Source organism: Fukomys damarensis, unplaced genomic scaffold (assembly GCF_012274545.1).
Source record: "Fukomys damarensis isolate Sample0158 unplaced genomic scaffold, DMR_v1.0_HiC HiC_scaffold_16, whole genome shotgun sequence".
NCBI lineage: Eukaryota > Metazoa > Chordata > Mammalia > Rodentia > Bathyergidae > Fukomys > Fukomys damarensis.
This window is the reverse complement of record NW_022900928.1, coordinates 110,570,100-110,627,879: the sequence shown is the minus strand read 5'-3', so window position 1 is coordinate 110,627,879 and position 57,780 is coordinate 110,570,100. Positions and strand designations below refer to the sequence as shown.

The 57,780-nt window shown below is 38.8% G+C and overlaps 1 protein-coding gene across 5 annotated transcripts; it reads left to right on the top strand.

Annotated features, from left to right (window-relative positions):
* The first annotated feature begins 22,171 nt into the window (after positions 1-22,171).
* On the top strand, positions 22,172-56,263 carry Lancl1 (LanC like 1). 5 transcript variants are annotated; one of them, XM_010616051.3, is made up of 10 exons: positions 22,172-22,243; positions 22,511-22,607; positions 26,003-26,120; positions 39,972-40,179; positions 47,058-47,193; positions 47,822-47,968; positions 50,114-50,296; positions 52,164-52,340; positions 52,901-52,973; positions 53,527-56,263. In XM_010616051.3, the coding sequence occupies exons 2-10, from the start codon at positions 22,527-22,529 to the stop codon at positions 53,601-53,603; spliced, it is 1,200 nt and encodes a 399-aa protein (XP_010614353.1). In that variant the 5' UTR covers positions 22,172-22,243; positions 22,511-22,526; the 3' UTR covers positions 53,604-56,263. The 5 variants fall into 5 exon arrangements, with proteins under 5 accessions (XP_010614353.1, XP_010614352.1, XP_010614351.1 ...); XM_010616050.3 differs by having other exon boundaries at positions 22,182-22,282; XM_010616049.3 differs by having other exon boundaries at positions 22,189-22,323.
* Positions 56,264-57,780: the final 1,517 nt, after the last annotated feature.

Here is a 57,780-nt window from a genome sequence, read left to right as displayed (position 1 = left end):
GAGAACCGTGTGGTTTTTAAAAAAAAAAAAAAAAAAAGGAAAGAAAGTGCAGGTGTTTTGTTTTATAAATGTATAGGTTTATTATTCTATATATATAAATTTTACTGGAATTGAGAGGTATAAGGATGAATTCTTAGCCAGGTATGGTTTTGCATGCCTGTAATCCCAGCTACTTAGGAGGCTGAGGCAGGAGAACCTCAAATGGAAGGCCAGCCTAGGCAACTCAATAAGACTCTGCCCTCAAAATAGAAAACTAAAAGGCACTGGTGATGTATCCCAGGAGAAGGGCACTCACCTAGCATATGTGAGATCCTGGGCTCAATCTCCAGTACTGAGAAAAAATGAACTCTTGTTTATAATTTGTCTGACTTCAAAAAGGACCTAAAACAAAAGTTGATATGAAACAATACTTTTTCTTCATTGAATTTATTGGTATTTTTAAAGTATAAAGTAAAGTTACATTTCTCATTGGGATCTTGTACCTTTACATGACAGCTCTTGGTTCTCATTTTTTCCCCACACCCCTGCCCTCCCTCTAACAATACTAAAACAATACTTCTAAAAAAGTTTTTTTTTGTTTTGTATTCTGAGACAGGGTCTCACTATGTAGTTGAGACTTCCATGGAACTCACTATGTAGCTCAGGCTGGTCTCAAACTCACAACAATCCTGCCTCAGCCTCCCAAGTACTGGTATTACTGGTGTGTGCCACCACACCCTGCCTAATACTTTTTTTTTCCTCATCAAGTTTATTGGTACTTTTTAGGTATACAGCACCCTGCCTAATACTTTTTAAATTTTAAGTGAGTGAAGAAAGGTGATCAAATAGTAAGATGAAATTATGAAGTTATATTGAATATATTCAATCTTACATGTATTTTGCCATGCTAACTAGAGCTAATGGAAAGAAAAGGAGAGATCTGATCAGTTACAAGATTTCTAGTCCCTATTTGGTAGAAACAAACTAGTTGCTGAAAATAAGAATAGTTTACCTCTAGGCCCTGGGATTTAGCTCAGTGGTGCCACCGGCTCCCTCACAAACACAAGGCCCTGAGTTCGATCCCTGGTACCAAAAAAAGAAAAAAAAAATGGTGATAAGTGCATGCAGGAAAACAAAACACGGAAGTAGAAGAGAGTTTAAACATTAAATAGCAGGGATGGGAAGGATGCTTATGAGAAGGTGAGGTACCACATCATGCAGCTGTCTACCACAGGGACAAGCATCCTGCACAAACAGAAGAGTAAGGCCCAGCCCCTGAGCATGGAACCCATCTAGCATATCTGAGGAGCAGCAAGGAAGCCAGCTTGAGTGTGGATGTAACTCAAGTCATTCAGACAGTTGTCCACAGGGCCTCCGTAAGAACCCTTGTTTCGCTGAGGTAGATTCCTGTGAGGAGGATTTTATTCAAAGACCTCTGAGGAACAGGGGCAAAAAAATGTTGAAAAGGTGACAGATCCCATAGACTGGGAAATTTTTCTGAGGGACGGGGAGCAGAGACAGACAGATTTGTTTCTTCTAAGGGCCTGGAGACACTAAGACACGGGCAGTTTTGTTTTGATTCCTCAGACAAAATGTGGAGCAGGCAAGGTGAGCATTCTCTTGTGCACTTGTGCACACCATAGCACCAGGGTCAGAGGACATTGATACTTCTGCCTCATTGTCAGTGGTTGGAACTTTCTGTTGAGAAATATATAGGAGACACAGGCCAAAATATTTCTGATCTAGGAAAAGAACACTTTGGTGACAACATGATCTTAATACCTGAGAAATAATAAGAATGTTTGGAGTGCCTCACAATTTGCTTTGCAGAAAGAAGGGAGCGAAGAAGGGAAAGAGATAATTACTGTGCCCTCCACCATGTACACACACACACACACACACACACACACACACACACACTCACACTCAACTATACCTCAATCAGGTAGTAAACCCTGTGCTCAGTGACAAAGAAGAAAGCAAAAGACGAAAGTTGTTTGCTAAACATTTTTCTTCCTATATTCTGTTTCCAAAAGTCTAAGTCTAATTTAGCAATAGAGAAATAAAAGATAATCTTGCACAAATTGAATGTACAACACAGCAACATAAAAGGAGAAAGATGTTGCATGGATTAAGTGAGATGCTCCTCAACTGGAGGGAAGGGGAGGAAGAAGAGCTCTGTGTATGGCTAGGCAGTGTGTATTTTCTACCACAAGGAGAGAGGCTGGAGATGGCAAGGGTTTCACCTAATTTTATTTAAAAATTTCATTCTTGATTTTTTTACATTCATGCGGACTTTAGTGATTTTTACACCAGAATGTGACTTATATAATCGCTGGATTTTGTGGCATCCCTTAGTCCTACCGCTGGTCCTGAGTAAGATACCAGCTCCAAGCAGACCACGCCACTGGACCACAGATGCTGCACTACCAGGGTGCTGGGCACCTCAGTACACAGATGACCTTCAGGAAGAGTGTCCTTTGTTCCCCCAAATTTTTCAGTGTTCAACAACTTTGAATTATGGGGTTAAGTAAATCATAAGAAAGAATGACTTTAGGAAAATTAAAGTGAGTAAAATTGAGGTTAGGGATAAAAAAGAGTTCTGTTTCTTGACAATTTGAGATTATGAGCTGATATTTGCATCCATTTTACCATTAGCTTTCAACACTGCACATTAGAATCTCCAGAATGCTTTTAGTACATACCAAGGACAGGACCCCACCCAGAGGTTATAACTTGATGGGTATATTTAAAAACTCTCCAATTTATTCTAACATGCAGCCAATGTTGTAGAAAATCTGAACTGGGAAAGACCAAACCCTCTCAGAAAGGTGGAGGAAAGCCAAGGCTTTTTTGACCGGTGGCCCAGTGGAGCTAAGCACTCCATAAGATCTGGGCCCTGAGATGTAAGAAATGGAGGAGTTTTATACAGTGGTTGGGCCTGGGATGAGCAAAATGGAGTATTACAAAAACAGAAGTAGATAATATAACTGTATTGAGCTTGGAGGATTTCACATAGCAGAAAAGGATATTTAGGGCTAACAGGGAGAACAGAACAGCAAAGGTACTGTGAATGTTGAAGCTATCAGGATCTATATTTGGAGTTAACAGAGAGAATATAACAAGATATACATTGTGAGCACTAAGGATAGCAGGATATATATTTAGGGCTAACACAGAGGATAACAGGATACATATCATGTATGCTAGAGCTAACAGGATATATATATATATATATTGTGATGGCTTACCTTGTGATCATATAAAGTATCACCTATTGGGAGAGGTTGTGAGTCTTGTCGTTTCGGGGTAAACAGGAACAAAATAAGGGCCTGTGAGAATTCTTAAGGCTTGAAGGCCTAAAAGTGTTTAAATTTCTGCATTCCCAGAGCTGAAAGCCATTGCCTCTGCTATCAAGCATCAGTGCTACACGCCATGTTACCCTCCAACAATTGAGCTCAGCAGAAACCCAGTAACCGCACAGCCCAGCACCTAACTCCCACCCACGCACTCACCTTCAATCCCAACCCATCCCCATCTGCCCAGTCTTCCCTTCTTATGTGGCTTCAAAACTCGAATAGTTTCTCTGGTGTGAAAAACTATAATAGTACACAAGAATCTAATGAGATAATTGACAATGTGAAATAGGAAGAAAAGGGCTAAAGGTGTGGGGAAAGTGGGACGGGTAGGGGAAAGGGAAAAAGGGAAAAGAAAAAATATTAGAAAATGGAAATAAAGTGTTTGTAAATGGGGAGGGGAGGAGGGGGTGAAGGGAGGGCAGGGACAAGGGGAAAAAATGAGAACCAAGACCTGTCGTGTAAAGGTACAAAATCCCAATAATGAATGTAACTGTACTGTATACCTAAAATGCACTGATAAACTCAATTAAAAAAAAACTCAGGATATTGAAACGGGAAGATTGCAAATTCAAGGCCAGCCTGAGTAACTAAGTCCCTGCTTCAAAAATATAAAATAAAAAAGGTGGGAATGTAAGTTGATGATAAAATATTTGCCTAGCATGCATGAGGCCCTGGTTTCGCTCTCCAGGATAAAAATTACATAAGTCATATATTTGAAATATATGTGCACATACACATAGAAATAATATATAATGTGATATGTGTATGCATGCGTATGTATATTAATGATATATAATTTTCATTTTTAGACATAATATCCTATGCATATATAATATCACCACATGCTGTGGTGAAGTATTAAACAAAACTAAGTTCACAACAAAAAACTAGAGCACACAGGAACATGAATAACATAGTAAAGATGAGTTGCTTCTCCCAAGGCCCACACAGCATCAATTACTTCAAAAGTATTCTTTAACTGATCATTGTTTTTCAAGATGCCAAAGACATTTTATAGTTAGAAAAGTGCAAAAAGTAAAACACACTTTAGAATAAAACAACAAAACTATTTTGGTTCTTTTTATGAAGTTAACTTATTGCCATAGCTTAAATATTTTCCCTACAAATTTTAATTACTTCCTGGTAGTAGCAGATGTTGCACCATCCTTATGTCCTCTTCGGTCTGTGTTGGCATGAGCTGTTCTGGGTTGGGTTCAACCCCGGTTTTTAAGATTCTTAAAAACTAACCGACCGTTGGGTAGTTTGCTACTCAGCACCATGACACCGTGATGGATGTCCTTGAGAGAGCTTGTGAACCAGTTTACAACTTCAGACAGCTTTATTAACCCATCTGTTCATTCATATGAGTGAAATCATTCCTCTATAAACTACAAATGACTATCACCTCAGATGACAGCACTGTAAACGAGATGTTCAACTTGAAAGAGTATTTGCTTGCCGCTAGGGAAATGTTACTGCCAGGATAAGTAGAATCAAGAGCAAACTGAAAAAGAGCTACTTCCAGATAAAACTTACATCTGACTTATGATAGAAAAAAGAAGTAGCTAATCACTAAGGTGACTGAAAGGCAAAAGACAAAAGACAAAACAATGCTACTCAGGTGCCAAAACACAGAAGTCCGTATCTGCACTAGATTCCTTTGTTTTAAGTAGTGCCATCTCCTTGCTGAGTACATGTAAATGTACACATTTAATATCCCTGTGTGAAGAAATACATTGTTACTAACAATTACATCTAGTTTAGTTGAGTTATATTCAACTGAATGGTTCGTATATGCTCAGAAAAATGGAGCACCTGATTTAGAGAAGAAACAGTACATCGCTTTTTAAGTTCATCTAGAATTTGCCCTAACCATGCTATTACTGCAGCCTTCTGCTAACTGCACTCAAATCTCTTCCAAGGAAGCCACCAGTCTGTTCCCTTTGGAAACCTTTAACTGAACACCATCTTGGAGAAGCAGGTGGTGAAAAATGATTTGGAAACCCACCCAAGAAGTTCTTGAACTAACAGAGAAGAGTGTAGCGATAGAATTCAAACGATCCTTGAATTTGAATTGGAAAATAAAATCCATTGCTTATTTTCACTAACATGTAACTGAAACATACTATTTCATGCAAACACAAATGCTGGAACAAACTCAGTAGTATTAATAGTACCGGTAGTTTTATCACAGATAGGATTTGTAGATATTTTATTTCTTTTTCTAGTTATTACACTTATCTTTAAAAACTGTATTTGTCATTATTTTGGGTTTATGATGATTTATTAGATTAGATTCTGTTATATAATGAGTAACATTACATTTTATTAGGTGATGCATAAATAAAAGGCACACATATTTCTGTATCAAGATGTTTTAAATTATGTTTCTAACTATGTCTCACTGTGGGGTGTTTTATAATCTCTTTTATTTTACATTGTCCATTTTAAATCATCATTCTGAGGACAGATTGATATACTTCACCAGTCGGCTAATCATTGACACATAAGTTTAATAAACTTTATTTTGGAGAAACTTCTCTTTATGGATTAGCTCGGAAATGTTCCCCAAAAGACTCGTGTGCTCAGAGGCAGGGCATGTGGAAGGTACGGTTGGATCAGTCTACTGACGGATGTACAGTTTTATGGCACTGCTGAGAGGTGATGGGGCCTAGTTGGAGGGAATAAGTTTTGGGGACAGTGCTTGCTTGGCACTGTCTTGTCCTGGCCCCATCCTCTCTGTGTCTTTCTCTCGTCTTTTCTCCTTTCTGGATGCCACAAGGTGATTTTGCCTTACCACAGGCCTAAAAATGATGGAGCCAGCTGACCCTGGACCAAAAAGTCTGAAGCTTTGGTCCAAAGAAACCTTTCCTCCTTTAGGTTGTTTTTCTCATGTATTTAATTGCAGTTAACAGAGACCTTACTGATAAACTTCTCTTTTCATTTAAATTATAGATAAATTTTTGTGTGCTGTTAGTACATAATTTTTACCATGGAACTTGCAGATGATAAAATTCATATCAGCAAAATAAGGGGAAAAAACTCCAACATATTCTCTACCAGATTCTGTGCTACAAATAGCTCTTTGAGTTTCATGATAAGGTAAAGAAGATAGATATCCTCTGTGCTTCATTCCAAACAATACATTAAAAGTCATTTTCTGCAGAAGATCAAACTTCAATGACATAAAATGCTTTCTCTTACATTTTTTTAAAAAAAGAAAATAAATTTTCCAGTATTCATTCATGGTAGCTATCTTACTTCTAACTTCTCTAGTGACTTGCTAGAGGACTGTAGCAATTAACTTAACCTTTTGGAACTTCTTCCCTATATGTGCAGAACATAAAACTGTGGGTCATTAAACTGCATAACTAGTCTGAAGGTTCTTCAGCCAACAAATGCTATTTCTTATAATATCTTTTGAGATTTCCAAAGGATGGATGTTATATAACCATAAAGTTGTATTGCACAGAAAAGGAATTCTGGAAGGATCATGAAAACTAACTCTTGCCTATTGGTATATAGGATTTGCCTCAAACTAAATTCATAGCCATCATCTTTCTTGGCTTCTGCCCTTCATTAAGTTCTTGGACTACAGAGCAACACCCCATAATAATCATGTTGCCACTGTCTCAATGGCATCTTCTCATTCCAGTTTCTGTACCACCACCCTTAAATCTCCACTGAGGTCTCCCTTACCAAAAGAAGAGAAACCCAAACAATGGAATGATGTGACCATCCTTCCAGTTAAAAGGCTCATTAAGTTGGTTCTTCAACTGGCACAGGACATCCCAAGCGCCTAGCAGAAGACTCTTCCTAAAAGAGAGACACCTGCAACTTCATAGGCTCAAGGTGATTCTGCAACTTTCTATTGCAGAAAAAGGGGAAAGTGGTGGCAATTTGGTGCCTTAATGGTGGTGATGAGGTAGTGACCTCCCACTGTCACAAGACACTCAGAACCAAGCAAATTTGCAAATGTCAAATCCATGCGTTTACAACTAACCTAATAGAAAATATCCAACATTTAAATCATTCCTACAGGAACTCAACACAAGCAGTAATTACATCTTCCAAAGAGACAAAACAGAAATGAACCACTGTCTTATATTCAATTAAACTCATTCAAGTCAATTATTCAAACAATTCCTTCCAATGCACAAATTAAACCTTCACTTCAGAAGAATTTGTTTACAAACCTACTAATCATCATTAGCATCCTGGAAGCACTGTAGGGTCTCATACTGGAGCATCACATCCCTGGGTGGAATGATCCATCATTATCCTCAGAGCATTCTGCATTTTACAGATAAGTAATCCAGGACCATGGAGTTGAAAAGGACTTCTCTGATGCAAGATACTTGTGAGGCAGAGAGAGAACTAGACACCAAAGCTAAGAAACTGCAGACAGTATTCTCATCTTACAAACAAAAAATAAAAACTGAGCTTTATAAGAATTACATTAATAGACCAATAAAGTCACCTTGTATCTATAGCTTGTGTAGGTCCAAATTTTAGACGCCAGCTTAATGGTACAAAAGTTCAACAATCCTACTTTCAACTTTCTGAAAATTCAGCTTTTTCTAAAACATAGTCATGACTCATCACTAAAGGAAGAGAACCTCTCTTCTAGTCCCATTCTTGATATGCCCTGTCATCATTAACTAGAACAATAATTGTATTTCTTCTCTCCCACCACCTTCCTCAAGATTTCTGGAATCCTGTCTCTATAGATATACTGCACTTAACTCCACAACTGAAACAGGAACTCAAGTTGTAGAGGGGAGGTCTAGATTTCACCAAAAATAATCATTAAATTTTCAATTATGTGATTAACATGCTATTATAAATCACTTAGGCCATAACTCTCAATTGATTTTAAAGTAATATACATGTACTAAATACAGAATTACTTTGTACAACCAATGCTGAAATTGATCTATTGACATCACATAGAACTACATAGATAAACCTACCATGCCTGCGCAAGGAAGGAAAGAATGGATTCGCACTGTTAGGGTTTGGATGGGACATATCGCCCAAGTCTCACAGGTTTGGAAGGCGACTGGATAATGAAGGCACTATAGAACAAAAGAGATTGTTTCACTGCTTGGTTCACAGTGGATGTGCTGTGAGAAGGAAGGACTTGGTTAGAAGAGGTGGGTCACCGACAGACTTCAAGGATATATCGCCCTTCCCAGCTCCTCCATTCTCCCTCTGCTTCTCAACCATGACATTAGCATATTTCTTCTGAGGCAGGCCCCTGGAGAAGGCTAACCATGGACCAAAATAAACCTCTCCTTCTTTAAGTTGCAGGTGTTGGGGATTGTGTCCCAGGACTGAAGAAAGTGACTAAGGCATGCACAGTTATAATGAATGTCAGATGTAAGCCTATAACTCCAGTCTTCCAGAGTACTGGTGTGAACAATAAAGCCCTACCTCTTTGAGATTTCCTAAATGGTGCTCCTGAGCAGCTACAGGGTTTTTTATTTATTTGCATCAGGGAGGGGAGAGTTTCCTCCTATTTACACATAAAACTGAAATAGTCCTATTCTTGGGCCATTACACTGGGGCAAAGTCAGTTTTGCAAAGAAAAAAGTATTCATTCCTGAGATGTTCCAGGGAGAGACCAAGCACCAAGACACGCTTACCTTTACCTTTACTGCACTCAACAAGAGATTTTCTCTGCCTTCCAAAAAGCTCTGTGGGTAGAAATTCAAACCAAAGTCAGCAGCAGTAGATTACCTCTCCAGTGAAGTCATTTTGGAGACAGAAAAGGGGATTTCTTTCCTTTAAAGTCTGGGATATACGTCCTTCAATATTTTAAGGTATGTCAAACTCAGGATTTCTTTCTTCAGGACTATTTGCACTAACCCAGGTCTTTCAGATAAATTTGTCTACCATCCTCCAATTTGTAGTGTAGGTGAATGAAAAAAATTTTCAAAAATTAAAATGAGTAAATTTCTTATTGAGCACTGCAAAGATTTTAATAATTCTTAAAATCTTTTGCATCTCTAATTTCTAAGATTTCTATAAAAGTAAGAATTAGTTAGACATATATTCACATTTAGAGTGAATCTATAGTCTACTGAGACTTCTCCTAATTTTACCAGAAAACGTCACTAAACCTATGAAGGGAAAGTTTTCACTTTTTTTCTATAGCATATAAAAAATTAGCATCTTCAATATTTTTCTGGCTATGAAAGCAATTATAAATAAAAAATAGATAAGGGAGTTGGAAAGGAGAGATAGGTATAGTTGTAAACATAAGTTTTTAACCCACAATTCCCAAAGAAAAACATTACTTTCCCAAGGGGGAATCTTTCAGTTATTGTCCAAAAGATGGGCGGAATTTTTACAGTTGCTGATAAATCCATTGGCTTGTTTCTGCTCACAATGCTACCTTAGTCTCTGAAGGCAATGGTACTTATATACACAAAACAATCACTATCACAGCAGGTGCAGTGAAAGCAGATAGAAGGGACAGGCAGCATGTTAATAAGGAGACAGTTGAAAAACCACATCTGTCAAGCCCTGGAAAATAAATGCGGCCATGAGCAAATTCAGCCTACAATCAGAGACAGAGGTTTTACTGTATGGGTCTGAATAATAATCAAGGGCCCAGATGTATGTTATCCTTCCTCACTTTTGAGATGGAAAAGATGTTTTAGATTCAACTATGGCATTGGAGATGTAATGATACCTTCCATTGACAACTGGCTCTTTTCCCTTGTATACCAGAAGAGGTAGATTCATTCCTCAAACAAAAGAAAAAGCTACACCCAGGATCTGAAAAGTATGATTCAGTCCCAGCTTTTCTTCTTTCTTTTTTCCTTATCTTTTAACCTTGGAGAATAGCCAATTTATGCAGCTAAGAAAATGAAAGCAAGCCAAAGAAAAAGATTTAGGGAAAATCAGATATTTAATAAAGAAAGGGAAAGGCCATTTCCATGCAGATTCAATTAGTTTCAAATCTAAAGGTTTCCCATAAGTTCCCATCACAAACCTGTGAGTTGCACTGACTGAATGAGATGAAGATGCCCTTTCTTTAAAGAACTAGGACACATCCCCATGGTCCATGACACGGCAGGAAAACTGATTTAGTGGCCTAATTCCATTCTCAGATTTGAAACGCAAGTATTGCATTAGTGCCTTCTGGGCATTTTCCTGACATTTCACTAATGCTAAACTGTTCTCTGTTTTGCTTTCTACAAATTGATATGTATGGCTGGGAGCACAAACACGTGTAAGGGTAACTTTACTGTCCAAAGGCTTGAATGAGAGAAACCAAAGGTGGGGAAAAGAATTCATAAAACAGAGAAATCAGATTTAGCTTTAAATCAAATGAAGGGCTATCACAATATACCAAACAACACCCAAACTAATATTAAAAGACAGAAAAGTCATTCTACAAATATGAATGTCCCAGCTGACGTGGAAGAACATGCCTTTAATTTTATCAGCCTCTTCTATCTTTATTCCTTAATACAAACAATGAATGCTCTCTATCTTATGTAAAGAGTTTTGCAAATATTAGTTCAGACAACCTCCATTGTGAGCTCCACTCCAAGACAGCTGCCATGTGTAAATTAATAAGCTGCCACAAAATTGGGATATGAATATGTTATAGATCAAGGTCCATCTGCTACCTGTGTATTATCTAGATGTAAAACAACAGAGACCAATTCCCCCTAATGAATATCTAAATAGCTGAAGTCACAAGGCAGGAGAGAGTGACTGAGGTTAGTAGGAAGAGATGGGGTTCGGACAACACCACACCTGGAGCATAAGGAAGAAAAATTGTAGTATGTGGCTCAGCAGATCTTTCTGAGATGGTTATATACAAATTCTTTAAGGAAATGAAAGGGTAGAATGTTAAGATCACTCAAGTTAGAGTTCATTTCCAGAAATAATTACTAGAGATATGCAGTTGGGCTTCTCTGAAATTTTTCTGTGTGTAGAGGGTATGACGTGCATACAGAGGATTTAAAATAAGCAGAAGTAGCCGTAAGACTTATTTTTAGGTTTGCTTCCTGGAAGCTACCCAAGGTAAAGGCTTGCAAGGAAGAGGCTACAGTTGTGAACCCTCGAGTTAAGAGCTGTGGAGAGACAAAATATAAGGAGGCTGATCAAGTGGAGGGAGAAACTTACCCACAATCATTTGCAAAAGATACTCATCCTATCCATGGAGAGTTCTGGACCCAAGATATCCTTTCACCATTGGTTCCAGACAAGCAAGGGTGTGGGGCAGTTGTACTTCTATTACATGCTCTTCGAAGACAATGTTAAGAAAATGAGAAGAAAAGACAATCCATAGTCTAGGAAAAACAAATATCACATATCTAAGAAGAAATTGTGCTCAGAATCTAGAAAGAACTCTCAGTACTATTAGGAAAGCAAACGCCCCATTAAAAATGTGGAGGCGGAGAAGATCAATGACTTGAATAGAACCATCACAAAAAAAAGATATGATTGAGAAAATAAGCATTAAAAGGTTTTTTTTAATTTATTTATTTTGGTACTGGTGATTGAATTTGGGACCTTGTGCTTCTGAGGCAGGCAGAAGAACCACTGACCTAAATCCCAACCCAAAAGGTTTTGAAATAAACTGTTATGGTTTCATCTAAAATATCCCTCACATGTGTGCCAAGGTATGGCATTTGAAAAGTGATTGAATAATGGGGTAACTATACTTATCAGGGCTATACTTACATTTACTGGTGAGTCCATAGTTGATTTTGCTATTAGGAGGTATGGCCCAATTAGAAAAGGTGGGTCACTGGGAACAAGATCTGAAAGGGTGTACTTTCCTCTGTCTCTGGCTCTCTTCCTTCTCTGTCTGCTTCAAAGTCCTGTGAGGTGAACAGATTTTCTCTGCCATGCTCCTCTGCCATGATGTTTGTGCCTTGGATCCAGTGATTATAATATAAGCTGAAACCTTTGAAAATATGAACCCAGATAAATCTTTTCTCTTATAAGTTGCACTTGCCAAGTATTTTGTCCCTGCAACAGAAAAACTAATACAACAGCATAAGCAATTAAGGAAATGGTCATTAAAATTACAATGAGACACAAATATAAAAATTCACTTGGGTGGTTAAAATTAAAAGAATTGACCATACTAATTGTTGGTGAGCATATAAAGGGACTGGAACTCAAACTCCTGAAGAGTGCAATGGTACAACCATTTTGTCAAAGTTTATTTACGCAACTTACTTTCTTAAAGTTAAATATACAGTTAACATACTATGAACCATTCCATTTCTGAGGGCATGGAAATCTCAAAAGAATGAAAGTGCATATCCATACAAAGCCTTTTATATATTACTAGAAGCTTTATTTGTAATAATCAATAACTGAAAACAAGCCAAACAAATGTTCATTAACAGGTGACTGAGTAAACAAATTGCAGGATTCCCACACAGTAGAAAACAAGTGAATAATAAATAGGGATGCCTCTCTTTGCTTCTGGGCTTATAAGATGAGCATTTTCCCCTCCCACACATTCCCATCATGATGTGCTGCCTCACCAGAGGCCTAAAACTAATGGGTTCACTTGATCATAGACTAGAACATCCAAGACCATGAACCAAAATAAAGTTTTCTTCTCTATAAGTTAAATGCTTCAAGTATTTCACAAAAGTGATGGAAAACTAACACAGGAAATGGTTACGAAGGAGAGGGTCAGACTTTGCTGCTATTATATACCTGAAAATGTGGAGAAGTGCTTGGAATTGATTTATGGGAGGAGTTCAGAAGAGTTTGGAGCAGGCTAGAGAAAGCCTAGAATATTGTAAACAGAGCTTAATGGGTGATCCTGGTAAAGGCTCAGAAGACTGGAATGCTAAGAGAAATATATGGACAGTGAAGGCCACAGAAATGAGGACTCTATGGGGAACTGGACTAGAAGCCATCTTTATTCCACCACAGCCAAAAATTTACCAGCATTTTATCCATTTCTAGAATGATGATGGACTAGTTGGACAAAATGATGATGGGCTTGCTTGATGGAGGAAATTTCAACCCAATGAAGCATCCAGCCTATAGATAGGTATTACTGGCTATGTTTTGCAAAACTTACCATGAGAATAATGAGTAAATAGAAGCTGAGTGGAAAGATTTGAAAAATTCTGGCTAGAAAAGGAGTGTCTAAAAGATTACAGCTAAGGAAAAAGGCATTGCTAAAGAGATTAATGATGATGAAAAGAAGATAAAACGATTTGTACCAAGACAAGAGGAAAGATGCCTTGAAATCTTAGGAATCTGCAAAGCCATTCCCCCCAACAGGATCAAAATTGTAGAAATGCAATTCATTTCAGAGACTTTCCAGGGAAAGTTTCCAGGGAAAATTTTTCCAGGCAAAATTGGTTGAGAAAAGAGCCCCAGGGTGACCATTCTTTCAGGACCACTTTCCAGATTCACTTTCCCAGGATTCATTTTGCCATGTTCAACTGACAAATCACAGAACTCACTACAGCCATGGTTCCAGCAAGTACAGGTACAGCTAACACTGGCAGCAGACCTTGGCATTATCCACATGACATTGGTTTTGCATACAGCAGAATGTAAAAATAAAAGTGTCATAGCACCTATCATCGAGATTTTAAAGGAGATCCTGGGATGTCAGGTGGTGTTCTGCAGGACTGAAGTCCCAACAAGAGGCCCCCTACCTGGAAATCCATAGTGGACCTGAGAGAGAGAAGCCAGAGCTGCAATGGCGATTCCAGAAAGGTAGAAGTACTGGGAACAGGAATACTCATCAGGGAAAGCTGCAGGCAGTGAGCAGAGATGAGAGCGGTCATAGGGCTGATACTAGCAAAGCCATAGGGGCAAGGCTGCTCAGCCCCTTAGGAGCCCAACTCCTAGGACAGGGTGTGTCACCAGTGCCAGACATAGGGATTTAAGAGTTAATGTTCGCCCTGGGGTGTTTGGTCTTGCTGTGAGCCAATCTCCTCCTTCTATTTTTCTATTCCTCCCTTCTGGAACAGGAATATGCAATCATTATTCTTGCATTGCTTGAGAAACCTAGATTAGTAAAGCACACTTTTGAATGCATCTGAGTGAGTCCTGATTACATGACATGGGCAACTAATCTGATCCCTGGTCCCTGGTACCTTTCTCCCAGTCTCATCACTTTCTCTCTGCTTCCGAGATGCCATGAATTGAGTGGCTTTCATTCACTGTGCTCTTCTCCCATGATGTTTCTGCCTTGAAGCCAGTTAACCATGGGTTGAAACCATGAGCCCAAATACACCCTCTCCTTTAAATTGCAGGTATCAGGTGTTTTGGTTCCAGCAATAAAAAGCTGACAAATACAGAATGTATACAAAGTACCTGACCCACCACTGCATCCTGGAATTATGCAGATTTTTAAAAAACTTTTATAGGGGCATACAGTTAAGAGCTTTCCTTGAATCTTACAGGAAAATTTGGACTGGATTTTTATTTAAGACACTTGGACTGCTTAACTCAATGCATCTTACATTGTGAAATGTTCATGAACCTGTAGGGGCCAGGGTGAAATGTTTTGATGAGGTCCCACAGAGTTCTATATGTAAAGGCTCGATCCTCAGAGTGGCATGGCTGGGAGTGGGTGGAACCTTAGGAAGGGGACCTGGTGGAAGATCCTAAAGTCACTGAAGAAGACATGCACTAATCAGAACCCTAACGTTCTCTTTCATTGCTTCCTGGCTTGTGAGGTGAGCCGTTTGATCCGCCACAAGATCACACCACGAAAGTTAAGTAATTTGCATAAACAATGGTTGAGCTGGAACCTAAACTCATCCCTGTTGCCTCCAGCGAAAGAGCCAAGCTCTCAACCATAGTGCATCACCAAAAGCTGACAGAAGCTAAATCTGGAGCTCAGAATACAGTATGCAAGCAACTCAGCATTGGAAGCCTGGAGCAGGTGGGAAGCAGTGCAAGCCACAGGCACATATGAGATCACTTTGGAGAGTATGAATGGGGAGAGGGCTGAGAGCGAAGTAGCAGGCAATCCTGCTGCATCAAACATGGTCTGAAACGGGTGTGGTGGCGCACGCCTGTAATCCCAGCACTCGGGAGGCAGAGCCAAGAGGATCGATGAGAGTTTGAGACCAGCCTGGGCTATCTAGTGAGTTCCAGGGCAGTCTCAAATACATAGTGAGACCCTGTCTCAAAAAAACAAAAAAATAAAAAAAATTTAAAAAAGTGGTCTGAGGAAGAAGAGCACATTAATGAAAACCAAAATAAGAGTAGGAAGAAGACAACAATATAGGAGAAAGATTAAGAACCAGGAGGCCAAAGAAGATGGCTTCAAGAAGCAGAAAAGCATGACTTCATTTCTGTTTCATTCGTGCATTTATAAACTCAACAAGTCTTCCTAGAGGAAGCTACTAGTGCTAGATTCTAGGGACACAATTATGCATGAGACAATCTCTTGTCCTCAAGGACTAATATTTTAAGATAAACATATAAATACATGCATAACCAGGAATTACTTGCTATAATAAAAACAATCCACAATTCAGAGTTGAAGCTCAAGGGAATAGTAAGGAGCCAGGAAACTGAGTAAAGTGTTCAAGAAGCTTTGACAGAAAAAAATTCACCCCCACTGTTCTCCATTATCTTTAGAATAAAGTACAATCTCCTTGCCAATCCTATGAAGACTCCCGGGACTAGTGTTTCCTTGGCAGTTCTTTTTTCTTCCAGACCTCTACTCCCTCCCTCTTCTCTGTGATGTTCGCTGATTCCATCTGTATACAAATTGATCTTTCTGTCCAGATGGTCACCCCTTGCTCACCTTTGCTAAGCTAAGAAATCACCTTCCAGGAAACCTCCCTGACTGCCCCAAGGAAGACTGGTCATTGTTTCCTCAGTATTTTAAAGCATGTCACTCATGTACCTCGCAAACATTTGTTTACTTCTCATCTTCTTACTAGACTGGGAGATACTGTAAATCAGAGAATTTATTTTTCATTTTTGTGTTCCTGAAACCCAGAGCAGAGGGGGATGCTCCATAAACACCGGTTTGAAATCTGTTTGAAGAATGAGGGAATGGGTGGACAAATGAACAAATGGGTCAGAGAATATAATTTGTAAGTATCTTAGAAGCCTCATGCTTACCTATTGAGGCAAAGCCAACTGTGTGTATAAACAAGATACACGGACATAGATGTGTGCTTTTTGGACACAAATGTACAAAGTTTACTGATTTAGTGACACAGGAAAATTTGTGGGTGTTCAACCACTGAGCTCATCCCCGGCCTTTTTCTTTCTGACCTCAAACCTGTGCTCCTCTGCCCCAGCCTCCCCAGTATCCAGGATTGCAGGCATGCACCATCTGGTCTAGCTAAAACATTTACCTTTTACCATATACATTTCTACCAGTTTGTTTGAATTCTACTCAAATATTCAGGGCAAGGAAAACATAGTCTTGGAGCAGAGATAATAACAGGAATTTATAATGTGGGGTGGGGTAGGCAAATGTGTCTGGCAGCAGTGCAAGAGCCCTAATGGTCAGTAGGGACTGAGATGGGAAAGGAAATACTGAGGGAAAGAGCTATCGGGATGAAGGTAAGAGGGTGAGAGGTTGGATAAGGGGTGGATAAGAGCCAGCACACTGGCTCTCACATCAGAAGTGTGAGGTCATCATGTGCTAAATGGTGACGTTGGAAAATGATTTAACTATCTAAGTCTCAGTTCTCTCACACGTAAAAGCAGTAATGCCGTTCATGAGACTGACCCAAGAATGAAAGGAGATAGTTCAATGAGAGCCCACAGTGAAAGCAGTAAACAGGAGATGCTGTCCGTAAAGGGGCTGTGGATCCATCCTCTCTCTCTCGGCCTTTTCGTGTTTCTGCCAACTCCACCACAGTCTCCAGAAAATTTATCAGCCTTAAACATGGAGCCATAGCAAACTTCCCAGTCCTCTTAGCATGCCTAGCCTCTGGCTTGATGTTACCGGGCTTTATTAAAGAGCTTAGGACACATGATGAAAAGACATAAAATGGAATTATGCTGCCTGAAGATCAAGAGTAAAGCCTCAAACTCATAAAAGCCTTGTCTTGACTAGGTGTTCTCCACCCTGCTCAAGACATGTTTAAACTTCTAGCTGAAAGATATTTAGGTTAGATTGAAGAAAAACATCCTAGAATGAACTGGCAAAAACATTCTAATTAACTGCCAAAAGAAGTTATGAATGTTCCTTGTCTAGAAGTACCTAGGTGAAATAGCTACTTACAATTTGGCTTGGATACAGTGAAACGTGAACTGACATCTTTTTTCCTTTTCATTTTTTAAACTGTAGTCTATGAAACACTTCGGGGACTATGAGCTGCAAGGATAATCATTCACAGAATTTCTGTCTGTAACGTACCGCCATGGTTTTTATATTCAGCATCTTCTCTTCTGTCCTGCAGTAGAAACAGCATATGTCAAACTCTAATCTGCAAGAGAATCATATAAAGATTCAACCTTGTCTCCAAGACTCTTGCTATGGTTCAGACCTAAACTGTCCCCTCAAAAGGCTCATGCATTAAAGGCTTGATCCTCAGGGCAGCCACATACAGAGATGGGGCCTAGAGAAGAAACTGGGTCACAAAGGCATGAACCTCTTCAAATGATTACTACATTGATGAGTTCATAGCCAAATGGATTGCTAGGAGGAGGGGCACAGTGAAGGAAGCATGTCACTGGGAATGTGCCTAACTAAGAATGTATTTTGTCCCTGTGGATCTCTCCTCCTCCGCCACCCTCCTCCTCTTCCTGCTTCTCCTCCTTCTCCCCCTCCTGCTTTACACCATTTCAGGCTGAAAAGAAACAGTTCTCCACAAGAACATGGAAGTGTGATTCCTAGGAGCAAGGTGGGGAAAGAAAAAGTAAAGGGCATGTGATGGATCAATCAATTGATCGACTGTGTGTGTATGTTTGTATTTTCTGGGAAAAAGAAAGACTATGCGAATATAGAGTCTCTTGATCTATCTTCTACCATAGGTCAATGATCCAGCTGCTAACAAAGTCCATGGAAATAAATTGGAAAAAATAGAGAAGATGTCGGTGCAGTACAGGGAGGTCAGAGGAAGAAGGAAGACCACAGAAACTTAAATATGTTGCTCTTTCATTGGCAGATAGGTTGTATCCTTTACTATAATGTCCACTATTCACGAAAGACCACTAATTGAGCAGCAGTCAGTCCTCTCTTATTTCATTGTAGCTGGACCCACAGCAGCTCAGAAAAAGGCTTGTGCATGCCTGTGCTTGCCTGACCTTCTCACTAGCTGGAGTAGACCTGCCTGTGATCAGCAAGGACCTTGCTGTCCAGAATAATGCAAAAGTGAGGAAAAAAAAGACAAGATATAAGGTACCTGTAATCCTGAAGAGTCACAGAGAGCAAAGCCAATCCAAACTAACAGAAATTCATTCCTCTCCATTTCAGTGATGATGTTGCGGGCCCCTTTATAACCATGATTTAATTTTGAGGGGAGGGGGTTTGAGACAGGGTCTCACTATGTAGTTGAGACTGACTTGGAACTCACTATGTAGCCAAGGCTGGTCTTGAACTCACAGCGATCCTCCTGCCTCAGACTCCCAAGTGCTGGGATTACTGGTGTGCGCCACCACGCCTGGCCACCATCATTTAATTTTTACCTTAATGAGCGTTACAACATTTTGAATTTAAGATCTTAAAATGGAACTAAATTGCCTTTGGGTGATTTGTTTTCTCTCTTTAATATAAACCTTCTAAGATTTCTAGACACAGATGATATTATGGGCTATATGGCTATATTCACAGGTGAGGTCTTTAAAGAGGGCACTATGTGGGCTTTAATTCAATAGGTAGTGTCCTTATGAGATTAGGATGCATACAACTGAAAGAGATTAGGATGCATACAACACAGACTGAGAGACAACCATACAAAAACAGAAAAAAAAAAAAAAAAAAAACAACAACAGCCATGTACAAGCCAAGCAGAGAGGCACCAGAAGATACCAACTCTGACAATATCTTGATCTCAGATTTCCATCCTTCAGAACTGTGAGAACATAATTCTGTTGTTTAAGCCCCTCAGTCTGTGGCACTCTGTTAGGGCAGCCCTAGGATACTAATACAGATCATAAGTGCAAGTGCTGAAATCTGATTCTTTCTTCTGGAACCCAAACGGGATTTTCTAGGTTTTTTTCTCCAATAAAAAATAAAGGAGGGTATTAGGGATGGAAAGAAGGATTATATGATTCTTCTGTAATTGAAATCTTTGGAGAGAGGGCAGGGAAATGGGAAAAAAAAATAAGAACAAAGATACATCATGTAAAGGTACAAGATTCCAATGATGAATGTAACTGTACTGTATACCTAAAATGTACTAATAAACTTAATAAAAAAAATCTTTGGACTTTTTTACAAGGAAAAAAGAGGACTTATTCAAGCTTTGACTGTATCTGAACTTTCATTAACTATTTTAAAATAAATTTGGGTCTACATATCATATCATAATCAAAATTGAATTCCAGATAGATTAAAGACTTCAATGTAAAATGCTAAAAGCGAATCCAATAACATGTAGGAAATCATCTTTGTAGTCTACAAGTCAATAAAGTTTTGCTGAACATGAAGCTAAATCCTCGCATCATAATAACGCAATTGGGTAGTTTAATTTCATCAAAATGGCAAACTGTAGTTCAACTGAATAATGCCCTACAAAAACTTAACTAAAGATAGTCACTATCTAAAGCCAAAGGATATTAATATATGATTATGCCCTTCAAAAGAAACAAAACTTCTGCAAATAAACACAAAAATGATGCTATAACCACTATAAATATAGGTACAGAAGGCTGGGTGTGGTGGTGCACACCTGTAATCCCAGATCAGTGGTTCCACCACCTGCCTCACAAGCCCAAGGTCCTGAGTTTGATCCCCGGTACCAAAAAAAAAAAAAAAAAAAGAACTGAAAGCTTAAATACCAAAGAGATTCTATTTACCCATTAGAATGATAAAAATCAGAACTCTAGATAACATAAAGTATTGGAGAGGAGATGAGAATGAGAGAAACTATCAGACATCATTAGAGGGAATATCGATCAGTCCAGCAGTTCTAGAAAGCAGTCTGTCACTATTGGGGAAATGATGACAATATTCTGTGATCCAGCAGTTGGTGTCTGAGTATATCTACATCTCTGAGTAGTCAACCTCAAGACCTATAAGATAACATGTACCTGAATATTCCTAGTTATAGTATTGTATATTAGGAATAATGCCCATAACTAGGGGAAAATTAGTAAAATGAGATAGAGGTTGCTATGGTTTGAATCAGGTTTAAATGTATAAGTTTCAAGACAGGGGAAACAATATGACTGCAGGAGATTAAAGGTGGTACCTTTGGGAGGTGTTTAGTATTAGGTAAATTCAGGAGGGTGGAGCCCCCATAATTGAATCTTGGTGGCTTTGTAAAGGAGAGAGAACAGAAGAGACACAGACCACACATACTCCCTATCTCTTGTCATGTGATGTTCTGTGCCACCTCAGTTCTCTACCAGAAAAATGGCCATCGCCAAATGTGGCCCCTTAACCCTGCACCTCCAAAACTATATGCTGAAATAAATCTATTTTTTATACTTACCCAGTCTGTGGTGTTATGTAATTAGCAACCGAATACAGATTATAGAGGCACACTGTGAAAATACTATACAACTATCTAAAATACCAAACTGTCCAAACATGACATATTTTCTACAGAATATATAAATTAAACATTGTGGTAGTTGTCTTTTGGAGAACAAATGGAGATTAAGGACAGCAGTAGAACTGAATTGGGTCTTGCATGAACTGATGATGCTTTACTAAAACCGAGGAGTATAGTTATCTCAATTCTTCAGCTGAAATTTAAGCTTTCTCTCCCCCACCCCAAGTTCACCACCTTCCAGGAAGTCATATCTGTAATAAAGATCCTGGAGCAAAATCATCTAATATTTTTAAATATTTTTGGATGTATACCTCAATGGTTTGAAGTCAGGATTATTTTTGAAATTATATTTCATTAGCACCAACTGGTTCAGTGGGCACAGGATCAGAACATAGTACCCCTCCAAAAATGCCTTTAATCTTTTCTTATACCCTTGCTACATGACTCATTTGCCAAGTGACTATACCTGTAATCCTATAAATTGATTGTAGTTTGACCCATGTTGTACCTACCTTGTGATTTTGCCGTATAAATTACCCCTGACAAAGAGCCTGAGTGGCTACCCACTTAGGATTCTTCTTGAAAATCCAAGAGCCATTCTTCTCCGCATTTTCAATAAAACTCTCCTAACTTCCTCTTTTGGTTTGGGACATTACTGGATGTTGTGAGACCATGAACTCAGGCACATATGATATCTAACAGGTTGGGAGTTATTTTTCCCATATCAAAAGGACATGTAATGTCTCTTCAACGTTTCATATGTTGCTAAAGGCGATGGAGATTTTGTTGTTTTGTTCTTTTCTTTCTTTGGAAATGAAACAAAAAGTTCTTAAGGTCTCTGCAAACACATTCTCATTTACAGTTTTAGCGCAGCGGTAATCTAATCCTATTAGGTTCAGACCTTGAAGCAGTCATTTTCTTTTCCACATTTAAAAAATATTCTAATTCTTATGAATCTATACTTCAATTTGCTTTCTGAAAAAATGTTTTTACAGAAAGTTAGAAAATCCAGGTACACTTGCACTTTTTTCTAAGAAACATCCTCACCGTTGCAATCCCGGAACGGATTTAGCAGGTACGGTATTCTTTCAGAAACCACAATGCTGTCTCTTTAACCACTGAAAGGGAGGAGGCAGGACTGCGCCCTGGAGCAGCCTCTGATTGGTCCCGCTGGCAGGAAGTGGGCGGTGAAAGCGCCGCTTCTGTTATTGTACGTCGCGGCCTGACGTGAAGCCTCGGAGAAGGAAGGTTTCAGGCCGCAGCTTCAGCCTTCGCTTTGAATCGCGGGTGTGGGGACAGGGTGTCCAGAACGGGCCCCATTCATTCTAGTGGGTTCCGGGCCCTGGCAGCCTTTTCGCGGAGGTGCCGTGCGCTCGCCACCTGGCCGCAGTGGACCCGAAGTCCGCCCAGCGCCGACCCCGTCCGGTGGCCGGTAGCGGGAGGGAAGGGAGTTGCGGCCGCGAGGTCCCCCGTGCGCTGCCGCCTCCTGAGATCTCTCTTTCCCTTGTCCTGCAGGCTCGCTTCCGGCGTCATGGCTCAAAGGGCCTTCCCGAATCCTTATGCCGATTATAACAAATCCCTGGCCGAAGGCTACTTTGATTCTGCTGGGAGGGTGAGTTTGGGGTCCGTCCGCCTGCATCCCCACCTGCCCTCCACCTGCCCTCCACCCGAGGGCTGCAGGGAGCTCTCTGGCTTGCAAAAAAGGGATCAAAATCCCCCTTTAAGAAGTATGACTTGAGGAAAAGATCTATAGAAAATAAATTTCAAATGTACAGAATAGACTGTTGCGTGTATAAAATGTAATGTTGAATGTGAGATAAAAAATAACTTCAATCACTGGGAATATAAATTATAAAAATTTGGGCTATGCAGTTTACCAGGTCGCTGGCATTTTTTAATCTGTTTTGGTTTGCTTCCTAAGTAGAGGTGAAAATCCTAACGGTGTTCACGTGTGCCGCGTTATTCCTTTAAAACTACACAGGAGTGGGCAGGATAATGATGAGGGGAAACTGGATATGTGGTGAAGATGTCTTTAAACTGATGCTACCACGAGATGTGGGAGATAGGCTTGAAATTCTTCGTCACCACATGCCACCCTTTGCAGGACATTCCCAAAACTGTTAAAATAAAGATTAAAAAAACAGTAGAGCGTTAAACTGGTCAGCAAGTCACAAAGCACTTGCACAAGACCAATCTGGGTGTGTAACACCAGGGCCTGTAGGTTTCTCATACCTCTCTGGGTGAATTGTTAGGAGGGGATACAGCACTTTTAAGAATGCCTGGTTTTGAGAAATCCTGACTGCTCTCGCATATTCTTTCCCAATTTATTTATTTGACACTTAGCAGACACACAAAAAGGATTTCTTATGTGATATAATGGTCTTACAGCTTTCAGCCCTTAAGACATTGTTCTTTATAGATTAACACGGATAGAAGAGATGGGGAAGAGGTACGGGGTCGAAGGCTAACAAAATGTATAAGGATGTAAGGTCAGTCTGAAAGCTCTTTATAAAACTACCTTGAGTTTAGATGCTTCCCTTTGGCGGTTAGGGCCCGCATACTGGCTAGCTCTGCAGATCCTGAGGCTGAAATGTATGTGTTGTTTGGAGAGGACAAGCTGTTTCATGCTAGCATAGCAAAGAAAACACTGGAAGGTGTGTCTTCCTGACTGGAGGCTTCAGTAAAATGGAGAGCTCTATTTAGGCTGCTTATAAGTGAAGCACTTTTTACAAATTTAATTCATTTCCAAGTGAGGAAAATAAATGATATTCATAAATGTAACCTTTGATCCCAAAATAACTGTAATTTACTGTCTCACATATTCTTTGGACAGATCCTACTTAAAAACCAGCATAGGGGTTCTAAGATTATTTTATGTTGAACTCAAAAGATCAGACCCAGAAATCTGCCCTACTTAATTCTTTAAACATTTCAAAAAGGAATTGCTGTGTTTTGTGGCATCTAAGAAGAAAAAAGGGCTTTTAGAGATCCAATCACATTATTGCCAGAGTATGAATAATTAGTTCATTGGCAAAATGCAGTCAGTATTTTCATTCAGGTCACCTTTATTAAATGTGGCCAAGGCAGAAAGTAACTTCCCTTGCTCAGACTGGGACAGTCTCATAATTCTTGGCCTCTAAGTAATGCCAAGCAAGATGGCAAATTCTCCATGATCAGTGGAAGTAGCTTGTCATTTGTATACACTCTTCTTTCTGAGATGTATAGGCCCGTATATTAATATGTAAGTAAATTTTATCTTACTGAACATTTTCACATCTTAGTGAAATCTTCATCTTTTGGCAGAAATTAAATAATAGGAATGTGTTGGTCAAACAGTGGTTTCTTCAGAGTATAAAGTGAGGAATCATAGTGGTGCCTCAGAATAAATAATCCAGACATGGTTGAAAGTTTGATTTGCCTCCTGCTCATGGTGGCGCACACTCATAATCTCAGCACTTGGAAGGCTGAGGCTGGAGAATTGCTGCAAGTTTGAGGCCAGCCTGGGCTACATAGCTCAAGGCGAGCTTGAACTACAAAGGGAGACCCTGTCTCAAAAAAGAAAGTTTGATGTGCCTTATCAGGGTGCTCCTCAGAAGGGAATGTCTTTTTAAATTATTCATTCTAATACTACCTTCTAACTCTGGTGTTAAGATGATAAAAGGTAATAGATTTGTTTTGACAAGTCTTACATGGTGAAATAAAATATACCCTTGAAATGTTCCTCAACACTGTTTTTTTTGTTGTTGTTGTTTTGTTTTGTTTTGTTTCTTGAGACAGGGCCTCACTATGTAGTTGAGACTTACCTGGAACTAACTGTGTAGCCCAGGCTGGTCTCGAATTCACAGCGATCCTCCTGCCTCAGCCTCCCAAGTGCTGGGATTATAGGTGTGCATCACCACACCGGCTCCTCAAAACTGTTTTGAAATTTTACAGTGTGGAAAAATCCAATTTTGGGGTAACGTGAGTTCCTAAAGTGATTGATACATAAAGTGTATTGATTAGTGATTGTGAGGGCTTCACAGTTTCTCCTGTGGGTGTAGCCTTCACATGGATGTTCCTGACCCCAGAGCCCAGCCATGATGTCCTCTCAAGCCATGTGCACATTATTTCCTGCCATAAACCTTTGGGCTGCTAAGAATGGTAAAAACTGGCAACATTTATGTCCCCTAGTGGAAGTGACCTGTTCCACACAACTCCTTTAATCTTCAGAGTACTTGTAGAGTTGGTAGGGCAGGTGTTACCATGCTGAGTCTGTAAAGGTAACTGAGCAGAAAGAGATTACCACTTAGCTGGTACAGGAAGGGCATAGCCAGGCTCATACACTCAGCAGCACCTAGGATTCCTCCTTTTCCCTGGGACTCTGCTGGAAAAGAGTTTTGATGCTACCTTTCCCATTCTTTGTACTATGCTTGAGGTTCCTAAGGTATGTGGATGTGTTTTGCTTGTCTTACGCTACTTCTTCGATATTAAAACACTGCATATGAGCTGGGCACGGTGGTGTGTGCCCATAATCCCAGCCCTCAGGAGGCTGACACAGGAGGATCATCGTGACTTCCAGACCAGCTTGGGCTACATAGAGGGATCAAGGCCAGCCTGCATTATATAGTGAGACCCTTTCTCTAACCAAGAAAAAAAATTTGCAACTTTTAAAAGAAATAAAGCCAAAATGTTACTTTCAGGGGATTGAATCCAGAGACTTCAAAGCAGCATGCATCTTTTGATTTGTGGTTAATTTAATACAATGATTTTTCTGATATTAAATCATATTGGTTTAATAGGTGATCCCTGTTGAAAATTTTTATATGTAAAACATTAAGTTATAATAATACTTGCTTTGAGTAGAAAAACATAGTAATACTTTTTGATTTTGTTAATCTGCTGTTAATTGATAGTTCTCCCAGACAGGAAAGTAAGGTAGGTGAAAACTCTCCTGCTTCTGGTAGCCTATAGTGCAGGAAGTTGAGTGGCCCATATTTCTTGATACTTGTTTTCCCTTAATATCTACAGCTGACTCCTGAGTTCTCACAACGCTTGACCAATAAGATTCGAGAGCTCCTTCAGCAGATGGAGAGAGGCCTGAAGTCAGCAGACCCTCGCGATGGCACCGGTTACACTGGCTGGGCAGGTATGAGGCAAGTTGTGAGCTGGCTGAGCATCTCCTGTGCAGAGCTGCAGAGCTGTCTGCCTGAGCGCCACACCCTGAAATGCTTGCTGCATCTGCATGTGAGTCACTGCCTCCACGGGGTGCTGTGCTTTCCACCACTGACCCCCACCTCCTGGAGTTGGAGAGTCTCCAGTGAGGGCATGGCAAACATACTGCCAGCATTCATGCCCGAAGTTTGTGAGGAGAAAAACTGGTTTTCGGCATTATATGGTTAATTTAGAGATGGAATTTCAGTGGGGAGAATTAGGCAGAGTTCTCAAACAAATTGCCTGAGACAGAGGTGAGGATGATCATCCTCAGGGCATAAAACTCTTCGTTTTTTTGAGCAATTTGTTATGATCTATGCAGATATCTGTGTAGGAGCAGGAGGCAAAGCATCAATTCTGTGAACCAGTCTTTCTGTGTGGTCAGCTCTGACAGGTCTGTCATCTCAGTATTACCAATCTAGGAGCTTGGAAGAACTTGGGGAGAAATAGCACATTTGTGTCCAAACTGTGAGAGAGAAACCAAAGAAGAAAAGTTGAAAAACTACAATTAGTTTAGCTAGTATAGAGAGACAGAAAAAGGAAAGCAGTCTAGAAATTTGTTTCCCGTTTACTTTGACAAATGGAAAAAGAGGCCTGATATTTTATGTACTGGGCCTCACGGTACAGATTTGGATCCTGTGAGTTGTGAACCAGATGCAGGAATTTTATATTGTGTTTTACAGGCATCAGTGGTCTCGATGCAGATAGTAAGACAGCTTCTTCATGAAAGAAATTTCCTATAGCAGTTTCTTAGCAATCCTTTGTAGCAACATATGATTTTGTTTTTCCTAAGGAGGATAGGGAAGAGAGACAAAATTAGTAGAATTGAAATCCTTGGGAGTCTTAGGTCAGTATTTGTCAGAATAGATTAGATAATATTCGGCTGTTATAATGTAATTTTAATATTTTTGTGGTTTTTAGATGCTTAACAAAAATGTTAACATAAGAATAAAATCAAAGTAAACTTCAAGAAGGGAGTTACAAATGTTTTTAGCTGTTGTGTTGCCGGTCTGGTGTAATTGGTACATTGATCTCATTAGAAAACATTACTTTTTTTTTTTTCAAAATCTTTCAAATTCAAACAAAAGTAGACAAGCACAGTTCACGGTTGCTTTTAGCTTTGCTCTTCATTGCCACATTATAGTGATACATTAAGGCCCAGACCAGATTTTGGGAGTTTCTATTATTTTATTGTCTCTAGCCAAAAAAAGGACTGATAAATGGCTAGAATTCCAGGATTGATTACAAAAAAGAGTGACTTAAATTTCTTAAGTCACCAGTTCAGATGAGCTTCTATTATTATAAGGCACCTTGCCATAGGAGAAAAAGAAGTAGGGATTGATTTCAATCCTTAATTAATTGAATTAATTGACAATCTGAGGAAAGCCACCAGCCAGACCTCCCTAATTGCTAAGGCTAGTTGAGAACTAAAAATTAAGCTTTCTTTAGAAAAAGAAATGCAGATTGTTTAAACTTGGTGGCTATGTGAGATTTCTAGCATCATGTTAGATGCCAGTATCTTGTCCCTAAGTATGGCTGACATTCTTTCCTGGCCCCTGAAAGCAGCTTATATGGCAAGTGCCTGAGGCAGACTGGCATACGGAACAGTTAGGATGTCTTCAGTTGCTGGTTGTTTTATGATACAGCATAAAATCTACTAGATAAATTTGCTAATGGCTTTTAAGGTAGGGTTCCTAATGTCTCCTAATTGAACACTGTTAAAAAGCCATTATTCCCACATAAAATAGATTGTTTTCTCCACTGTTTTGATAAGTAAAATTCTTCCTTGTGCCAGTGTTCAATCTGAATAACATAAAGCTCTGAGTTATATAGGAAACTAAATCTGATTTGAGCACAGAAAAATCATATTAAAACTTTCTTCCATTATATTGTAGCTTTATAATTTGTGTCCATTTATAACTGCAACTGTATTACGAAAAAGTTTGCTCACAAAAAACACTATAAAAATATTTGGTGTTTTGTGTCAAAACAATATTTATATAAAGATACGTGTATTTGTATATTGCTTTGTGGATGCCCCGTGTTATCTTTCTAAACATGATAGTTCTTAGGAAACAAGGATAATGGTTTTTTTAACTTTGCTCAGCAATAAATTTATGACCATATTTTAAAAGTATTACCTTTTTGCTTGCTCTTGTTGCTGACTTGTCCAAAATTACATTACTTTAAGAAACATTAATTTATTATAGAAAATCTTGTTAAAACTTTTTTCTTCAGTATTGATATTTAGTATTTGTTATTGGTATACATTGAAAGCTTTTGCAAGTTATCATTCTGTTATTATATCATTTATATGAGAAAATGCATGATTATAATTAGTTAGAACTTTAAATTAGACTCTTTTCCTATCAAATTTCATTCTTCAGTAGAAATATGGTCTGGTAGCTAATGCTGGTCCAGATAAGATTATGACTTGGAATGTAATTAGGTTTAGCTATCTATACCCAGAAAAAGAAAACAAAATTATAGTGGTTTAAATTACGTAATGTATCTCTCATGTGAAAGAAGGCCAGAGGGAGGCAGTCCAGGGCTGATAGAGTAGCCTCAGGTAGTTAGTAGGGACCTTGTCTGCTTTCTTTCTGCTTCTGAATCCCTCTGCTACTAGTTGTACCTCTTGGTCAATATGGCTGCGAAAGATCCAGCCATTGCATCAGCTTTTCAGGCTGCTGGAAGGAAGAAGAAGCAAAGAAGAATGCATTCCCTTGAAAATGGCTTCTTAGAAGTCCTACGTAGTATTTCAGTTCTACCTATTTTGCATTGGCTGGGACATAGTCACATAGTCACTTTTGTCAACAAAGACGGATGATAAATATATTCTGTTACCTGAGATTGTGTTCTCTTATTAAAGAATAGATTTTTAGATAAAACCTAGTAATCCCTGTTTTATCTCCTATGTGGCAGGAATATGATCTTTATTACTTTGTTTTGCACAAACTATTTAGACAGTGAACCTTGGTTTTCCATTTGTAAAAGGATTTCTTAACATTTGTCCACCTGGGGAGGGATTTTTGTAAGAATAAATTTATCAGTAACAAAATATTTTTAAATTTGCTAAGCAATATTTTATCTGCTCTTTTTCTTGAGGGAGAGTCATTCTGTGTCGTTTCATGATACCTTTTTTTTGTTTTGTTTTTGTTTTTGTTTTTTTGGTAGCGGGGATCAAACTTGGAGCCTTGCACTTGCGAGGCGGGCAGCAGAACCACTGAGCTAAATCCCCAGCCCTGATACCTTTATTTTTTATGTCTTTTTCTTCATTTCAGTACTTCATGATCTTCATAAAGCCTACTCTAGAAAGAAGTATTATAGGAATGCCAAATCATATTATTACGAGAACTAGTTGTATCTTAAATCTAGAGAGAACTGCGACTAATTCTAGAATTAACATTGTGAAACATTGCTGTTTTCTCAGCTTGATTAATGTCTCTCTCTCTTCCACTGCTGGTTCCTCTGGAGTTCGTATTTGCTGGTGGGAGTCCTCAGTCCTTAATTTGCTTCTGTCACGCATCTGTGTTAAGCCCCATGATCACACACCTCTGCTTCTGCTTCATATCTCAGGCTGCCCGGTGACTTTTATTCACACTGTGCATAGAGTTGTGTCTGTTCTCATTTGATCTTCAAAATGAGAGTTCTAGTCAGAGGCTAAAGCACCCTGTGTGTTCTGTGGTACGTATGTACTTAAGACCAAAACCTTGGGGTTCAATCATTTTTCCCATTTCCTGTCTTTGCAGCAAAAACTAAGACTAGTGGTAACACTATGCTTACTAAAACTTCTGCTAGCGCACCTCTGCATGTTATATATACTTTGGGAAATGATCATTACAATTAGAACTTTACCATCTTGTTGTGTTTATTGTTTTGTTTGAGATAGGGTCGCACTGCATGGTTCAGGCTCGGCTTGAACTTGCGATCCTCTTACGTCAGCCTCTGAAGTGCTGGGGTTACAGGCATATACCACCACATCCAGCTGGAACTTTACCATCCAATTCATTATGTTTCATTCCCCAGTAGAGTATGGTCTGATAGTTAATGCTCAATCAAATAAGATTAAGACTTGGAATCTAGGATCTTTCAAGCATTCCATCCATACAAAATGCTTTGTTGGTCAAGGTGATATGTACAAGTTTAAACAAATTTAAAAGAAAGCAAATAATTGCTTTAGAAAATATTTTATTTTCACTTTATAAATTACTGTGAAACTGAAATTACCTTGGCTTTTTTGCGGGGGGTACCAGGGATCAAACTCAGGACCTTGTGCTTTCAAAGCAGGTGGTGGAACCACTGAGCTAAATCCCCGGCCTCAACCTTGGCTTTTATTTTAAAATAGCAGCAGAGAACATAATACAGTGATGAAAGAGGTTTATGTGGAATTTTATTAGAATTCAAACACCTTTCCACTAAAGCCTACATATTGATACCTGTTGGTGTTGTACCATAAGCTCGATCCATGAATCTTACCTTTTCCAATTCACAAGAGAGAAATGCTGTGTGATCCTAGGAAAGGTAAGAGGAAATCTTTTTATAACCTAAAACTGTCTCTTACTGACAAATGAGGCAATACTTGCCATAAATCCCTCTGGTCTCTCTTATACTTATCTAGGAAAAGGGTGTTGTGATTAATCAGTTCTTCAGACAGTAATTGAGAGTTAACATTACTACTATACATTACTGTTCAGAAAAAAGATCCAGTAATTTAATAATAAAATATATTGAATGAATTTTGATTTTCAAGAGAATGAGGATCAACAGTATGCATTTTCATGATCAGTTGGTTATTGAAAAACAGGAGAAAGATCCAAATGCAATTCCTGTTAATAGTTATGCTACTTAAATGACAGTGTGTGCAGATAAACAAAAACTAATTTTATATGCAGGTCTCATCTTAAGTGCTTTGCATTGGTTCACTGTTCTAACCCTCAAAATAGCTCCAGGGCGCAGATACTGTTCATGTCTCCATTTCACAGATGATCAAAATGAAGCAAAGGAAGTCCGTGTCTCATTCAGAGTTACACAGCCAACAGGTGGCACAGGTAGAATTCAAGCTCCTGAGTTATATTCTTTGAAAGGGGGGCGGGGGCAGGAGAGAGAGGAGACAGGAGAGAGAAAAGAGGGGAGGGGAGACAGGAGAGAAATATTCTCAGCTTCTGCATTTGGGTTTATTCTGTACATTTTGTAAGTGAAGAGGATTTATTTATGAAGAAGCTGATAGGAGTTTGAGCAATGACAATCTGTACTTGTCTAATACAGACATTTTAGAAATGGCTAATGACTAGTCGGATTTGAGTATTTTATTTTTTAAAAAATCTGAATAAGCCCTGATGGAATATGAGAGGAATATGGTAAGAGAGAGGAAAACAGGGCTTATTAGATATGCAGGAGTAATCACCATTAAGTCTATTGGGAAAAGGTATTTTTGATTGGTCAAAAAGTAAACCTCTGGAAAAATTTATGGGCAGTTGGAACTAGAAAAATGAAATCGCTAGCATTCCTTTATGGAAACTGTCTCCCCCCACTTACTAATCCTTCATTAACATATTCAGTGTAATTTCAGGATGGAAATTAATTGGTCCAAGACAAGATTTTTCTTAAGATTGCTTGTATTTGAAATGTTTTGTTGAGGATCTTCTTGAGTGAATTATTATCCATAGTAGGAAATCAATTAGTAGCTCTTGCAGCTGTTAATGAGAGATGTTTTAAATGGACAGCCTTGATTTCTTTTCACCAAAATCTTCTCTTATGTAATGTAGTACATTGAAGTATAATGTGTCATGATGTTGATGTAGGACACATACCAGCAATAAGCACTGAGTTACGTTTTTAGCCTTATATCTCTTCCCAGTAGATTTACAGGCGTTCTTTCAGTATGTGGTCACAGCATGTGTAGCAAGGGAAACATTTTGCTTATTTCCATGCCCCATCAAGAACTGTTAGTGTACATGACTCTACACATAGCACCCCACAGTGTAGAAAACAGCAGTTGCAGAGGCCCCCATGATTGAATATTATGGTCAGCTACTGAGTGGGCCTTGTGGACCCATTTTTTTTAACATAGTAAAAAGGTTGAGTAAACCCAAGGGATGGCTCATCTCACTTGTGTCTTTAAGAAAAAATGAGGGAAAGTGCTAGCTCTCATTTAATTTCATTTCATTTTTTTCTCTTAACTCTGATGATTCCTAGGAGAAATGATGATCAGTTCACATTTTAACACATGCACACACACACACACACACACACACACACACACACACAGGACTCTAGGGGCTTTAATTCTTAAAGCCATGACCCAAGCTTCTGTAACCAACTCACAAAGTTAATGAGGCTGAGATTGACATATATTTCCTCTTTTCAAGTGCTACGTAACATTTTAAGTAAGAAGATACACAGTGTAATCCTTGGAGTACTATTAGCTTGCACTCTAAATGCAAGTCATTACAGTGTTTCAAGATGCTGTTCCTCTGATCTGCCAAATGTACAGGCTTTGAGCTCTGGCTCCAGCATGTGGGTCTTAGTTACTGCTGACACCAGATTTATTTGAAAGGAATCGCTCTGGTCTGCTGTCTTCTCTTTGCAATTTGATCTCCTTACAAAGTAGCTGTACATCAGAGCCAGCAGCATTTCAGTGTCTAATTTGAGCCCTTACCAAATGTCCTTCACCTTCAGAAGAGGCACCTATCCCTCCCAGCCAGAGCTGTTAGGGCAAGTGGAAGAAATCAAGCACACAGATTCATGTAAGCTTCATTGGAGCCATTCTCAGTGACTAATAGAAATCTTTGCTAGGAGTGTTGCCCACCAACGTCATTTTACTCTAGTTACCTTCAGTTACTAAGACAGGCTTGAAACAAGATTAGGGTTACATGTTACCAATGCACAAAGAGCAGGATGAGTGTTGTCACCAGATCGGAAGAAATGATAGGCAGTGAAGATGTGTCTAAGCAATTTGACTTTTAAACAGTCAACACCAAGAAGGCTACAACTGTGTCATGTCATTCTCATTCCAAGAACTTCAACATTTGGCACAATGTCAGGTCCATACATTAATTGGTGCTTAATAAGTATTTGTTGAATGAATGAATGGATGAATGGATGCATGAATAAACAAATACAAAGTGCTCTGCCCTTGCAACTCTGGCTACTACCTATGCCAACTAAAAACAGTTACTTTAAGTTAGATGGAATGGGGAAAGGGTGGAAATTAAACTCATGTCGTATCTGTTAGGATGTAAGTAACTTAATCCAATTCCTGATTCAATTGAGTCATGAACAGAAATCAGTTCATAACATATGCTTTGTAGTTGGTAAAATGGATGAAAGGCATATTATATAGATCTGTTGGTAAAGGAGGCTTCCTCTTTGTCACCCTTAGTCTTCACCTAAACAGCGTTTGAACAGTCCAGGGTGCCCGTGGCCACAATGGAAACAGGAAACAGGCAAAGTGATAGAGCCCGAGGACAGAGCAGATTTCGGAAAGCTAAGGAGAGAAGCTAGATAGCACTTTGCCAACCTCATGGCTCAGAGAAGAGGAAGGCAGGAGCATGGGAAGAGGGAGTATGCGGTTCCCTCTCTTCTTCTGTCCCTTTAAGTCAAGAATCAGAGTGAAGACCCATCGAGGTTCACAGTCTAATGGAGTTGGGTGTTTACTAAGTTGTTACTGTAAGCCGGGGACTGTGCTAAGTGATTAGCGTGATTCCCAGTAACGCTATAATAGAGGAGCTTCTGTCATTTCCACATTCAGATAGAGATAGCAAGATTTAGGAAGTAGGTTAAAGTCACAGCTAGTAAGTGACACCGATGGGCTTGAGTTCCAATGTGAAAAGCCCGTGTTCTTAACAACTGCTGTGCTAAAAGATGTATCACCATTATGACAGTCTGTGACAGTCGGGAAAGGGCTCAGAGTGTGTCCAAATGTGAATTTCCAGAGCAGCTGACTTAAGGCAGGAGGAGGAACATATAGTCTCTTCCACCAGATAAATCCTCAAATAAAATCTTTTATTTTTTTAATCTTCTTTTTCCTGTTGTACAGTTCAGCTTTGGAAATAGAGAATACTTATCTTCAAAGTACTTGTTTTCCCCTTTCCTTTCCTGTCCTGTCCTTTCCTTTCCTTCCACTCCTTTATTTGGGATAATGTTATTCAATTAAAGTTATAAAGTCATGACTATTTTCTACCTAGATTACCTGTATTAAAAGCACCAGAATATTTGCAAATGCAGCTGCTCATGGTGCTCAGCTTTAATCTGACAAATGAGCAGATGTCCTGTTCATGCCCAGAAAAACCATGGCTGGAATGTGAATGCTGCCCTAATGACAGCTGTAATCTTGCTGACGAAGCAGAAATGCACGTGCCCAAGTATTCATTTGCACAATTGGGAAACATTTCTATTAACAAAGGAAAGCACCAGCCTGATGCAGAAAGGCAAGTGATCCAACTTTATAGGGTTAATCAGAGAAAACTTCCCCTTCTTAATTTTCCCCTAAATCAAAAGGGAAGAAAACAGTAAATGGTGAAGAACTCTTAAAGTTTCAGTGCAGGAACAATTAATTTGAACTTAGACTGTAACACCTTATTGCCCCTCCTTTAAGAAGTATCAGTCTTGGGAAGGAGGGGGTGAAAGGAGGGCAGGGACAAGGGGAAAAAATGAGAATTAAGACCTGTTATGTAAAGGTACGAGATCCCAATGATGAATGTAACTGTATTGTATACCTAGATTGTACCAATAATCTTAATTTAAAAAAAAAAAAAAAGAAGTATCAGTCTTTCATAATTACTGGGCATGGACCCAGCCATGATTGTTCTTACCAGAGCACATGAAGGAAACCCCTGACCTACAAGGAATTAACCTTGCAGAGCTGAAGTACCAGGGCAAAGATTATTATACTGTGGTAGGCTGGTTGGAAAATAAATGAAAAAATGTTGAATAATTTCTAGAACACGGAATTACAGAGAAGTGTTTTGAGATAATCATTTATCTGTGGAGATTTTCAGTGTCTCTATATATACTTGAGACACAGCAAGGTCTTGATTGGTCAAGATGAATAGGACTAATGATCCCTCAGAAATTCAAAGGCTCAGTATTAATTATTTCCCAACAGCTGGCTGTATTTATAGTGCTGCTGGAGATAAGTAGCTGAGTAAGGAAATTGTGGATTTAGAAGTGTCCCTAAACAAACAGTTTACCCTCCCATCTCAGAATAGTAGCTGTAGAAGGAAGCAGAACAGAACGATCTGCCCCAGAACTTTCATACTGAAAGCCAGGACTGACACAATTACAGTCAAGTCTTATTGGTACTCATGGTATATTTTTTCTTTCAATTAATTAGCTACTAACATTTCAAAGGCAAGAAAAGCCTAGGATGAGCTGCAAGGCCATGCCAGACTTGCCAATCTTTTTTTTTTTTTAATTGAGTTTATTGGTATATTTTAGGTATACAGTACAGTTACATTCATCATTGGGATCTTGTACCTTTACATGACAGGTCCTGGGTCTCATTTTTTACCCATATTCCTGCCCTCCCTTTACCCCCTTTACCTTCAGTCTTCTTATGTAGAAAGACATCCATCCCAGGCCTTCAGATGGTCCTATTAGAATGTTCTGCAGTGATAGAAATGTCACTCTGTTGTACTCTGCAAGAGCCACTAGCCACATGTGGCTCTTGAACACTTCAGTTGTGGCTAGTGTGATGAGATACTGAATTCTAAATTTTATCCACTTGCAATTACATTTCTATAGATATTGATGATTAAAGACTATATATAATATTTAACACTACAGTTCTAAAGTGATCAGGCAGACTCCAAAAGTCTAAGATCATAGTAATATGTGTCTGGGTTTCTTCTCTCTACTCAGACCACAAAGAAAGTTATAGGTAGGTTCTATTTGTTTTGTTTTAATGAAAAGCAACCACTACTTACATAGTTTTTTAGTGCAACTGCTTTTAAAATGCACCAGAATCATTTGCTACTTCAGTTAACAAAGAATTAAAATAGTATCCAAATACTTTATTGATTTAATGACTTAAGGATTCATGGGGAAATAGTTCCTAATTAGATTTTGCTTTACACATTTCTCACCTTATCCTTATGCTTATGGATTATTTTCCTTTTAAAACTCTGTCCATATGTTTAAGTCATATGTGAGCATATTTTATGAGATAGTAAAATTCAACATAAAGCTTTAATTTTCATAGCTTAGTAGCTCTAGTCATCGTAGACCAACTAAGAAACAGAACAATGTTTAACTTAATTTTTATAGTAATGAAAATGTCAAAATTATGCAGATTCAAAAAAGAGACGCTTTTTAAAACAGAATAACTATAAAATCAATATTTTTACAGTTAAATGAGATCAAGATTTAAATCTCATTTAAATATTTTCTGGTCTACAATGAAAAGTGAAAGGATAGAAGGAAGCCTATCTCCATTATCCTACTTTTTTCTTAACAGAAAGCATACAAGGAAATTTTACCAGATATTCAGACTGAAGCCCAAGAATGCAGGTAACTACAAATGGTTTTCTGTCACGTTTAAAAGAAGTAGCATAGGCTGTTATAGGAGGAGGAAAATATTAAAACGATTTAAGTTCAGCCTCATTCTGTACCAGACCTTGTGACCAGCGGAGGTAGTTGTTATCCATCCCGGAAGTGATTACGTGTCTTCTCCAGACCCAAATCCTATTTGGGGATGAGTTTACGGACACCACTCCACTCCTCCCTTTCAGACCTGGCCGCTGGCAGGCAGAGGTGTCACCTTTTTAGTAGATTGTGTCCTTGACCACCTGGCTGTTGAAGCTGGACGTTCAGAGCCATCGGAATGTGTCTCTCTCAGGCCTTCCCCACCAGGGGTTATAGATCTTACCTTCCAGACAAGTACCTTTCATGTTCATTCTGCATATCCACTGCACCCACCTGACCTGTGCCCTTCTCCTGCAGCCTGCTCCTAACTGCTGCTGTACACCCGCCCCGTTCCAAACCTTCCAGTGCAGCTACAGTAAATTTCCAAAAAATGAATATTACACCCTTCCTGTGCTTAAAATGTTGCATTGTGAGTGAAACCCAGAATCTTTGAATAAAGCTGTGTTCCTTAGAGTTAAAAATTGGAGGCAAATAATAGAGGATATGACTGACATTTCTCAAAGTGGCTGCCTCCAAAGATACAGGGATGGGGCAAGAGGGGTGAGGAAAGAGACTGGTGTTTTACCTGTTAGGTCTTGCAGTACTATATGACTTTTTCTATGTAGAACATACTTTGACAAAAATGACATTTCAAAAAGCATTTTAAAATATTTGTGGAACCAGCATATGTGTAAGGACAGCTGTGTTTTCCCTTAAGAAAACTTAAGAGCCCTTCCAGCTATGTTTATTTCTTTTTTAGGGTCTCACTATGTAGTTGAGACTGCCCTGGCACTCACTCTGTAGCCCAGGCTGGTCTCGAACTCACAACGATTCTCCTGCCTCAGCCTCCAGAGTGCTGGGATTACAGGCATGTGCCACCGTGCCCAGCTTCAGCTGTGTCTATTTCTTATCTGGCCAACTATCTTTGAGTCTTTGATATTCATATGAAGGTGACATTACATGTGTGAATATTGTCAAGAGATTATGGAGAATCGTAAGGATCAGATTTAAAACGTTTGGTGGTAGACAGTTAATTTCCACATTTTTTCTGTCATTCAAATACATAGGGATTTAGCTCAGTGGCACCGTGCCTGCCTCACAAGTGCAAGGGCCTCAGTTCAATCTGCAGTACCAAATACATAGGGTGAAAATTATTGATAAGGCATGACATGCCTTTGACTTACTCTTTTTGTCTTATTTTCTTGACCCAGGCTGGTTTGTAAGTATATGAAGGAACTGCTTCCTAGTTGGTAGCAACATTCATCACTTAAAGTCTTTTGTCCATGGGTGCTTTGACAGGGAAGGCAGATACTGTACTGCAGCCTGCAGAAGACTCTAATCAAAATACAGCACTGAGGCCCACAACAGAAGGAGAGAGGGGAACCTGAGAGTCTGGAATCTCAGAATCTATAGAGAATAGGAAAGAATAAATTAAGTATTGAAATAGAAAAAGAATGAATGAAATATTGTAAGACACACCAAATAACCTGTTTTTCATAATACATGAAATCTTATAATTGTAAACCTTAATAGGTTTTATTCATTAAATATTTGAGCCAAGAGAAATTGTTGCTCATGAGAGACCAAAGTCTGAAAAGGAAAACAATCACTGGACTTGTATTTAATCACTTTTTATTTTCTCAGATCTCGGTCATGTCATTATCTGGCCCTAGTGCTTACATAACTTAATTAGGGGAGTTCAGGCAGCAGTGGGAATAGGAGGACAAAATGAAAGGGTAACAGTTAAAATGGATTGCCAGTGGTTGCGTGAGGTGGGTGGAGATGAAGCCTATTAAGGACCTAATTCTGGAAGAAGCTCTTGACACTGATCATTTCTGAAAAGGAGATTTTTTTTTTCTTACCCACATACGCGGTTCTGTACACTTGTCTGCAAACCTTAAGAGTTGTTACATCTGATCATCAGCTTGTGGAATTACTAACACCGAACCACTTTGAAAGAGCAGACAAGGTTATTAACTTTGGCAGGAAATGAAAATTTGGCCTTAATATACATGTGAAATTGAATTGTCTGTAGCACAAAGCTTTTGAGATTACCCATGCAAAATGAGAAAACTATCTAAATTTAAAATTGTCCTCAGTACAGTGAAAAGTAATTTTGCAGACTGCATTTTTACTGCATTGAAATCCGTGAAGAGATTGGCTCTATTAATTTAGATTTAAACAGAGGCTCTGTGTCTTCTAAAAATGGTAAATGAGATGGAAAATGTATTTTAAGGGAGAAAAAGAGACTTTCTGAAAATGCTGCAGGCAGGCTAACTCCCTACTCCATATCTTTGAGTCTGGCTTCCGAGGGAAGGCACTGTCTGCTGTGACAGGCATTCAGAACAAGGACACACAGCGCCTTAGTGGCATGGAGCAGGCTTCAAGAGGGGATGAGAAGCCGTGGAGTGCGACGCAGCACAGAAGTCATCAACGGCTTTTACATTGCATTTAGCGAAGTAGCGGGGTCCTTGAGAGGGGAAAAAAAAAAGGCATTGAATATATTTTCTCAAATGTCAAATAACTTCCTTATCCCTGCCTAAGAGAATACTAGGGTAGCAGATTTGGTTATATAAACCACGTTCTCACACATATAATTATCTTTTGTATAAAGGGAAATTGAGTATTTCATTGCTTGGTCTGAATTGATTTAGATCACAAGGACAAAACATTTGTTTATTATTAATAAACTATTAGTCATTAAATAGAGGACTGTTTGGGACCATAGTTAGTTTCATAAGCTATCATTTAGCCATCAAGAATAATAGATTCATCCACTGCCTGCCTCGAAGCACAAGGACCCGAGTTCAATCCCCAGTACCAAAAAAAAATAAAATAAAATAATAATAATAATAGATTTAACACAATAGCCTGAATGCAAAAAGGGTAACTAATCAACTTGTTTTCTCTGTTGCCCAAAGTCTTAGTATTGAACAGAGTTGTAATTGTGAGGGAAGTGAGAGCAAGAAAGTAATTTACCTATTCTTGGTTCTTAGAGCTGCTGGGCAATAGAATTGAGCCTAGAACTAAAGTCATATGAACTTCCAGATAATTTACTTACTTGGTACAGCTTATTAAAAAAAAAAAATCCACATGCTGAATAGGCAGCACAGCAAAACAATAAAATCAACCACCCTTTCCTTGTTTTCTTTTTGCCATCCAGGTATTGCTGTGCTGTACTTACATCTCCATGATGTGTTTGGGGACCCTGCCTATCTGCAGATGGCACATGGCTATGTGAAGCAAAGCCTGAACTGCCTGAGCAAGCGCTCCATCACCTTCCTGTGTGGGGACGCTGGCCCCCTGGCAGTGGCTGCCGTGCTGTATCACAGGATGAACAACGAAAAGCAAGCAGAGGATTGCATTGCACGGTAATCATGCTTCTTTGTGAGGGTTGTCATGTAGGCATCGTTAGACATTCTGCATATGTAACAAAACATTTTAGAGCCTTTATTTTTCTCTCAGCAAATAAATTGTACTCCTGCATCGGATAAATTCTCATGTTGTTCCTTTGTTGTAGTTAAGGAAATACCATTGTAATCTCTATTTTATTGCAAGATATAAAATGCTGTTGTGATCAGGAATGTGGGATCAAATGCCTAATCATGTGAGTACTAATGCAAGGGGCACTACCCAGGCTCAGTAATTCAAAGAAGTATAGTTCCCATCTTGCAGGTGGGCTCAGAGAGGCCTCTTGGGACCACAAAGTGATTAGAGAGAGGCAGTGGCACACAAATCTAGACTCATTTTTATGTAAATCATGACAGTCCACTACAGTATGACAGTCCACTACAAATTATGAGGAATCCCTAAATTTCTGTGCTATATTTATTGCCTTTCTAGAGCTTATTGAGCACTCTTGAATTTTGCTAAGAAATATGCTGGGCTGGGAAGTCTGCACGTGGGGCTCTTAGGCTCCTAGTAAGTGTGCTGATACCCACAGTGAATTGACCATGTTTTTTTATTCCACTCTTTTTTCCTACAAATTACTGTTAGAATGGCATTACCATCTTAGGTTTAGTTCGCTGAGGGCCCCCTGGGTAATCTTACGTAGTTGGCCCTCCATGTGTACAAGTTCATGCCCACAGATCCAGCCAATCATAGATGACAAGAATTAGAGAAAAAATTATTTCTGTACTGAGCATGCGCAGACTTTCTTCCATGTTGTTATTCCCTAAACAGTGCAACAATTTATATAGCATGCATATGATAGTATAAGTGATCTAAAGTAATTTATAGTGCATGAGAGAAGGGCATAGGTTATATGCTTACAGAGCATTTTATATGAGGGACTGGAGCATCTGCAGATTTTGGTATCTACTGATGGTCCTGGAACCAGTGCTCATGGATACTGAGGAACTGCTGTATGTGTGGTACCATATACTTCACTAGCAGGCTTTCTGGATATTGTAAGATAGGATTGTGTTATATTTGAATAGGAATCATCCAAACCTATGCAGATTTCCCTTCCTCCCCTAATTTTTTCCCATATAGTCATTATATTTCCTTATTGTTAGCTGATTTTTCCACTGGAAATTGTAACAATTTAAAATTTTAAAAAACACATTACTTAATGTTGATAGGAGAAAAAACTATGAACATTCCATTCCACTTCAGGGCTGGAAAGTATTTAGTATAAAATCTGTCACCAAGCTTGATCAAAAGACAAGTAATATAAAACATTAATTTCCTCAAAATTTTAAAGTATGTTTTGGAGCACTTGACTTGCATAAGATCAGCCAGTGCAGAAACTGTCCTTCCTGTATTCAAATTTGAAACACAGAAACTACTTTTTTTTTTTTTTTTTTTGGTACTGGGGATTGAACTCAGGATCTTGTGCTCGCTAAGCAGGTGCGGCACCACTGAGCTAAATCCCTTACCCTAGTGAATCACTCTTAAGTACCATCAAATTAAATTATAGTGGCCCCAAAGTCTTAACATACAGTGCGACTCTCTCCCAAAGTATGCATAGGTGAATAACGATAGTTTGTTGTAGAAAGCCTGTGAATAGATGTTCAGTGAAAACAATGTATTCAAACAGATTGGAGTTTGTATTCAAGCCCTGGCTGCTCAGAGTCCTCAGAGATTATGTGCTCGGAACACTACAGTTCTAGGGAGCAGCACCCGCCACGCTCACGCAGGCGCACACCTGTCCTCTCACCCTGGGGGCTTTGTGAAGAAACGGTCTTTGGGAGATGGTACCATATATTAATATTGGTTTATTAAAATTAAAACACTCTGAAGTGTAAGCAGAGATTCCATTTCATTTTTGGATACCCTGGTAATAAAGATGTTTTTCTTATTTTGTATCTTTTTAAAATGTGTATGACATTTCAACAGTATTTTATTCATAGCCACTAAGCTTGTTAAGGTCAAAAATACAGAATGCGGGTAGATGATAGAAAGATGTGCCATGTATGGTCACAACTTTGACTTTTCAGAATTTTGGAATTCGTGACAGAACAGAAGGAAAAAAATATTTATAAATCACAGCACTTGCTTCATTCTTAATATCTCTTCTCTTTTAAGGAAAAATATATAATTCTTTTCAACTCAATTTCAAGAAATACAAATTTTTTTTATGTCATCAGGTACTTACTAAACCTGTTGCTTTCCTTTTCGCCAAAGTTTCTCCCTCATATCACACCCTTTTGGGATTCACATGTACTCCAATTTTTTGTATATGGGCTCTGTTGTGCTCCACTGCCAGCGACACATTCCAGATTACCTTTCCTACATTTATTGTAATGGCCTTTCACAATCATGATTTTGAGTTTTAGAGTGCAAAAGGCCTTTGAAATTATCAAAAGCCTAAAGCTTAGACAGAGGAACTGAAATCCAAAGAAACAAGTGTTTCCCTTGGATAGAGATTCTTAACCCTTGGCCCCAGGGAACCTGTAAGCTTCCAGAGTTAGGTAAAACCTCCAGATTACTTTCAGCATAAAGAGAGGACGTGTACTTTTCTTGGAGGAGTCTCTGGCTCCCCAAGAGGAGTATGTATCTGTGTTTCTGTTCAGATTATCCTGCAGATGGCCAGAGAGAGCTGGTGAATGACAGTATACACAGCTAGTTCTTTCTTCTGCCTGACATAAATCATGTCTGTTTTTGCCTTTGCTGCTGCACATAGATATTGGTGCTTCAAAACAAACAGAGAGCTTTGCCTGTTTTGTATCTAATTAGATGACTAGCTTGTCATATATAGCACTTTGGGGCCAGTACTTAGAATGATGAAGAACTTTGGCTTTTTGGACAGGAAATATATAACCTCTCTCTTTTGTTGTGTGATGGGTCAGAAAAGGACTTCTTACTAATCTTTTGATATAATACAGGGCAAAAAAAACTCTCCCCCAAAACACCCTGGGGAAATATTGCTAGGAATGGAACAGAACCTTACTAATTTTAAATGTCTTTATTCTTCCTTCAGTGACATTTCAGTGACTTGCTGATCTCTTCCAAAGATTGGTTGCTATTAATATCAACACATCAAAACAAATACATGGAGCTACAGTGATGTGCTTATAATTTTGAGAGTTTCTTCAGACATATAACCATAGTGATTTTTGAATGCTGTCACATACTTATTTTATCTTGAAAATGTAGCATGCAGTTGTAGCATGCAGTTGAAGCATTAAAAAGTCCTACTATTAGTAATCATGAGACCCAACTAAATTTTAGTAGTTTGAATTCAATCCAGAAAAAAAAACTTCCCTTATTACCCTGTTTTATTGTTGTAATATGACACTGGCTCTGAGCAATACATTATTTTTAGTATTTGAAAGGTGTTTGCTACCTACTGTGAACAGCACAAATGCCAGAATTTGCAAAATATGTTGGTTGCAAAATACATAATTGGGATGCTAATTTTATATCACCACCTAGTGGTAGCATGATAACATTGCCAAATAAAGGAATGATGTTTTCTAAAACAAGTGATTCAAGCATTTTATTTTGCTAGAATATCATTGGAGTAATACAGTAGTTGTTCTGATTAATGCTTCTTTAAAGTAGTATTTCCCTAAACACTGAACAGAAATTTTACTTTTTGAATAGCTTTTTCAATTTCCTTTGCAAAAGTAAATCAGAAGTTTTTTTTTATATTTAAAGTTCCATACAGTTTGATAAATTTATGTTAAAACTTGGCAATAGGTTCTTATCTGAACTTGACACATTAATTTTGTTTACTACAATAGTTGAGGTTTTTGTTTGTTTTGTTTTGTTGGTTTTTTGAGACAGGGTCTCACTATGTAGTTGAGACTGCCCTGGAACTCACTACGTAGCCCAGGCTGGTCTTGAACTCACAGTGATCCTCCTGCCTCAGCCTCTCAATTGCTGGGATTACAGGCATGCACCACCACACCTGGCTTAGTTGAGTTTTTAACTAGTAAACCAGATTTGTTTTCTTGTGATCTGTGTTAACTGAATTGGCAGTTCTGGCATAAGGAAAAAATTATAATTTTTGGATTGTTTACCTAGCATGCACAAGGTCCTGGGTTTGATGCACATCACCACACCCACACACAAACACACACACAAATCGGGATATAGGTGTTCATGTATGTGTACACACATATATATGGTACTGAAGTACATGGCCCACAATTCTACCACCTGTATAGCCCTGTAGATATTAAACAAAGGTCAAATAAGCTATTACCTGAAAATAGAAAGAAACTTCTGGTCATGGTGACCCTATTCCTATTGAATGTGAGCTTATTATCTATATTTATTTTTTTAAATGCATGAATCAGCATTTTCATGTTTCTCTAATTTGAGATGTTTCGATTTGTTAAGGTATGTTGTGAAAAAGTTTTACCTTTTTCAGTAACTGCAACTAGCCATGCTGTTTTAAATCCATCTTTCCTTCTGGAGAGTAGGTTCCCTTGAAGCCTCCTTTGTACCTTCTTCTCAGCCCTTGCTTCATAACTGTCAGCCACTTTTGGTCACTGAAACCAGCTCATTCTGGTTCCTGAAACATGTCCTCTTCATTTGAAACCTTAAATGCTCCTCTCCTTTCCCAGTAGCTTACAGAAATAGGGGGTGGGGACGAGGGTTGTTTCTCCTTTCACAGGTGGGACATTTTCACTAAACTTACTGGTGTAAACCTACCAGTGGCCAGTTGTCAGATTTCGTTTGCTTGGATTTCTTTTGTTGTTGCTTTTAGTAACTGTGGGGAATCTCCACAGATTAGTTGTGGGACTGTATATATAACCCCTCAGTATACCTTGACCTCTTCTGACAGACACACAAACCTCAGAAAAAAGACCCACATACATACATAGTCCCCTAACCTGTTTCTATAGCTCAGAGAAACCCACATTGAAGCCCCTCCTAGGTCTTATCCACTGAAGGATGAAAAAGCTTGTGCTGTCACCTATACCTCTAACCTGTGACTACTACTCCCTGCATCAGTGAAAGCCATTTTCTAAACATTTTTACTACACTTATTAACAAATGTCCTAGTGTAGAGTTTGATAGTTATTTGTTATAGAGTACCTCTGAGTTGTTTCATGACAAGTATTTCAAATGCAACCAAGCCTCTCATATTCATGACTTCTGGTACTTCAGTGCTAATTGACCATTCCTTGTGCAAAGAATAAATGTAGATGGCACAGAGGCACAGCACATTGTTCCTAACTACTTTAAAATTAAGTTTCTACACAGACACCAAATGACAGAATTTTTAACTCAGAAGAGCTATTCATTTTATAGATGAGAAATCTTAAGAATAGAGATTAGTTGGTTGAGTGTCACAAACTACCAGATCAATTTGGTTTTCCAGAAATTCCTTGGGTCTTTTTACTAATATCATTTGGTCAGGTTTCACCAACAATTTAAATGTTTTAAATGGGATCACACTGAACTCATAGTCTACTTTAGGGAAAATTGAGATGCACTTTCAAAACTCAATGTGATAATATAAAACAGCAAGGATATTTTCTCTGGCTATCAGTTTGTCGTATAACCCCACACACTCCCTCAAAAAAGAAGAGATTCTTTTATAGGGTTCGAATGGCCAAATGAGGTTTCTTTCCTACATTTATTCCCTCTCTGTCTCCCCTGCTCTGCCCTATACTTCCCATGGTACTTCCCATGGTTGCATCTGGAACCTGGTGTTTTGGAGGACAGAGACAGATAAAGCAGTGGGGTCCCCTCCTTCCTGGATCCTCGGATCTGTGCAGAAGGTTCCCTCCCTTAGAGTTTTGACTCCATTGAGTTCCCATTATAGTATTGCTTATGGCCTGGGGTAAGAGAAAAAAGTACAGGAGTTACTCTAGTATTAGGAGTTTCTTTTGCTTTCTTGTTAACTGAGAGAGAACTGAAAGGATCCTTCCGAGGTTCTGTTGGCCTCCCCATTGCCCATGTGTAGGATTTACCTTACAGTACTGAGTTCAGGCCAGGGGAAAATACAGCAAACTCACCCCTTTTGGTGGCTCTTCAAATTCTGGTCTTCCCCATTCTGCCTGATGCTGTTTTACTTTCGGAGTCCTTAAATATCTGCTTCATGGCTGTCTGGAATTTAGGGCTACATTAAGTGAGAAAGGCAGGGTGAAATCAGTTTACTCCATCTTTTCTGGAACTAGAACTGAAAACTGTCTGAGAAGCTGAACTGAGTCTGTCAGTAAAGACCTAATAAATTTAATCTATCCATTTAACAATATACTACACTGCAACTGTTAACAAAGAGTGAGCATATTGTGTGCCACAGTGGTGTGGTTGTGAAGAAGTATTATTAAATAGCAAGTTGGAGAACAGGTAGAGATAGAGTCAGTAAACAAGTCTGCTTCTGAAGATAAGAGCCAGAGGCTGAGAGTGGGAAGCAGGAAGGCTGAAACCTTTGTGCCACTGCATGTGTTGCTGCTTGGGAAGGTCAGGCTGCTGTACGGACACTTCACATAGGGCTGGTAACCCATTAAGGAATAAACCAAGAAGGAACCCAGTGGGGTATAGCTGGAGTTTCTTTTTATGACTATAGCCCTTGAGTGTTGATTTAGTCCTTTCTCCTGAGTATGAAATGCTACAACAGCCAGCAGTTGTTTGTTTCTCTGACCCCAGCTGCTGAAGTACTAGTCTTGGGGCACACCTCTGTGAGGAAGTAGGGATACTTTGGGTAGCCTTAGCGCAGACTTCTATTTATTCCTTCATCAAATTTTCATCAGTTCCACTGTGAAGAGAGATTTAATCGAAGACTTATGTTTGAATGTTGATAAGTTCCTTTCAAATTACCTCAGGCTTAAATTTCTATTCCTAGGCTAATTCATCTAAATAAGATCGATCCCCATGCTCCAAATGAAATGCTGTATGGACGAATCGGCTACATCTATGCTCTTCTTTTTGTCAATAAAAACTTTGGGATGGAAAAAATTCCTCAAAGCCATATTCAGCAGGTACCGCATTTTTCTGCTTTGTAGTTTTTTTAGAATCCCACTGTCTTATTCTCTCCCTAAACAATTGTCTTTGTTTTTCCAGTCAGCACACTCCAAGTAGAAAGATAATGTATTTCCCGGCTCTCTGGAACCACTGTAGGGAGGGACTTGGAGTCAGGCCAACTTACTCCATTTGAGAGTTTTTAGAGACCCTTTCAGAGGAAGTTTAGGGCCAGATTTCACCTCCCAGATGCAGCTGTCTCCTGTGCCTAGAGGTGTTTATGCTTTCCTTTTTGGTTTGTTTGGTTTGGTTTGGCTTTGGGGGATTGGGGGGGTTGGTTGGTTTGTTTTTTAAGACAGGGTCTCACTATGTAATTCAGGCTGGCCTTGAGCTCACTGTGTAGCACTAGTGAGAAGAGTTCACTATCTAGCCTGCCCTTTCTCGCATTGTAGCCTACACAATGTAGCCTGCCCTCCCTCACAGTTTTCAGTTCCCTCACTGGTCTGAAGCAGAAGTAAACTGCACTTCTGGTCAGAAGGTGGTGTCTAATTTGCTCTCAATTCTTTGGCACTTCTTGTGAAAAAACTTTGCTTCCACCCTGGATGGGTTGCATTCTAATTATTATTTTGGTTGACTCTCTCCCTATAGATTTGTGAAACAGTTTTAACCTCTGGAGAAAACCTAGCTAAAAAGAGAAACTTTACGGCAAAGTCTCCATTGATGTATGAATGGTACCAGGAATATTACGTAGGGGCTGCTCATGGCCTGGCAGGAATTTATTACTACTTGATGCAGGTAAGGGGTGAGTATGGTGAGACTTTAGAGTATGCTTCCTGATGGCCATACTGTCTTAAGGGGGAAGACAGATCCTTAGCAATATTTTATCCTTCTTTTTTCATACTTATTTTACCTGCTTGAGCTGAACAAACAGAAATGTTGGCCCAGATGCATTTTAAAGTATATAAACAAGGAATGGGCTGCTTCATGGTGTTTGACTTTTCTGTTGCCACACTTGCCTACTCAGTGCTATTTGTACAAACTATTTTGACCGATAAACTTATGTGAAGTACCCTTTTACTCTCCTCTTCCAACAGTTCCCTTGAGTTAAGAGTATTAGTCTGCCTTATATGGTACAACCCACTGAAACAGATACCACGAGTAAGATCAAAACCAAATGAGCACATGTTGTCTAAGGCTCGCTTAGCAAAGCTGAGACATTTTAGTGAGTGTTGCATAATGTACCTGAAAAATAGCTGAATATGCTATGCTCAGCAGTTCTTAGGTTTTGATAACACTGAGAGATGTCAATCAAAGTCAAGTAAGCTGCAAACAAATGGAATTCACTACCCCTCCAAAAAAATTGATTAATGGCAGAACTGCCACTCTCGCCTTCCCAAAGCATAGTGTGACATAAAGTGTTGCATTAATGTAGTTAACATGACTGCTTGGATGTACATGTTACACCTAACATGTACATGTTACATCTAAGTAGCTGACTGTAGTACAGAATCCTTGTTAGCCCTTCCCTCTGCCTATAACTAAATAATGAGAGGGGAGCTAAAATACTCTTAAGTTATTACTGCTTTGGAATACAAAGTCGCACTCAGATTGTTAGTGGCAATCCAAAGAAAGTTGTATTTATTCTGTACTTCTCAACTAGAAGTTTCCAATTAGAGTTTTTGACAGTTTAAGCTTCAGTTCTTTTATTTTTCTGGGACATTCAGGAGCTCACTGTTTCTCAGAGTACATGTAGATCCTTAAAAGTTTTCGGGAAAGGAGAGCTTGTATCTTCTGAAGTTCAAGGTGAGTTAGAATCATGCATGTTGGTGACCAGATAGCCATATTGACCTTCTTTAAAACAGATAATCAGGAGATACTCTCTGCCTGCCTCTGTTAGCTATAATAAGATAACTGAAAACCCAAGTACTGATTTTCCATTTGTGGACTATTATATATTTGAAATGATTTAATTTTTATTCTTGAAAGTCCACTCTAGTATATGCCTTTCTACCAACATAAAATAAACCAATACTACTTTTAGGCCATGTTGGATTACCCTTGCAAGTTTCCCCATTCTGCTCTAACACTAAATTGAACTTGAACACTGTTCTTTATGTAAAGGGCAGCCTGTGTCCTCTGAAGAACTCAGTGCACATTCCAAATCTTGTAAAAAGTGTGTGGTGTCTGCATTCCCAGCACCTCCTCCTGCCTGTGCCTCACACCCTGTCCCCACTTCAGCCTCACATGCCCCACCCATTGCTGACTGCACAGCACTGTGGACTGGTAGTTTGAAGAGTGTGCAGTGCATTGAGTTAAGAACAGGAGCAGAGAAATTAAAAAGTGATATCAAAAATGGCATCTCATATGCCCTACATCAGTGTGTCCTGTAAATCTGAACATCATTCAGGCTAATCCTATATATAGATTGGTTTTAAATCCTCTGCAGAAAGATTTGATCTGAAGTCATGCTGTAGCTTGACATTAGATTCCAGGTGTCCTTTTCTATTGAAACATCATTTATCGCTTCTCCAAATGTAGTAATGAAAGTTGTGCTTGGTGATCTACCACATCTCTTTACGCTCTTAAAGCATGCTTTAGGAATTGAAATTTTAGGAAACTTCTGCTTTCATATTCTCAAGCATTGAATTAAAATTATTTGTATGTATGTAAATAACAAGTATTGAAAATTAATGCACACAGAAGGCCCTGAGTTAACTGATGACCTAATTTAATTTGTTCTATTACTTAACGATTATAAAATGACATCACAAAAGTTTACTTAACAAAGATTTTGGAGTAGGTGGAAAAAATTGGATGAAATCCAAACCTTTTAATGACTTTCCAGTTCATGTTTCTTGTTTTTCTGATTTAAAATGCATACTGGGTTGAGGGAAGGTCTCTTCACTTCAGCAGAACTAATAATTGTTTCTCATTTTTTAGCCCAGCCTTCAAGTGAGCCAAGCAGAGTTACATAGTTTGATCAAGCCCAGTGTAGACTTTGTCTGCCAGCTGAAATTCCCTTCTGGCAATTATCCTCCATGTCTGGATGATAATCGAGATCTGCTTGTCCACTGGTGCCACGGCGCCCCTGGAGTAATCTACATGCTCACCCAGGCCTACAAGGTACAGTGTTTTCTTCTTAAAAAAAAAAAAAAAACTAGAAAATATAACAAAAATTTTATAATTTAAAATAACTAGTTGGACCTTAGATCATTTTGCTGCATGGTGTTATAATTCATTTCACAGTATCCATTGTACTTTAACAGACATTATTTCGCAGAGCAGTTGATTGCTTCATAATAGGTAGAGTAACCAAGACAACAGCAAACAGCATCTGTGGCCGCACTCAGCGACTCAGAACCTCAATTAAAAACAGAACCCTCATTGCTGGTGGGAGCATGAAATGATGTAGCTGCCATAGAAAACAGTTTGTGGGTGTTCAAAAAATTAAACATTCAAGTAATATATAATCTATATCTAGGGCCAGGGATTTAGCTCAGTGGTGCCGTGCCTGTCTCACAAGCATGCCAGGTCCCAGGTTCGATCCCTGGTACTTAAAATAAAATAAATAATCTATATGTAGCAATTCTACTCATAGATGTACACCCACAGAAACTAAAACCAAGAATTCAAACAGACAGATGTGTACCAACTTTCATAATAGGTCCTTGCTGAGTATCCTTCAACAGATGAACAGAAAACGAAAACATGACGTACACAGAATTTATTTAGTCTTAAAAAAGAATGAAATTCAAATACGTACCACAACTTATGGGCCTTGAAAACATACTAAGAGAAATAAGCTAGACACAAAAGGATAAAATAAATACTTTATGACCCACTTATTCAAAGTGATGGCTAACATGAAGTGTCCAGAATAAGCAAATTCATAGAGACAGAAAGTAAAAGGTTCTGGAGCTAGGGGGAGAATATCGATGTATTGCTTAATGGATAGTTTCTGTTGGGAATGATGAAGTCTTGCAAATAGACAGTAATGATAGTAATACTACATTATGAGTGTAATTAATGCCACTGAGTTGAATGGTTAAAAATTGTTCAAATGGTAACTTTGATAATGTGTGTATATTACTACAATTTTGCAAAATACAAATATCACTCCTAAAAGGCTTGTTGTAGCAGAACTGTAACAAAGAACAAAAAGGTACTTAACTGAAAAAATTGAAGATATTGATGATCATTGGTGCCAAGTCAACCAATTACAAATCTGTGAACTATAGACACTGACATCTCATAACTAAGCTTTTACTATATCAAATTCATTTCAGAAAGTTGAATATAAAGAAAAAAAAATTAAACTGCTTTATACTACTTTTTAAGGACATTTTCTTTTCAATGAGATAACTAAAAATATCTACTCACAATATAAGTTTTTGATCAAGACATGAAAGGCAACAAAGGGTTATAAAGGTTACCTTTTTCTAACGAAGCCTGGTGCTTTATAATCAATTTGCAGTTAACAACTAACAGTTTCTTCTCTGGTGTATAAAGAAACTTTTTTTTTTTTTTTGGTACCAGGGATCAATCTCGGTCCTTGCATTTATGAGGCAGGTGGCGGAACCACTGAGCTAAATTCCCAACCCCTTCTTTTTTCCTTTTTTAATAAAGAAACTTCCTAATGGCAAAAGGTATCATAGTTACAAGAGAAGTTAGCATGTGCTCTTTGGAGAGCGACTGATAACAGCAATTTGCAGCGTAAATGATGTTGCTTCATCAGAAACGTCCACATACACAAACAGGTGCAGGACTCTGTAGACAAGGGCATACCCGATTTAAAAAGCAGCAAAGCTAATCAGTTTTAATAATTTGTCACTCTCGATGTAACACATCTCTCACTAAAACCCTTGCCTTTTCTTGCTAGTCTCTCTTTTTCTTCCCTCTCCCATCTCTTCTTTCCTAGCAGGAAGGAATGTCCCCAGGACTTCCTTTTGTATCCACTCTATAATAAAACTCACGTCCCTTGACCCTGCAGGTGTTCAGAGGGGAGCAGTACCTCAGCGATGCCTACCAGTGTGCCGATGTGATCTGGAAGTACGGGCTGCTGAGGAAGGGCTATGGGCTGTGCCACGGTGCTGCAGGGAACGCCTATGCCTTCCTGACGCTCTACAACCTCACACAGGACAAGAAGTATCTGTACAGGGCCTGTAAGGTAGGAGTCAGCAGGAAAGCAGCCCCTCAGCGGGTTCTGGAAGGGACTGTAGCTCATCTGATTCAGTAAATTTATTTTAAAGACAAGCATATTCTTTAAGAAAAACCTTCAAAACCTAAAGGGCCATAATTCTACTCAACAGTATTTATGGAAGAAAAAAATAAAGATGCAGGGTGATTTTCTTCTCTCCTTCTTGGATAACCTTGGCAATCCCTGGCTCAAACAATTCATTAAATTCCTCCCACTACATACTCTTCTTTTGGAATGGACATCCATTTCTGGACATCCACTTCTTCTCTGACTCAGAGATGAACTCTGAGCCAGGCTTGGTGGCACATGCCTGTAATCCCAGCACTCAAGAGGCTGAGGCAGGAGGATCACTGTGAGTTCAAGACCAGCCTGGACTACATAGTGAGTTCCAGGTCAGCCTCAACTACATAGTGAGACCCTATCTCAAAAAACAAAACAAAACAAAATAATAATAGTAAAGATGATCTCTGTCAACTTCTAGAGTCTCAGGAAGAAATCATTATAGTAATTAAACCTGGTTTTATTTTCAGTTTGCTGAATGGTGCTTAGACTATGGAGAACATGGATGCAGGACACCAGATACCCCTTTCTCCCTCTTTGAAGGTATTCACACATTATTTATTTGCCTTATAATATCAGCAGCTACTTTTGTGCTTCCTAATTAATGCATTTGAATTTCAGTTGCAGCAGCAAATTAATTTTATTACTTAACACTTTATTTTCTCATATGACAAGTTAGCATTAAAAATCAGCACTTGTCCCACCATAGACTGAGTATTTATAGTCACAGTGGTAACTACCATTTATGGAGCTGGGCACACGCTGAGCATTTTGCAGATGCCACTGTAAATCATTTCCGCACAACCATCAAATATTACTGTCCTCACATCACAGATAAGCAGACTGTGCTCTCACTGTGGTAATGACAGACAGTGACTTGGACATATCTGTCTCTATTCTCTCTCCTGTCTCACCGTGGATAAAAAGGCCGAGCATGTCACTAGGGATCTCAAAACTGCAGAGTACGTAAATAGAGATTTCTGTTTCCATTAAGTCACTGTCATTACTATTGTGATGTAACGTGTTAATCTAAGGAGTGGAGCTGCTCCATGGAGTGGAATCATTTGGTGTAATATCTTTTGCCTTTCTCTCCCAGGGATGGCTGGAACAATATACTTCCTGGCAGACCTGCTCATCCCCACCAAAGCCAAGTTCCCTGCATTTGAACTGTAAGAGGAAAGCGTTACCCCCCGCAACTTACTGCAGGACCCTTTCTGTATGTCCACACCTGGGCACAGTGCTTCACCTCTTTTCAAGGAAACATAGCGTCCAATTGTATACTCCATTTAGTTGATTTTTTTAAATTATTTTTACTGTATTTTAAAGTATGCAAGGAAGTCTTTTAACTTTTGAGTTTCTTCCAACAGGAAAGATGAGTGACAAGTACAGTATTTTGAGGTCATTTGTGTATATTTCAGAACTTGGAGGATTTCTTACTCTTATTTAAGTTGATGAATGTAAGTATTTCTGTTCTAAAAATATTTAAAAGAAACTCAAATATAGATAAGCAAACTTAAGTATGTGAATATGATTGAATATTGTCTTCCAACCTCTTTTGTTTAATATTCTTTCTCTAACAGTAAAGCAGTTTTATGGCTTGCTTTTCTCTATGTGGTTGATCATAAAAAGGGACAAAAATAAAACTACACTTCCAGGGAAAAATTTCCAAGAGTTGCAAACTGGACTCAGGACCTTAATAGCATTTTTCAAATTCTTGTTGCTTATTTGGACTAGAGATAAACATACTTTCAAATTTGCCTCTTTGTCAGAGAAGCATGCAAGCCCCTGTAGGCCAGCATTTTGTGATGATTGTCATGAACATTCTGATTTGAAAGTTAGTTCAAAATAAGCTTATATTAACATTTTATCATTTTCTCTAAAATAATTGCATGTATGTTTGAACTATTTACTCAGATTCATTTATGTTTATTCGTTGCTATTCCCATGAGTTCAGGACACAAGTTTTCTATGTGAGTGGGCTATGAGCACAGACTCTTGTCTGTCCTCTTCTACATAACTTCTAAACCTGGACTTGTGGTTTCACTTACTCTGCAGAGGCTATGCTTCAGTGCTGGCTGCTTAGTAAGAGCCATATAATTTATTCCTGTCAATTTACCTAAACATTGGTCTTTTCACTAAATACTACAGGAGTCTACCTTTGCTTATAAGGAGGCAGGAAAGGAAATGCTGTATAGCCAGTAACTTGAAAAAGAACATTAAAGTCTTAACAGAAATTGTCTACTAGGAGGTATTACATGAGTTCATGTTTGTAACAAATGAATCTTTGCATATCCTAGGCTTAACTGTTTGTCTGCCTAAGACCACAGAACCAGGTTTTTATTTTGTATGGTAGATGAAGACTCCTTAGTGTTTCACATTCTACACAGATGGCTTGCTCATCAGATCTTCCCCCTCCTCCTCCTTTTGCTTCCTTTCCCAGGCCAAGCAAGACAATTTTTGACTGATTTTAGAACATTATGCAGCTTTAAAATAACAGGGTCTGAGAACTTTAAATGTGCCAATTTTATTGCTCTCTTGGTCACAAAAACGTGTTTTTATTGGAACTTTAAACCAAATCCCCACAGAGTATATGCTGGTTCCTATGGATAGCAATCCTCTGTTATTTTTTTCTTTTTACCACCAAAATAGCCAGTATTACTGAAAATTGTCTGACCCTTTAAAGTCTACTGACAGTTGGATCTACAGAGTAGCCCACTGTTCAATTCCTAGGTTTAGATCACTCCCTCTGTGACTTATGGAAGTCAGGGAACTCGTGCCTCTTAGATTGCTGAAGTGCTCCTGGTAAGCTGTATACAAGCTGTGCTTTTCTTGTGGAAGTTTCAGATCAGCAGTGTTGGCATTTACAGGAATAAGTAAAAGGAACACACAGTGGAGTTCATTTGCCTTTGGCCGGGTGTCCAACTTAAAAGAATAAAGCCATTTGGTTTAGTTAAATGTCCTATTACATTGTGCCTGTACTTTTAGCTACCATAATTACTAACCAAGGGAAAAAGAGCAGCACACACTTTGTGTGAGCCAGGGGAGTCTTAATCACAGTTGCTTCCCTGAGCATCTTGCTTAATTTAACCCCAGGAAGACGTCAAAGCAGGGAGAACATTCTACATATGATTCTTGTTAATATTTCGATTACAGTTCAGTTTTTGTCAGCTGTTAAAATTCACCAACATAGACATGATTAAAGTTTTTTTTGGTAGTTTTTTTAAAACTGTTACTAAACTGACCATATATTTGCGCCACTGTTTGTTTTATTTATGCTTAAAAGCTAAGATAATTTTGGTAGGATTTTAAACTCAAGCAGAGGGTACAAAGCCAAGACCAATACTTTAACACCATGGTAATGACTAAAAGAAGGTTTTTCACTGACTTTTTTTACCTTCAGAAGGAAGCAGTAGCATCATTTTAGTTCTATTTGTACTGTGCTTCTCCCTCAGATACCTTTCTTCTCAGCTAAAAACGTCCCCAAAAGTTGTTTCCTAGAAAATTCAATAGCATCTCATACCTCCATGCAAAGACTGGGTAGTAAAACCTTCAAAGCTTGTCAAGTAGTGTTCATTTATCCTGTGATAGGTTTCTGTTCAGATGGTGATGAGAAATTGCAGTGGTTAACTTTTCTTCATGTGAAAGTGTTAACATAATCATGTGCATTCCCATAGCCCCCACCTCGTGTTAGTTACATCTGAATTTAATCCTTAGAGTCATCTGGTTCCCTTTTCATCTTTCATGTCAGTTTCAATTATCTACAATTAAAAGTCTCCATGGTAGAGTTTTAAGTAAAAGGGGATATTTGACTATTCTGTCCTTACTACCATTTCCCTAAAATCTCTGGTTCTTTTCATCTTTCATGTCAGTTTCAATTATCTACAATTAAAAGTCTCCATGGTAGAGTTTTAAGTAAAAGGGGATATTTGACTATTCTGTCCTTACTACCATTTCCCTAAATAACTGAATTGAGAGATACACTCTATTCTATATCCTCAGGTTAATTCAGATTAATTTGTGTCCAGTCTTTCGATGCCCTACCTTCTACAGAAATTGTGAACAGTGGATATCTATTTACACACTCTCTTGGCTACTAGGATTCATCTGTAGTTAGCCTGATTACTCAAACTGAATTTTTATTCCATTTCTGCTCCCCCAGAACAGTTGAGAGCACATTTCTGCATGTTCTGTACTGCTGAGCTTTAGAACTGTTTATCTCCTATAAAGATAAAGCAATGATTGGGGTTTTCAGGGAACCCACTGCTATATTGTATTGTTATTGGGAAGGGCTGGGATTGTATGTATTTGTATGTTGCATAAAGACTTTGACTTACTGGTTCTCATTAAAAAAATTATTAGAACTATATGTTGTCATGGGCTTTTTGTTTGCTTCATTTAAACTTGAATATTTTCCCTCAGTAGTACATGCATTTCCTGGAGCTTGTTTCTACGTCTTTCTTCATTGCTAGTTCAAAGAAGACTTCTACTGCTCTCTAAAAAACGGAACTTGCTGAGAAGAAAATATTTTAAAATCTAATCATCATAGAATTAGGAGGGCTCTACAAGGCTTCAAGCAGAGCAGTGCATTATCCATCTCACACATGTGAGCCCACCATGTAGTCAGTAACTAAAGGTCTAGTTCCGGAAATTCATTTCCCTGCTAATTCTGAAAGGACTTTGAAGAGAAGAGGTTTGAGTAAGGCACAGACGTAAAACATACAGTATATGCAGAGGCCGGAGAAGTTCTATTCAGTCACCTGGGATGACTTTCTATTACTACTTTCATGACACAGCTAGTTAGTGTCACTTACTGCCGCAGAGATTTCCCAAATTATAAAGTACTTGTTTTCATCTCTAACTTATGTTTTGTCTTCTTGTAGGTATAATCAAAATGCCCTTCTTTCCTCACTGCATTGACTGTCTCATAACACTGAGGCTAAACGCAGTTATCTTTATTTCCTTTGAATGAAGTAATGGCAGAGTAATGTGTGTGGTGATAACAAGTCCTTACATGCAGGCAATGGAGCGTGGAGAGGACAGTGCCTTGCAGAGGTCACAGGGACCGCCACAGTGCTACTTAGAGCAGTCCCACTGACAGCCCAAGGTAAACTGCAGCTGGTAAGGCCAGTTGGCACCGTTCTCTACTATACTTCTCCCCACCAGAACAAAAACAATGACAGGCACATTAAATTGCACCACAGTTGCAATCATCAAAACAACTCAACTTCCCCATCATAATTTATTCCTAGTTTTGCCTTACAAAAGACCTTTGTCTCCCCTCATATTCTCTAAGAGTACAATAATTTTTATATCTTTTTTTTTTTTTTTTTTTTTTTTTTTTTTTGGGTTT

Bases quoted from the DNA above. Each gene is read 5' to 3' on its own strand.
- Lancl1 (XM_010616051.3), top strand. From the start codon at position 22,527: ATGGCTCAAAGGGCCTTCCCGAATCCTTATGCCGATTATAACAAATCC. The intron at 47,194-47,821 runs GTACCGCATTTT...CTCTCCCTATAG, and splicing joins CTCAAAGCCATATTCAGCAG to ATTTGTGAAACAGTTTTAAC. The intron at 50,297-52,163 runs GTACAGTGTTTT...TTGACCCTGCAG, and splicing joins TGCTCACCCAGGCCTACAAG to GTGTTCAGAGGGGAGCAGTA.